At 37.3% G+C, this 72,089-nt stretch overlaps 1 protein-coding gene, 1 non-coding gene and 1 pseudogene across 2 annotated transcripts; 2 read left to right on the top strand and 1 right to left on the bottom strand.

Moving 5' to 3' along the window:
* Positions 1 to 34,843: 34,843 nt before the first annotated feature.
* LOC147498282 (uncharacterized) lies at positions 34,844 to 35,848 on the top strand. The gene has a single exon (XM_086563194.1). It carries the CDS (start codon positions 34,844 to 34,846, stop codon positions 35,846 to 35,848), a length of 1,005 nt encoding a protein of 334 aa, XP_086419320.1.
* Positions 35,849 to 46,981: 11,133 nt separating this feature from the next.
* Positions 46,982 to 47,075, top strand: LOC147498281 (small nucleolar RNA R71; annotated as a pseudogene).
* A 23,626-nt stretch (positions 47,076 to 70,701) lies between these two features.
* Positions 70,702 to 70,805, bottom strand: LOC147498280 (small nucleolar RNA R71). The gene has a single exon (XR_015197234.1). It is a non-coding gene; the product is annotated as a small nucleolar RNA R71 (small nucleolar RNA).
* Between the last annotated feature and the right edge of the window lie 1,284 nt (positions 70,806 to 72,089).

The raw sequence follows: 72,089 nt of genomic DNA, 5'->3' as shown, positions 1-72,089 counted from the left end.
TTCTAGAGAAAACAATTAACCCTTTGAAGAAAGATTGGTATTTTAGACTTAATGATGCTTTATGGGCTTATCGTCTTTGCATTCAAAACTCCTATAGCTATGTCCCCTTATCATTATTGTCTATGGCAAGACTTGTCACCTACAATCGAACTAGAACACCGAGCCTATTGGGCTGTTAGAGCCATGAACTTCGAATTAGATAAGGTTTGGAGAACAAAGAAAGCTACAACTAAATGAGTTAGAAGAAATACGGAGTGGCGCCTATGAAAGTTCAAAGAACTATAAGAAAAGAACAAAGCTAGCCCATGATAAACAAATTTTAAGGAAAGATTTCTACTCAGGTCAGAAAGTTTTACTCTATAACTCTAGATTAGAATTATTTCCAGGAAAATTGCAGTCTAGATGGTCAGGTCCTTACTTTGTAAGAAATGTTACACACCATGGTGCAATAGAGTTAGAGGATCCAAAACGAGGTACTAGTTTTAAAGTAAATGCACACCGTTTAAAACCATTTTTAGAGCTACCTACACGAGATATAGAGGAAACTTTACTTATAGAACCAATATACAAAGACATACCGATCAGGAAAACAATCTATGGGATAAACTACCCACGGTGTTGCAAGATTATATCCTTGTACTAGCAGTACCCGGTTACAATAAGCTCCATTCATTTCTTATTTTCTGCGCTAAAAAGCGAAGGATAGAGCAAATCGGACCACATTAGAAGATGAGCCTAATTTAGTTAAGGGGTAAACTTAAGTTTCCCCTCTATGTCGGCTGGCGACATTAAACTTAAGCTTATGGGAGGCAACCCAAGTAGTTTAAATAGATAGTAAAATTATTTCTTATCAAAAAAAAAAAAAAAAAAAAAAAGTGATGCACTGCACTGTGCTGAAAATTCATAGCAAAATCCTCACTAAACTCACATTGCTTCAACTATATAAGAGAAGATTTTTTCCTACTTCTACTTCAACTCTCGTTAGCTTTATACTAATTCCATTTTAATTAGGATTAGAGGACTTAGGATAGTCCAACATAACCCAAAAGACTAAATATTTTCGTGCAAAGAAAGAAGAGAGAGTCAGGAGTCTATAGAATTCAAGTTCAAAAAGGAATAGAAATCTACCCAGCGTCAGGAAGATGTAGCTTTGCGTTTCTGACTAGAAGAGAAATGGAGCACGTCTGAAACTTCTCCTATAAAGCTATACTTTGTAGCATCTCCTGAGTTCACTATTTCAATACGTTCTACATCTCTTTCATTCTGTATTTCATAGCCAAAACATGTTAGAAGAAATCGACCCATACTCTCCATATTTCACCGCTTTCACCGCAAATACCTCTCAAATCATAAACCGGCCATGTGCTACAATGAATTACATAAACTTAGGAACATTCCAGACTGTTGAATTCACCCAAATCAATCTCTCTCCAGATGCCAAGATCATACCAGAGAAGTGCTATCAAGATTTGTTTAACAGCCCTTTAGGACATTACTTCGGAAATCAACTAGAAGTTAGAAACTGGACTGGTTTGTTTTATACACCAGAAGACACTTACTCTCCTCAGATGGTTCGTGAATTCTATTCTTGTCTTCAAACCTTCAGTACTATGGGATACCTAGTAGGATCTCTTAAAACCATGCACTTCTGCATAAGCCCCGAAGTGATTTCAAGGATGTTTGGAGTAGAAGATGAAGAGATTAGGCGTGAACTAACAGGATTGGTGGAGGATATGAGTCGAGGAGTCAATAGAAACTTTCTAAACCAAGAACCAAAGAATGGGGCTCTCACCTACGAGAAGCAACTAGGACCAGGTTTGAAAGTAATAGATCGCAAGCGCATCCCTATAAACACCTTTGCTCGAAACCGTGCCTTAGCTTTGATGTGGATCTCTACCAATATCTTCGGTGATCCTAATCTATTTTCTGCTGATAAATATAGCCTACACTTACTAAAGGCTTTGGAGAATGGTGAATTCTACAACGTATTCTATAGGATGCTAACACAAATCGTATACATCTTTCTTAGGAACACCAATAAGCTAGTGCTCCCCGTTTTTATTTGCAAGATGGTACGTTACTTGTGTCCAGGCTTAGAGAATCACTACAAAGATTGGGTCCCAATTCAAACAGTCAATGCACTACACATCACTCTTAGGCGCTCTAGACTCTTGGCTTGGGATTATAAGGTTAAATTGGACATCAAATACGGAAGAAAGTTGTTGTCGAGGTGTTATTGGAGTGATGAAGATATTTACAAAAATTGTACCGACAAGGAAGTTTGGAAGATAATTTTGGAGCACATTGATAGCAATGACAAGGTTCGGGAAGGAGCTTGAAGTATCGAGAGTACGGAGAATTAATCTATTTTTACTCGTTAGGGTATAGTATTTGGAAGAGTTTACGTAGAAGTTAATTTTATTTTCTCTTGTCATGGGATTAGTTGTTTTAATTTCTTAAAATATCAATAGTTTATGGAGTGAGTAATTAGTTTTTATGAATAAGAATGAAATTGATATGAGCTTTGAAGTGTATGCGCGACACACACACACACACACACACACACACACATATATATATATATATATATATATATATATATATATATATATATATATATATATGTTAAGTTGTGCTTTAGTAAGGTGGAATTCTTCTCCATTACGGACTAGATCTCTATTCCTGACCAGTAAGTTAGAATCCCACTTTGTTTTAAATCCCAACCCTAGTAAAACTCTCTAAAATCGATTTTGGGCCTTAAAACTCAAAAAAGCCCAACAACCAAAAAAAAAAAAAAAAAAAAAAAAAAAACGACTTCTTCTTCTTCTTCCTTCCAAGCACACCCACACTCCCTTCTTCCTCTTCCGGACACACTTCCAGCCGCCCCCCACCACAAGTCGATACTTCCAGCCGCACAAGTCACAAATAACAACCACCTCATCACAATTTAACTCCACCCACCACAACCCGCGAACTTCCAGCCGATCGGGACGACTTATCGTTGTGTTCAACACTTGCTTTCCCGGCAAGATCGACCGCCCGTCAAGCATAATGGGATTTGAATTATGGGTGGCTCAAGATTCGACCGCCGTGTTCAACACTTGTATTGTATTCGGTTTCGATTATGGGTGGCTGAAATTAAGCTATTTGAATTAATTTTTCAGTTTGTTTTTTTTTTTTGTTGGCTGTTGATTGAGGAGAATGGGAAAAATGTGAAGGTATTAATGGGTGTTGAACTGTAAAGAAGGAATGGTGCCGTAGTTAGGCTTGAAAAATTTCGGAGAAACAAGGTTTTTGGTGTACAGGACGATTATTTTGGTTTACTGAGCAACTGTTTGCAGTATTGTTCTAGTAGTGTTGTTGTGTTAGTTTACCTTCGTATGGCCATCTCCATTACTTATTTCGAGGATAAGTTCGCAAACGGTTGAACATGACGACCGAACGAAAAATTCATGCCGAACTCTGTTATGGAGAGTTGTTTGATAACAATGCCATAAACGGATTATTTTATTTTATTTTATTTTTAAACAAGAATGCGAAAATCGGGGTTGGGACTGTCTCTTGTATTCTAAGGGTGACAAATGTCCTGAAGATATATTGTTTGATGTTTTTATGATTGTCGAATCGATTATGAGAAGGCGAGCGGCCTTGGAAAATGGAGTTGTATTGGGATAATCCGAGCTTATTATCATAACTGATTTTTTGGTAGAAAAATTTGGACTCAGCTCACAGTTCCACATTTTCTTAAAAACTATTTTTGATCACTCATATACTTGATTGTCTATTATGGTTTTATCTCTTTTATTTTTAGGCAGAGACAAATCTGGTATTCCGTGCATCAATGAAACTATTGATTTAACTTATTATTATTATCATTATTATTATTACTATTATTTATTATTTAATTTTTAATTTTTATTTTTCAGTCATGTCATTTGTACATGTGACTATTACATTCCACTCTAGCACCTTTTCTCTGTCTTTTTAGAGACGTATCACTCTACAGATTGAGCACATGACAAATATTTAGTCGTTGTAGTAATTATTGATCCTTATAAATCATCACTCTTATTTGTTTTGTTAAGGATATAAATTTCTACAGATTTTAGTTGATGTAATTTTGCACGCATTTAAGGTAATATCCCTCCTTTTCTCGATTATTTCAATTATGGTAAGCTTTCGGTTATTTTATTTAGTCATTGAGGACAATGCCTAATTTAGTTAGGGGTGAGAATTAAAATTTTGCAATATTTTAATTACAATATTTGGAAAGTTTATATGTGAATTATGGTGATTCTAGGTGAAAAGTATATTTTTATCGTTTAAACCGGCTAATGAAATAGGAAATTATAAGTCATGACCAGGATTAGTAAGACTTTTAGACTAAGTTTCTATTACTAGAAATAGATCTCACTGATAAAAGTCTTAGTCTAGAGTAAGTTCATATAATACACCACTAGAGGAATTTCAAATGAAAAAGCAACTTAAACTTCTACCAAACTAGAGGATTAGTATAGAGACTTGACCTGTGAGACTTGAGCCTTTCAATTTTAATTTCTTGGAGAGTCTTTATGTAAATCTGAGTCCAAGTTGACTCAACCATTTTTCAGTGCTTAAATTCGTTGTGTAGTCTCATTTATTCTTGATTTGGTCAATCATGAGGTGGCATCAACTGGGGAGATAGCCATTAGGTCTTGTAGTCTATTCAAAGCGGAATATCATACTGATAAGTCAAGTAGTGAACCAATCAGCCTTTATCCCACCTAGTAGGATTATCATATTAACCACTTTTGAGCCTTATATATTAAACCTTTTATTCTTAAACCAATCATCTTAAAACCAACTCCAGATAAGGAGTATATCCCATATTATTAGCCTTATCCATATTTCTGAGGATTTCTAAAGACTAAAGAGAAAGCTAGAATGAAGAAGATTTTTGAAGGAAATTTTACTAAAGTCAAATGAAGAAAATCATTCCTTTTGCTCAAAAAAAAAAAAAAAAAAAAAAAAAAAAAAAAAAGAAAAGAAATATAAATAATTGAGCAAAAGTAGTGATAGAGGTCAAGTGTTGCAGTCTACAAGTGAAGAAAATTTCCAAGAAGGTCAAAAGCACAAAGTCTTTAGTATATTCTCAGAAATTTTTGAATCCTTTTTACCCTTTTCTTGTTAACCTGTCCTAAGCCCCGTTTTAATACCCAGACTTATCACTAAAGTATGATATGAAGTGTAGAATAGGTGAGAGGATGCTAAAGTGAAGGACCCGACACTTCAAATGTGATTGACATTCTTTCCATGAGACTTTATTTATATATTTGCAAATTTCCGTCTTTCAGACTAAATATGTGGGATGCTCTACTTTTTACTCATTTCCCTGCATATGGAGGCAAAATATAAAACTTATCTGAGAGAGATTTTCTTGTGAGTGTATGAAATGGTGAGATTTGAAGTCAAAATACTAATCCAAAGGTGAGGTAGAAATTCCGTTGCTTGGAAAAGAGAAAGGAATCAAAATGGTTAAAAATGAATAAGCTCTAGTTAGGATGATTAGTCAGTCTTTTCTATCTTTAAGAATAGAACCTTAGCCTAATGTTTTATGATTATGGGTATGATAAGTAAGAACTTTTTAATTTAGACATTTTAACTGAAAAAGTTGTTTTCTCTAGATTTCACCATAGTTCATATGTAAAATTGATTTTGTGGGTATATCAACTGAAAACCCTCACGAGGCTATAACTCGTCCTTTAAGGGTAACTTAAAGGTTTAAGGCCTTGTTGCATATGGTAAATGCAACCGCGATGCCTGCGAAAGTGAGTTAGTTTATTATTTAATTAGTATTGTTAGCTTTGAACACTTCTCTAGTATAACATATATTTGCTAAGAGACTAGTAAAATGCTAGTTGGGGGTTGTGATAAGTGTTCAAAAGTAATGATTTATAACCCCAATTATGTGTATGTTAGTCTCCATTTTATATTTAAATATTCTAATATGATGCAATTTGAGTTTTTGCAGGTCAAAGAACCTAAATGTGAAATATGGAGGAAAAGAAGTCAAACAAGTCAAAAAGGAGTCATTGGGAATTACTGACTAAAAGGCCTAGGGCAAAAAATGTCATATTTGTCTCCATAAGTGCCAAGCCTAATGGGACTCTAAAAAGAGGATAATAATTGAGTTAGAAGAGTCTTCAATCTGATCTCAAAGCCTTAATTTCGACTTCATAGGAAGATGAGATCAACATGGAAAAAAGTCAGGACTTTCACAAGAATTAGGAAACCGAAAGAAGGTGCTGAAGACTTGGGAAATAGCTGCAGACGGCAAAGTAGGCCACGTCCAACTTTGGTCCAACCGAATTTAACTTTTCCAGGATTGCTTCTAGAAAGATTACAGAGAGTTTGACACCAAATAAACATAGGATTAGGATCTCTATCCGCACGAGCATGTAAGCCAATATATAAGGCACAAAACCTCGGTTTACAATCATCTAGGAAATTTAGTTTTTGCATCTTAGATCTAGAATTAAGAGAGAAGAAAGTTCAGACCTTTTCACCATTAATAGCTATAAAGATTATTCCTTTTCATATTGTGTTCATAGCATAGTATGAGGGGCTAATCTCCCTTCTCTTGGGAGGGGAGATGAAGCCTTTTTTGTATGTTTTAGTTTAGTTCTTCTTCTATCATGTTTTAGTTTAAATCCCTCATTGAGTTTCTTCTTATTCGTCCATTGATCTAACGCTCCTGTGGAGGTTAGGAGGTCTTAGGGTAATTCAAGATTGTGTAGAGCCAAATACCACAAACCCTAGATTCTTTTCTTCTAGTTTTTAGTGTTCTAGTGTGATGATTGGATTCTTTATGGCACCTCAATTAGTTGTATGGTTAATGCCACATGTAGATTTTCCATGGCACCTAGAGTTGTATATTGAATGTCACTTAAAGCACAATTTGGTTAGATAGAAGATATCATTGGAGATTGAAGAAGTATTTGATGGAAAGATAGAAAGCACGTTGAAAGCCACATATTATCATCATGGTTATGAGCATAAGGTTTGTAGGTCTGGTGAGTTTCTATTGGTGATTTATATTAAGCATGATAGGTAGATCTGTTAGACTAATTCTATGATTTTGGTGGATTCATCTCTCCCAAGATATTCTCTCTCTTGATTCATATTCATATATTTAATTTAGTTTATTTTATACATAGTTTAAATCTCAAATCAAATCAACCATATATTACTTATTACTTAGCCACATCTTTTACTTGCATCCATTAGAGTAATTTAGATTAGGAATTTCTATTACTATCAACTAATTACTTAGAGTAGGATTGATACCTTGCTAGCCACTATACTAATCAATATATATAATAGGCTAAGTAAGATTTTCAAAAGATACGTAACACAAACAACGACACAAATAATTACGTGTTGCGTGCTTTTTCACCCTGCTTGTACAGTTCATTGTAAAAAATCACTACATGCATGATCATATATAGATGTTTTAATTATTTTGAATTTATTAACTTAAGTTTCATAGGAATTAGTTCTTGTTTTCCGCTAGTGAAATGTATAGATATCTGAGAATAACTAAGGGAACAAGTATTTGTTACTAAGTCGTTGTAATATAAATGAAGTTTGTGAGTATCTTCTCTGGAAAACTTTCACGAGGCTATAACTCGTCCACTAGGGAAATTCCTAATGGTTTAAGACCTTGTTGTATATGGTCAATACAATCGCACTCTGCGAAACGAGAATTAGCTTAGACTACACATTTTTGGCTACTTATCTGTTTAGTGTCTCTTCTTTGCTTGAGGACAAGCAAAATGTTGTTTGGGGGTGGTGTGATAAGCACCCAAAAATGTAATATAAACTCTGTAGAGACATTACATATTGGTTAATTATGTGTGTAATAAATGCAAATTAATTATATTTCCATGCTTTTGCAGGTTTCGACACGTAAACGATGAAATTTCAACAAAACCGGCATTTTGGCATGGAAACAAAGTGAATATGCTAATTGGAAACAAAGCCTTTTTATCAAGTCCAAAAGAAGCCCATTGGAATCTGAAAAAGATTATAATCAAGCCCATGAAGCCTGGTCAAAATAGTCAATTCTGGGTTAACCTTGGTCAAATCTTGCAGAAAAGTCAACGAAACTTCAGAAAATCATATCTTTTGACTCCAAACTCTGTTTTGGGCGTGTGACCTATCAAAATGATCAGCGTGAGAAGCTCTACACAACGGTATATAGTTTCTATCAATTTAATGGAATAGGAATTAAAATAGGTCCGAACCAAGACAAAGAAAAATTCTAATTACTATTCATCATGATGTCATTAAGTGAAAGCTTATGTAATCACCCACTTTCTCCACTTAATACATGCACAAACCACTCCTAATTATTTATCTTATAATGAGAATTACTATTCACACACTTTCTCCACTAAGATTAAATAAATTCAATTATAAAAGTAGATTAATTTGTAACCTTTGGATTGAAATTATAAGATGTAATCTTGGCCACCCATTTCACTCCTTTGAAACTATAAATAGGAAGGGTGGTGCTCTAAATAAACTTGCCAATTTACTTGTGATTTATGGTCTTGTAGCCCTTCACCCTCTTCTTCTCTCTCTTTTAGGAAAAATAATTCCATAGTTTAGGAAATAAGAAATTTCTTCTTCTTCTTCTTCTTCTTCTTCTTCTTCTTCTTCATTTTCATTAGTTGTAGTTATCTCACTATGAGCTAACTCATCCCTTGTGGAGGGTTAGATAAACCCATGTGAGGATAACTCTACTAATGAAGATGTAACTCAATTGCTTAAAATTTAACAAGTTTGATTTTTACTTCAATTACAAAATAATTAGAAGTGGAAAACAAACTAGAGGTTGAAGAAGTGCTCTAGAGATAGGGTGCTAATTTAATCTCTCATGCTAGTAGAATCTCCTTAGAGATTTAGAAATTTTACTAGGGATCAAAGTTTGATTATTCACTTTGATTTGTCTATGAATCAAAGTGAATATGAAAACTAACAATTGAAATATGTCTTTCATTAATAGTAGTTTGAATCACATGGTAAATCAATCCTCCACACTTCTCTCTCTTCTATCTTCTTTAGTCATTTTAGAATAAATTTGTTATTAGTAACTTTTATAACTTATAATTAAAAGAAGTAAAGTGTAGTGTAAAACTTCCAACAAAATCCTTCGCTCATAAATGTTTCTTGTGATTAGTTGAGTGAAGTTGTGAACAAGTGCTTCAATGTTAGGCATGGGATGAAACCTTGCTCGAGCTACTCGAACAATGATTTGAGAGCAAGGTACTTGATATAAATTAGCTCAAAAGTGATTATCACGTAGCACGGTTTGTATACTTGTATAATATATATTGCACGAGCACTGGCTTCCTCGATCAGACCTTATAACTAGATGATGTTGATTTGCACTGAATTACATGCCACGAAGTTAGTCTAGGGAATCACCGGCCTTGGGGATGTTTTTTCTTACGAGATTCTTTTCGCATAGTTTGGGAACATTATATCAAATAAAGGCTTATCTTTGATCTATAGTTCTTAATTATGGATTAGTGATGCTATTCTTGACCAAGGTATTTTATATGATATGATACAGGAAATAATTTTTTATTTCATTTCCAAGAGATCAGGATGGATTACACACACACACACACAAAAGTTGCTGGTGTAAGAATAATTGCTTAGAGCGCCATGTCCAAGATTCAACAGGGATAGGAGCAAACTCAGATGCTATATGCATGTTCCTCGATAACTTGAGTATTGAGGAGCATTGGTTGATTCATTAGGAAATCGTTACCGAAAAAAAAACCAACGATAACGTTATCAACTTATCAGGACATGAAGAGAAACTAAGCATAACTAAAGGTGAAAGTATAATACATAGACTTGAACAACTTAAAAATAGTGGCCTCAAAAAGTGTATATAACCTCGTAACAGGGTATGTGATAAAAGTAATTTGAATAGTCTACCTACGAAATGAACGATGAATTCACTCCGTAAGTAAACTAAAACTGGACTTTTACTAGTCTATTATCAAAGCTTCTACTCTCGATGCGAATTGCACTAAGTGGAGTAGGAAATTCGTTCCACTCTTAGTCCTTCCGTATGCTTGTTTTCTAGTCTCAATACTCTACTTAAAGTCAATGAGAGATTTACGAATTACGAACTAGACTACGATGCAACTACCCACGAAATGCAACTAGTCGATTATCAGACAACTAAGGGAATGCTACGTTGATTCGATGATAAGGAGTTAGAGGGGGGATTGATTCCACCTTAACTCAACTTAATCCACTAACGACGAAGTCATCGTAATCGAATTGAACTGCTACGAGAACAATCGGTTCTTCCTAATCCCTAATTACACATGGCATTTCTACCAATTTATAACTAGCATGTGAACAATTAAACCCATTCTCATGGTGAACTAATTATTTCTGGCGTGGAATAGAAATTACGACGACTCTACGATAAACAGGATCAAGCTTTCATCAAGGCTTCTCAACCCCTCTAATGGAGTTTAGCCTTGAATCATTCATAATCATTCCCATTTAGATTAAAACTAAACATAATATAAAGCATTGAAATTTACTTAATTAAACAATAATGAAATCTAAATTAATGACTAAAATGAAATAAGAACAAGAATTGAAATTAGATCTAGAAATGGAAATGACAAAATCGAAATTGATAAAAAATACTACTTTATTGATCTAATTAAATGAAGAACAAGATTCAAAGGTTTAATCTAATAAAGGATTTGAAACTAATTAAATAAAACAATTAAATCTAGATCTAGAAGCTATTTTAATGGCTACTTTCTATTCTAACCTATCTACCTAACCTAACTGCTTTTGCTACCTAACCTAACTGCCATTAACAATGAGTTAAGCTTTTGTTCTTATACATTCAGATCCAAAAATCGTGCATGGGCTTGGAGCCATGTTTTGGGCGAGAATCGGGCCCAAAACCCATTCTTTCGATCCAAAAGGCCTCTTCAGCTGCAGTTGGCTTCCACAGACTTTTCGTCCACTTCTGCTCCTCTGATTGGGTCAAGGCTTGGACCATTGCAAAGCTCTTTCCGAGCCGGTCGTTTTGACATAAGGTAGGCCTCAATCCGAGGTCTGAGTCCAAAGATATGGCATTCGGAAGTTCTGCTGACTTTTGCTCCTTCATCTCGCTAAAGTGGCACATTTATGCACATAATGGACTTTGAAGCCTGAAATGCATAAAAACACATAATCAGTATTAACTCTTACTTATTATTCACATAATTGGTCTAACAGTATGATTATTAAAGGGTTAAAACTACAGTTTTGGGCTCTTATCAGTATGCTATTATTAGAGGGGATTATAGCAGGACCTAGCTAGTAAACGGACAAGGCAGTTTAAAACTTCTTTATGAAATCATATATGTGCTTGCTAACTTCATTGGCCTTTTCCTGGTTGATAAAATGTGCAACGCCTTCCATTACTACCACTTCCTACAGGAATGGAACGTCCTGCTTAAAGCAATCACTGTGTATGTATTCTTTCCTTCCTGGGGTCATGTAAACAACATCAAGATCTCCGACAATGAATTAAGTCGGTACTTTCACTTGCCCTCCATGTTGGAATTCTCCTTTGTGTATTTCAAACTACTTGTGTATACAAAGTGGAGAAGTAGAACAATGAGTGTTCCCTCCTACTTTATGTTTGTGTGATAGTCCCACATTGGTAAGCCACCACTAAGGGCTTGAACTTGGGCTTCTCATGTGTGATATGTTAGTGGGCTTAGCCAATTTCCAAAACTAGTTTTGCTTATTGAGCAAGTTTTGAATTCCTTGTACCTCCCTGAATGTAGATCTTATGAACATTATAAAGGAGGACAAAGAAAGGTGTATATATATATTAGAATGTAATACAGGTAGAGGTCAGCCATAACCTCAGCTCTATTAAAAAAAAAGTTTTGAATTCCTTATTATAGTAGGCCGGTTTCTAATATTGTATTAGAAACAAAAACAAGCCTTTGATCTCTATATAAATATGACTCATGTCCAGATCTATAGACTTAATGTAAAAAACCTAAAAACCTTTTCTTTCTCTTCTTCCTCTTGCCGCCAGAGAGAGTTGTGTTGCTGTTCTAGAGAGTAGCCTATTGAAGTGTATCTTAATTAGTCTACTTCAGTCATTGAATCCTGTGAGTAGAGACACTTGTGAAGCCTTTAAGATAAACATGTAACAATCCAAAAATGTTGGACGGGATTCAAAATCACCCGCAATATCCCCGAGTTTGATGCAGGAAGAAGGTCCTTCCTGTAAGGCAGTATAGAAATCCAGAAGGGGTATCTCAGCTGGTGGAGTTTCGTCGGCCATAACGAATAGAGTTAATGGCGACAAAGTATTTTGATGATTTTTATTAACGGATGAAGAACTTTTTGTTGAGGTGAGAACTTACGCAATTTCCTATCGTATTTTTTCCTATGATAAGTATGTTCAAATTATTTATTATTACCATACATTAATCTCATCCAAGCATAAAATTAGATCTGATGCACAAAAGGAACTTATTATTACATGCATTTTAGTATTTTCTTAAGTATTAGAAGTGAAGAACATAGACTTAAGCTGCTGCTAACATAGTAGTGAAGCTAGGAATATGTGTGCATAAACTAACATCCATGTCACATGAAAGATATGAGGGAGGTTTTGCGTGCAAGCACGATCGTAATTAGGGAACCTCAATCTTCAAGTTATTTCTAGTAATCGGCAAAAGTTCCCAACAAACCATTGCGGTGGTTCAAAGCCATTCCTAGAATACTTGGAGGAATATATAATATATTTTTATTTACATTCATTGGGTTGCTTTTTCGCAGTTTGATATTATTTGAAGTAAATTATAAAGGCATAGAATTTCAAATCTTTATGGTGTGACTCCGAGACTCAGGAACCTATTGGAAAGATTGAATTCTATTGTCGAGCCCACTTTATTAGTAGTAAGGTATGGACTATGTAAGTAAATTTATTTGTATCTAGCTTTTACCATGGTACTTATATTTTTTTTATATTTATACCCAATTTAAACTTACAAGACCGAATGCGACGTCTTAAAGCTGAATAAGTAGAAGTATTCGAGGCAAAGAACGATGAGAAACTTTTTATTATAGTATTGGGTGTAAGGTCTGGATACTCCAAAGGGCTTATTTTTTGAAGAACTAATCTTAATTAGTTGATGGCTTTAGGAACGTACTAATATAGGAAATAAAACTGACGCAACTCTATAAGAGTTCCACCCATTATGGGGTTAACAGAATTAAATTGCTTGGGACATAAGCAGACACTAACTGAAATTAAAAACTTACCTCCACTCCCGCTGTTATTCGTCATATTCGTCATCCTCTACTTCTATAAAGAAGTGAGGCTCGCCAGCGATCTGCCATGCTATGATAATTTGCCGGGCTTCACGCCATTTATCATCTATGGTTGCTAACCTATTAAGTGCCACTTGGTCCGATGGGGTGTAGGGTGCAACCTGGTGAGGTTGTATCCGCCACCCTTGCCAAGTCATTGCACGGAAAGATCGAATAATACTATTGGTGGGTCGACCGTGTCTACCCTAATCCAATCCGTGAAACGCGTGTACAAAAAACAGGAAAGAAACATAGCATAATACGTGAAATTAGAAAGGCATAAGAAGGTACTTATGCCTCATGGTATGGGCTCGTGCTAAACTAGACATCAAAGTTCGGGAAGGTCATAGAACCCGGCGCCCCGTGGCTAAAGCAAGGAAAACGCTGCAAAGTGGCGTCATTCACTGAAGAAAAACGCCATTCCCCTAAAATGTTTAGCATAATCCAAAACATAACAGTTCCTATGTTCATGGACAGGCTACCAAGGGCAACGTTATAGTCCCCTTGGTCCTCAATACGGAAAATGCACGCCCCATAAGCCTCGTGCAAAACTCATAAGTGTAGACATGCATATTATCGACCCAATAGCACCATGGGTCTTGTATCTCAGCGGGCATAGCAAGTCCAAGAACAAATGCTAGCAAGAACCTGGTAATTTCCATTGGTTCATCGTCAATGTTGATAGAGAACACTTGTTCTCCGTCCGGTCTCTCAAAGAAAATGCAGTTATTATAAAAATAAGATGCAAGTCTTTGGAGAATAAAGTTCAGCCCGGTCTTACCATAAGAGGTTCCCGGCCAACGTATGTGATCACCTCATGAAACCAAGCACCGTAAGTAGTGTTTTGGAACAAATCTTCGAAAACTGTTCGTATTATTATTATAGGAGATGTCATCTCAAAACTACGCTCTGGAACAGCTGCAAAACAACCGGGTACTACGCGCGAAAACTGGAAAATTTCTGGTCCACGGAAGTGGTGGTGGCGCTCAACTAGGCGCCAGTCGCTCTTTGTCTTTGTATTTTGGAATTCCAGTGTTTTTAGCGAAGTCGCGCTTTGACTTTTGGCGCAGGGCGCCGAGCAAAATTTTCGTCGAAGTGTAGGGTGCGAGCGGCCGGCGCTCCTGCAGGCGTGGTGGTATCCCGAGTTGCAGTTTTGCAAAAATGAAGTCGAAACGTGGGAATCGCGGGTGTGAAGGGTGAGTGATGGAGTTTAGGTGTAGTGTGAGTTGTGAGGATAGTTTGTATCAAGTTTATATAGGTTTAAAGTTGCTAAAATGGATCGGAAAGTTGCCAAAACTAATTACGGCAGTTTCCGGAAATCCTAAAATTTCCAAACTCGAAAACGGAAACAACTCATATCCTGGATTGTAATTCAAACCCAGTATCTTTAGGTTGATTTTATGATAGAATGTACCTATTTAATCTAGATTTCATCCTACAATGATACTTAATCATATTTCTGCCTAAACATCCATATTTTCACCTTGACTCCGCAATTAATTCTAATCATGAGGGTTATACAAAAATAATGCTTGAATTGATAAAACCACCCCCAAACAAGTTGGGAAGGTGGGGGTCAATATGAAACAACCATGCATAATGAAAATAAACCCTTATATTAAAATTTCATTCGGAGTACCACTACAAAATTCAAATTACGAAAATAAAAGTTACATTACAATAAAAACATCAAAAATAAATAAAACAACAACCACTATCAATCCTCACTCTCTAAAATTTCGCTTGGTTTGGTGGTGGAGGGCACACTCTCTAGTGGTGGCTCACGGGCTCCGAAGGTCCCAGCAGTCGCCCTTCGTTGACGACGGCTCATGCCTAAATAGGTGTCCTCGGCGAGTCGTATGAGGTGGGAAGCGTGCAAGCATATCCAATCTAAACCGGCGCTGGGCTTCCATCTCAGCCCTACCGCCTGCTCCCATCTCTCATCCCTCTGCGGGTGCGGATCCGAAGTTGTGATGAATGAATAGTCGCTGTCGAGTCCGGAGGTCTGTACAGATAGTGTTTAGTGAACGATGCCCCTATGAAGTACAGCCATGCGTTACGCGATCGAACCAACACCTCACGGAAGGCATCTCGCATCAAAGCAGTCAAGTCTTCCTCATCCCCTGAGGCATCCCGATGTCCCCGGCCTCCTCTTCATTCCAGCTCCACCGTCCTCTTCCTCTTCTTCTCTATCCTCAGCCCTCCTCCAAACTTGTTGGACACACTCCCTATAGATACGCGTGTTACGGTGGGGTAATGTAAATCCTATCGGCCAATGGGGGCTGCTTTCATCTTGAAGATGATCTTGGTGATTAACACAGGAAGAGGTGCCAAAGACTTTCCGACCCCCTAATCATGCTTTCAAGCCAAAACTCCGGGATCTGAAATCGCATTTCGCTCCGAGTACCCATAAGACGTGGGAGGCAGGTCGACCGATGTCGCCGACCTTGTCCTTCCCTAGGACATTCGACCTAATCCACCGAGTCAGTAGCCGGTGGTTGGTCCCGAGGGATGCCCGACATACACAATGGGAGTCTGTATTGTAGCTCCCATTGATGATCCACGCCATCAATGGCTCTACCCCGTCAAACTGGGGCTCCTGTAGAGTGGCCTCCAGATGGATTCTAGGCGGAATGCCTAGAATCTCAGCCAACAACGATCGAAGAGTCAACTCCTTCCTCTTCTTCCTTACCATCACAAAATCCTACTCCCCTCCAACTCCCCGGTGTTGTAGAACCGTCGGACCAAGTCTTCGCGTGGTAGAAGGCGGGTCGAAAGTACCGAAGACTATTCCAGTCTCTACTAGCCATTTCGTCACCGTAAAGCGGCGAAGTGGTCGGCAAAGCGATGAAAACTTGCTCCGTGATAATTCGTTGTTGAGCCATTTGAAGTTTGAATACGGTTTGGGGTTTGTAGAGGGTGTAGGAATAATGAGGAAAGACCTTAGTGATAAAAAACGATGGTGGTGGTGATGTGGTGGCGTGGCAGCACCAATTTTTGATTTTTTCGGTGGTTTTTGTTGGGTTAAATTGGTGGAGGTGGTTTGGTTTTAGTTTTAGAGGAGATTTGAATTGGATCTTTGATGGTGAAGCGTGAGTTATTTTGGTTTTCTTTTAATTTTTATTTTTGTTAGGGTTTTGAGCTTTGTTAATGGCGGTGGAAGATGAAAAAAACGATGAACTGTTGCTGAGAATGTAAGGGCATGAAGCGCTGGTCGCGGTCGTGGTGGTGGGTTGGTTGGGTTGAAGCCCAAAATCGAAATTTTGATTTTTTTCGATTTTTCGCTAATTTCAAATCAAAATTCCCGCCGTTATCGGGTCCGATTTTTTTGAGAATGAGATATGGAAATGATCAGGAGAGAATTTCCTATCCAATGATCTATAAAACACTCTATTCCGACTTCGGATGACATACGAGATAGTGGAAAATGCCTCGAAGTGTGTGCATGACGTAAGTTATGCGAACGAATGAACTCTAAATTAATAGATTATGTCAATCCGAATCGTAATACAATAAAACGGCCTAAGCAACTCTAATGGGACATAAAACATTTTAGTATGCGAAACATTTAACACCCCACCCCCAAACAAATTTTTTTACAACGGCTTAGAAAATTTGTTTTTAGCAGATGGTCTTTTTAAAGTCGATTCGAGACTTCCTAGATTACTATGTGTATTTTTTTTTTTTATTTTTTTTTTTTTTTTTTTTTTTTATTTTTTTTTTATTTTTAGAAGGAAAAACAATAAGCAATAAAGACATAATTCACACCATAGAGAAACATGACTCAAAAATCCGAGAAAAACATGCAAGAGTGGAAAACGTGAACTATGTGAACCGGGAACTTAGGATCCGGTACTTACAGCCACACACTCCATAGGGAGGGCCCGGTTACCTTAATGGTGCACTCACCAATATATTAAAGTGAAAGGAAGTGCACCAAACACAGAAATTGAGTCGTTTATAGTCAGATACTCGAGACTTCATCTAAAACATATGTATGAATATGCAGTTGATCATATATCAACAACCGAAATAGTTGTGGATCATTCCATAAATAAATATCACAGAAAACATATCCAAACACAATGAAACACCAATTTTCCCTATGACTCAACCTAGTGAAATGAAAGCGAAGTCGGATAACCCTATTGTGTAACCTATCATGCACCTTCTTTTTCATTTTTGAATGAGTGGGTGTTCTAGTAAATAAGTGTGGAAAAGTGAATGGTTGTGGAGAATATGGTGGATATGGATAAGTTGTAGAAAGACAGCGCATAACAATGAGGATGTGGTTTTAGCACCGAACTCATTCATTGTGTGTAGGTTCTGTCTCAATTCTGAAAATGAAGGTGTCAAATAGTTTGTCCTTTCAGTATATCATTTTGCTAGGAGGATTTAAAATTATGAAGCACATGGGAGAAACAAAAGGATCGAAAGTGCAAACTCGAGATTCCTTTAAAAGGGTGGAAGGAGGGGAATCGAGGTGGATGTTGTGCAAGTTAGTTCTTGATAGGGTGAATTGTCACCTACTCGAAAAAACTCATCGAATTCCTCATCTAGATTGGTCATATCCACATTACTATGGTAGTCCTCTACATCTTTGAGAAAGTCATCTATCCCGATCCCTCATCAATAATATGTGTATCGACTAGTGTAGGAATGAAAATGTTGGAGTCCGACTTTCCAAAGGAAAGAATTTTGGGTATATGATTATCGGGGAACGTGTTGTTGAAATAATCTCGGTTTAAGCTCTCGATCATGCTTACCTCTCCATCCATAGACGAATCGGGTAATGCTTGGTCTTGTTTTAAAACATTGACTTCAACAAGCAAGATGGCCAAAAGACATGGACATTGAACCATCACGGCAATTAATGAGCGCATTGGCGTTGTTGCCAAGAAAGGACGCCCTAAAATGATCGGACAGAGTCGTTAGCGACCGTCGTATCGAGGACTACAAAATCAGCCGGATAGTAGAAATCCTGAACTTTTACCACACATTTTCGACTCCACCCTTAGGATACTTAATAGACCGATCGGCTAATTGCAACGTCATTTTAATGGGTTGCATCTTGTCTAGACCTAATTGTCTATACAAATAAAATGGGAGTAAGTTAACACTAGCCCCCGTGTCTAATAACGATGTCGTCGATAAGAATCTCCTAAGGTGCATTTATGATAGGGACGACCGTGGTCCTTGTACTTAACAATTCCATTATGTTTGAGATAAGGTTGGGAATTGTTCCGTTAAAAGGCGTCTTTTGGTATATTTGTCTTACGCCTAGTAGTACACAATTCCTTAAGAAACTTAGCATGGTGTGGTAGCTTTTTAATAGCTTCGAGGAAGGAAAGGTTTATAGTTAGATTCTTGAAAACGCCCCTAATCTCCTCGTAATTTGTATCCCTAGTTAACATGGCTAATTTTTGTGGAAACGGTGGTTTTACGTCTATATTTAGCAATGGTATCACCTGGATGTTTAACCGTGGCTTTTACGTTTCTTAGGTTGTGTTGTAACCGGTACCTCTACAAGTAGTAGGCTCTTCAGTTTCTATTGCGGTATCTAGTAAAATAGTAGGTGTAGGGGACTCTTGGTGGGGGTAACTATAGGCATAGTTACCTTGTTATCAACCACTCTGCGAACGGAGAGTGGTGATGGCATTTATCTCCCTACATTTTCATATTCATTACTAGTATTATCGGTTACCTCAAAGGCTGTGTTTGTTGTTTTAGGATTAGGTATTGCGTGACGGCAACACACCTTTGGTTTGGGCTTTATCTTGAGCCAATTTGTTGGGTTAAATTATTAACGGATTGTAGAAGTGTTGGTTGGTTAGATTGAGCCATGGTTTGGAAAAGTTTTTGGCTCACTTGTATGAAGGTGTCAAGGCGATCCGGTTGTGTGGGTGTAGTAGTCACAGGTGGTGTGACTGGAACTATTTCACGTGAATTATTTATTGGTGGATTCTGATAATTATTATTGACCGGAACGATACCTCTATTAGCATTATAATTATTATAATTACCTTGACCTTGTGCTTGACCTTGTCGAGGTTGCACTTGGTTGTTATAATTATTAAAATTACCCTGACCCTGTCCTTGTCGTAGTGGAGCTTGGTTAAAGCTGTGCGTTGGCCTAACATATTGATTATTGTACCCTTGAGGTGTGACTTGTTGGTTATTTCTCCAACCGGAGTTGGGATTTTGTCTCAAGGGCTTAGGTTCACTATTAATGGAACAAGCCCTGTTCATAGGCTATAGGACAGTGGGAGTCGGGATGCTCAGGACTCCAACAGAAACTACATGGGTTTGAATTTACATTCATGACGGGGATAGGCTTTTGTTGTACAGAAATGGCCTCTACCTTTTTAGTGAGTGATTCGATTAGAGTTTTAAGCTCGGAATCGTGTTTAATTTCAAACATACCGGCGGCCTTAACTGTTGAAGAAGAACTAGCGGAGCGGGAGTAATCGTCACTACCCCCAATTATTATTTCGCTTTAGTTTGATCCTCTAAAATTTATAAGCCTCAGAGGCTCCTTTGCTTAAGAAACTACCCCCATTCATTATGTCAAGGCTTCTTTATGGTGGTGTAGAAGTCCTTTGAAAAAGGCACGAACTAACGTGTCTTTCGCTAAGTTATGGTGTGGACACTCTATAAGCAGATCGGTGAAACGATTCCAAGCCTCTGAAAATGATTCATGAGGATTTTGTAGAAAGAAATGAATCTTGGAAAGCATCTCATCCGTCTTTAGGGGTGGGTAAAAATGTTCCATAAACAGCTGAACAAGTTTAGCCCACGAGTCCACAGAATTAGGCGCTTGGGCAGTTAACCAAGACGCCGCCTTATCGGCTAAGGTGAAAGGGAATACCCTTAATTTAATTTGTTCCGTACCAACCGTAGGATGGTGGAATGTTGTTAGGACTTGTTCAATCCTACGCATGTGCTGATAAGGTTTTTCATGGTCTAAACCATGGAAAACGGGTAACAAATTAAAAATATTTGGAGGGATTCTGAAATCCCCCGCTGGGTCTGCTAGAACGATGCAAGATTTGGGGCTATCGCTCAAGGCTTTGTAGAAGTCCGAGAGAGGAGTCTCTCTTTCTTCCCCCATTATATCAGGTGGTGTGTGTGAAATAGTAGTTAGAGGTGTAGTGGGTGGTATACTGAGATAGATTTGATTGTTGATGTTGTTGTGTATTTACGTTCGGTGTTTTTGTTCGGCCGGACCTTAATCTCATGCAAGACTAAGTCGAGCTTAACTAAACATGCAACACTCCAAACAATTCTGATATACTAGTATAAACCTCTAACTGGAGATGCGAGGTATGGAAGAAAGGAATACCTGATAGCGTCCTTGCTTCGCTTATGAATAGCGTCTTGTTTACGCTTGTGTTGTATAGAGAGAGTTAGAACACCAAAAAAATATGAAAGATCAAAGTTTGAATCAAAACTGTGGAAATCCGGAAATTTTAACACGAGTGCTTTCGCTCGAAAGTAATTTTCAAATTACAGGTGTTTTAGGTGGTCGCTCCAAATGGGACGGTCAGCTAAGGAGGAAGGTGCTGTACTTTTGCCCGAATTTTTTTTTTTTTTCAAATGAAATGGACCACAAGATGAATCAAACAAGGGTGGGTGGGTGAAATGGGACTTTAAAAATAGTACTAACACTACTTAAAACAATACGAAAGTGAAACTAAGATGATGGCAGCCATTTGATAAAAGTAATTTGAATAGTCTACCTCTTAAAATGAGCGATGAATTCACTCCGTAAGTAAACTAAAACTGGACTTTTACTAGTCTATTATCAAAGCTTCTCTCGATCTAATTGCACTAAGTGGAGTAGGAAATTGTTCCATCTTAGTCCTTCCCAGATGCTTGTTTTCTAGTCTCAATACTCAACTTAAAGTCAATGAGAGATTTACTTAATTACTTAACTAGACTACGATGCAACTACCCACGAAATGCAACTAGTCGATTATCAGACAACTAAGGGAATGCTACGATGATTCGGTGATAAGGAGTTAGAGGGGGGATTGATTCCACCTTAACTCAACTTAATCCACTAACGATGAGTCGTCGTAATCCGAATTGAACTGCTACACAGAACAATCGGTTCTTCCTAATCCCTAATTACACATGGCATTTCTACCAATTTATAACTAGCATGTGAACAATTAAACCCATTCTCATGGTGAACTAATTATTTCTGGCGTGGAATAGAAATTACGACGACTCTACGATAAACGGGATCAAGCTTTCATCAAGGCTTCTCAACCCCCTCTAATGGAGTTTAGCCTTGAATCATTCCGCAATCATTCTCATTTAGATTAAAACTAAACATAATATAAAGCATTGAAATTTACTTAATTAAACAATAATGAAATCTAAATTAATGACTAAAATGAAATAAGAACAAGAATTGAAATTAGATCTAGAAATGGAAATGACAAAATCGAAATTGATAAAAAATACTACTTAATTGATATAATTAAATGAAGAACAAGATTCAAAGGTTTAATCTAATAAAGGATTTGAAACTAATTAAATAAAACAATTAAATCTAGATCTAGAAGCTATTTTAATGGCTACTTTCTATTCTAACCTATCTACCTAACCTAACTGCTTTTGCTACCTAACCTAACTGCCATTAATAATGAGTTAAGCTTTTGTTCTTATACATTCAGATCCAAAAATCGTGCATGGGCTTGGAGCCATGTTTTGGGCCAGAGAATCAGGCCCAAAACCCAGTCTTTCAAATCCAAAAGGCCTCTTCAGCTGTAGTTGGCTTCCACAGACTTTTCGTCCACTTCTGCTCCTCTGATTGGGTCAAGGCTTGGACCATTGCAAAGCTCTTTCCGAGCCGGTCGTTTTGACATAAGGTAGGCCTCAATCCGAGGTCTGAGTCCAAAGATATGGCATTCGGAAGTTCTGCTGACTTTTGCTCCTTTATCTCGCTAAAGTGGCACATTTCTGCACATAATGGACTTTGAAGCCTGAAATGCATAAAAACACGTAATCAGTATTAACTCTTACTTATTATTCACATAATTGGTCTAACAGTATGATTATTAAAGGGTTAAAACTACAGTTTTGGGCTCTTATCAGTATGCTATTATTGGAGGGGATTATAGCAGGACCTAGCTAGTAAACGGACAAGGCAGTTTAAAACTTCTTTATGAAATCATATATGTGCTTGCTAACTTCATTGGCCTTTTCCTGGTTGATAAAATGTGCAACGCCTTCCATTACTACCACTTCCTACAGGAATGGAACGTCTTGCTTAAAGCAATCACTGTGTATGTATTCTTTCCTTCCTGGGGTCATGTAAACCACATCAAGATCTCCGACAATGAATTAAGTCGGTACTTTCACTTGCCCTCCATGTTGGAATTCTCCTTTGTGTATTTCAAACTACTTGTGTATACAAAGTGGAGAAGTAGAACAATGAGTGTTCCCTCCTACTTTATGTTTGTGTGATAGTCCCACATTGGTAAGCCACCACTAAGGGCTTGAACTTGGGCTTCTCATGTGTGATATGTTAGTGGGCTTAGCCAATTTCCAAAACTAGTTTTGCTTATTGAGCAAGTTTTGAATTCCTTGTACCTCCCCTGAATGTAGATCTTATGAACATTATAAAGGAGGACAAAGAAAGGTGTATATATATATTAGAATGTAATACAGGTAGAGGTCAGCCATAACCTCAGCTCTAATAAAAAAAAAGTTTTGAATTCCTTATTATAGTAGGCCGGTTTCTAATATTGTATTAGAAACAAAAACAAGCCTTTGATCTCTATATAAATATGACTCATGTCCAGATCTATAGACTTAATGTAAAAAACCCAAAAACCTTTTCTTTCTCTTCTTCCTCTTGCCGCCAGAGAGAGTTGTGTTGCTGTTCTAGAGAGTAGCCTATTGAAGTGTATCTTAATTAGTCTACTTCAGTCATTGAATCCTGTGAGTAGAGACACTTGTGAAGCCTTTAAGATAAACATGTAACAATCCAAAAATGTTGGACGGGATTCAAAATCACCCGCAATATCCCCGAGTTTGATGCAGGAAGAAGGTCCTTCCTGTAAGGCAGTATAGAAATCCAGAAGGGGTATCTCAGCTGGTGGAGTTTCGTCGGCCATAACGAATAGAGTTAATGGCGACAAAGTATTTTGATGATTTTTATTAACAGATGAAGAACTTTGTTGAGGTGAGAACTTACGCAATTTCCTATCGTATTTTTTCCTATGATAAGTATGTTCAAATTATTTATTATTACCATACATTAATCTCATCCAAGCATAAAATTAGATCTGATGCACAAAAGGAACTTATTATTACATGCATTTTAGTATTTTCTTAAGTATTAGAAGTGAAGAACATAGACTTAAGCTGCTGCTAACATAGTAGTGAAGCTAGGAATATGTGTGCATAAACTAACATCTATGTCACATGAAAGATATGAGGGAGGTTTTGCGTGCAAGCACGATCGTAATTAGGGAACCTCAATCTTCAAGTTATTTCTTAGACACCATTAGAATATGTTTAAGATTTATGTGATTTTTTAAAAGTATATATATATATATATATATATATATATATTTATATTTATTTATATATATTTATTTTTTAAAAGTATGTATGATTATATATATTTATTTATTTATTTATTTAAGTTATTTAAAATTTATGCATAGGATAAAGGCACAAAATATTTATTATTATTATTATTATTAAATGTTTTTTTAAGTAATTTAAGTTACTAAATAGGCATATAAAATATAATCATACAAACATAATCTACTCAGACGAAGCTAGAGACGTTAGCATGTGAAGATATTTTATTCACTACAACAGAAGGGGTCTGTTGCAACACACTCTTTTGCAACGCCTAATGGGGTTGCTAAAATATTTTCGTCTTATTAGTACCAACTTATTGGGATTTAACTGTTGCTACGCTAACTGGCATCGCAAAAGCTTTCATATGAAATTTTCTTTTACGTGGAAATTCATTTTTACTGAAACAATTGAGCACTAGCTACGCCACAATGGTTGCAAAAAGGTATTTTGGATTTAGCAACGCCCTTGGCGTCTTTAATAAGTTTTATATTTTTTCGTCCAATTTATATTTTTTCGTACCATATTAATTGCAACACCCACTGGTGTCACGTAAGGCTAGTAAGTGTTTAATATTGGGCGAGATCATTTTCGTTGGAAATAGTTTTTGCGGTCCAATAAAATTCTAAAAGACCTTGCACTAAAAATTTGGGAAACCAAAAGAAACCCTAAAAAACGAACTACTTACTATCGAAAAAAAAACTACCACTGCTTAAAAAAAAAAAAAAAATCATTCTTCATTGACTGGACACAGAGCGTACCACAAAATATGTTAGGCTATTTTAATTTAATCTCTTCTTCTTCTTTTTCAAATTGGTTTTTCATTGTAATGTTTTTTCTTTTTTCTTATTGATTTCGTCCATTCTTAGACCATTGGTCTTGTTTTAGCTTAAATTTGGTGAATTGGCAACGTTAAAGCTTTCTTGATTAGTGATTCTCGACTGGTACATCCTTTAAATTGAGATAGTCTCCTCGCTTATATGCTTCAAGTTCCATTTTTTGGTTTTGAATTCTTGAATTAAAGTTACAATCTTTAAACGAATTGAAGTTTAAAGTTTTCGTTGTCAAAGCTCGAATATTTTGTAGTGGTTTATTCTATTTCGTACTCCATTATCTCTTACCCCCTTGTTGTAATTTATTTACCTTTTTATTGTTTATCTATAGGAATTAAGGTTCTCGCTATTGTTTTGTACACAATCCCCATAGTGTTTTAGGTTCTAATAAACTTCTTAGTGATGTTCTCATTAATTTATGAGTATGAATGATTTATGGTAATTGTTTTTGTGTATTATTGGTTCGTTGGTTGACCTTTGAATGTTTGGTAGTTCATTACTGATTTTTCTGTATGATTCTCCTTGTTTCATATTTGTTCAATTTATTTTGTTTAAATGTGTTATATATGTGTCAGGTTATTGGTATAGAAAAGCTTTCATTGGTGTTTGTTGTTACGTACCATGTAACTGAAGTGGTTTGAATTGGTACTGGTTTCCATTTAAGGATGATTAAATTAAAAAAAAAATGAACTAGGTGCTTGTTGGTTTCCATCATGTGCGTGCTTTGTGAGATGACTTATGTATGAGACCAAGTTGCCTTTTTATCATGTATATAGATTTGGCATTGGGTCTTGATCCATTTGATACCTACTGATGTCCCATTCTTTACCTTTTGTGATCCCACCATGGCTGCTGCTTTGGCCGTGCCCATTTTCTTAGTGCTGCTACTGTTATTTTTTTCATCTTTCTTCTCCTTATTGTCTTTACCTTCTTCGTAATATAAGCACCAATACCTCATAACATCTCTGCAGCAATAGATATCTCACTACTATATTACATATGCAAGGGTCTGAATTAAATGATTATATATGTATATATCAAGTAACAATACTCATGGTTACTGCATGTGTTAAAAGTTTCAAGCGTAAACTAAGAAGCATATAAAAGAAGTTATAAGAGTACCTTGTGTTTTGAGATTCAGAGTTGCAAGATAATCAAGATTGTAGTTTCACTAAAATCTTTGAGGGGATTTATAGCAATGGATTTGGTGCTTAAATGTACGTTATATATGTGTTAGGTTATTGGTAGAGAAAAAATTTCATTGGTTTTTGTCGTTACATACCATGTAACTGAAATGATTTGACTTGGTACTGGTTTTCGTGGTTACATACCATGTAATTGAAATGAGTTGCTGTTACTGATTTTGGTTGGCTGTAAAACTTTTATCATGTATAGATTTACGGGCCATACAAGTAGGTTGAATGTAATTTTGTAGTCGTTAGTTGAATGCTAGTGAATGCCACCTTGTAATACTTTGTTTAATGGCATCTTTTAATCATGATCGTATATTGTTAAGAAATCCTATGTAAGAAAGTGTATGCAAGTTTGACATCTATACTTTATTTTACTATTTATTTATTTGTTTCAATTGTATTGTATTCATCTTCACAAGCACTTTAGGAGTTTCATAAATGATGGAGTCGCACGATCACACCCTTACAATGGCTAAGCACAAGAAAAATGGAATGCATGTTGTGATTGGTTTAGAAGAGAAGATTTCAAGGTAATATACCTTATTGTGCTAATTTGGCAACTGCTATGGGGAGTGTGTATGTCTTAACTTCCAAGTATTATGTTTATAATAAAGGTTGTGTTGAAATGATGCTAGCATGCTCAATACAGATGACAATCTTGTGTCTGGTTTATATTTTTTCTAGTTTTCGTTTTGATATTATATTTATTTTATTGCAGAAAATTGGCGAGCAAAATTCAAGTAATCGGCAAAAGTTCCCAACAAACCATTGCGGTGGTTCAAAGCCATTCCTAGAATACTTGGAGGAATATATAATATATTTTTATTTACATTCATTGGGTTGCTTTTTCGCAGTTTGATATTATTTGAAGTAAATTATAAAGGCATAGAATTTCAAATCTTTATGGTGTGACTCCGAGACTCAGGAACCTATTGGAAAGATTGAATTCTATTGTCGAGCCCACTTTAGTAGTAGTAAGGTATGGACTATGTAAGTAAATTTATTTGTATCTAGCTTTTACCATGGTACTTATATTTTTTTTATATTTATACCCAATTTAAACTTACAAGACCGAATGCGACGTCTTAAAGCTGAATAAGTAGAAGGCGCTGAGGCAAAGAACGATGAGAAACTTTTTATTATAGTATTGGGTGTAAGGTTTGGATACTCCAAAGGGCTTATTTTTTGAAGAACTAATCTTAATTAGTTGATGGCTTTAAAGATTATGTAATTCAGTATATTGGCAAAGACTAATTGTGCGGATGCTCAAATAATTTCTTTGGATGATCTTAGTTAATGAAATATATTTTGCTATGATTTATTGTAAATACATCTGATTGGGGTTTTTAGTTTAATCATAAATTGTATTGGGCAGGTTATTAAAAATTCAAATGATTCAAAATATTGCATAATACCTATTATATATATATGAGGAAAGCCATTTGGTGTGGCTAAAACCGCCAGCAGCAGGGCAGCTAAAAGCACACTTTTGGCAACGTCCTTGGTGCAGGTAATGGTTTAAACCTTTTGCGTCAAAAACGCTGCAGCTAATGCTTTGCTTCTTTTGTGACCCCAAAGGGTGCAACTAAAAGTAACCCTTTTGCAACGCTAGTAGGTGTTGGGGGTGCTGGTAAAATGAACTTTTTGCAACGCCAATCGCTGCAAATAGTTTAAATATTTTAAAAATTAATTTAGTTTGGGAAAATGCTTTAGCAACGCTAATACAGTAATAGCAACAACACAAGGTGTTCCAATAACTTTCAAGCTTTAGTGACGCCAATTGTTGTGTCTCATTTTAGTCTTTGTGACCCAATTTTTTGCAGCGCCTTTGCGACGCCCACATTGGCGTTGCCACTGATCATTTGCAACGCTTTTTTGTACTTGTAGCGACACCAGATGGCGTTGCAATTGAGCCTTTATGATGTAGTGATTCATCATACGTATATATATACTAATAGGCAAAGATGTATCATATATATATATTTCTATACGAACAAGCAAATATACATCAGTAATACGTATATGGAGGCTAATAGGCAAATATATATTATGTATATGTATATCTACGCTAACAGTCAAATCGAAACTACTCATACGTATCTAGATATGGTAGCAGGCGAAGATATTCTACGTACGCATATATACAGGGCCGTCCCTGAGTTTTCAATGGCCCTGTGCAAACAGCGAAATGTGGCCTTCTTCCAGTCTTCCATCAACACAAATTGGATTATCGAAATATTTCCCTTCTCGCATTTTTTGCTGCAAAATCATCAATGAAGCTTTCAAAGTTAATTTTATTTAAAAATTCATTTTTAATAGATATTAACGCTAGCCCATTTAGACTTTCTTGTGACATAGTTGATCTAAGGTATGATTTCAATAATTTTAATTTTAAAAAACTTCTTTTTGCATACGCGACAGTAATGGGAACAATCAGTAAAATTCTATAAGCTATGAATGCATTAGGAAAACAATCATGTCGTTTCAAGAAATCAAGTTAGGTGAATAATATTAGATTAGATTACTTTGGAATTAAATTGAGTTATTGAAATAATATTTAAGAAAAGGAAAAATTGATTTTAATCTCTAACTTACTTGAAAAATAATCAAAATTTAGATGAATAAGTAATTGAGATTGATCGAAGTGAAAATTAATACAAATCCACAATTGTAAAGAAAGAAATTATTGAGAATGAAAGGATACTAGATGGTCATAAGGTGAATGAGGGGTTTTTTTTTTTTTTTTTTTACTAATTCTTTTTGTATTTAAGTAATTGAGGACAACTCAAGCAATTAATTGGAGTGATTTTCTAAAAGAAAACGTTATTAATTAGGAAGAGAGAGATCTAGTAATTGAGAAGATCTCCTCATCTATTATATCTATTGTTTTTTTTTGTTTTTTTTTTATGAACATAATTAATGAGAAAAGAGAATATGAGAAAATCGACTGTTTACTGTGAAATTTTGGGTTTTTTGGGTTTTTCATCGGTTTGGGCTTTTGATTTGCGAAATAATTCTTTTCCACTAAAACTATATTTTTGGGCCTTATATATTGGGGGCCCTGTGCGACCCACATGGCACCTGCTCAAGGCCGGGCCTGCGTATATATATAATGATAGACAAAGACGTAAAATATACATAAAAACTAAATAGGCAATGTATTATATATAAAATAATATACTACTCTAAACTACCCGTGTTTTGCATAATAATTTGATTTCGTCAATACTTAGTGAGATTGCGAATATCATATAGAGAGCTGCTTCACCCCGAAGGGCTTAGAAACAACTTACCCAACTCAGATTTTAACCCTTGTTGGAATGTTCGCCTTTTTCGTGACAAAATCAAATTATTGAACAAGACAATTCACTCATATGTAGATAGATAATAAGCATGCAACAATGTCTACTTATATATATATAAATATAACCATGCAAAATATAATCACGGGAATGTATATATACATTAACATGCAATTCATAATCACTCAAACGTATATATACATTAACAGGCATACGCACATGATTCATACATATTTCTATCCTAACATGCAAATAATAGTCCATTACCTACTATATAACAGATAAACACATGTGAATCATGCAAAATTATATTAAAAAGTAGAACCTGACAGCGTCCCGCAACTCCGCCAATGAAATGAAACCGACATTTCACCCCGTGAACGTCCTGAACTCCTAAAGGTATTGGAAGAATCCAATACAGCTGCAAATAACTCATAACATCACTGGAGTGTGACAGAATAGGAGGTTCTGTCGTTGAAAAATGATTAAAATCCAAAGCACAAACAGCCAGTGCACACGAATGAAATAGAGGCGCGCATGAGTCGTATGACTCGCGTGGGCGAGTTATTAGCTAGCGCACGCGATCCAACAAATCTATAATCGTATGAAATTTGCATTGTAGTCTTAGATAATGGTATAGATTCTATTCCAGGTCTGAGTTTGTGGTACCTGTGAGCACAAAAAAATGACAGGAGACGAATCAGTAGCGAAACGTGAAGAAAAAAAATGAAATCCAAAGAAATGAAGAAAAACGAAATGAATGAAAGGGTAGGAGAGGGGGTTCCCTTTGGAGCTATTCCGGCTTGTAACATATGTTCCTTGAGTCTTTAGGATGGTAGCGACATCATTTGATGTTAGCACTCTGATGGTTTATTTGTACGAAAGTTTCACATACCAATATTCAAGATTTCCTTACTCACGTGTCTTCGTGTGTATGGTTAGAGTAAGGGTTTTCGTTCCGACCTAAATACTAGGCTGATGTCACAACTAGAATATGTTTCAAGGGAACTAGTGAGAAGGATTTTTATTTTAAACTTTTTATTTTTACTCCCTATGGTAACTTAACATGCAAGACAAGGTAAAAAAAACAAAACTTTAGTTGTTTAAATGAGAAAACTAAAGAGAGAGAAAGGTAGAGGTTTAATCTTACTTATGCAAAGTCTAGCTACATGTCTTTTAGAAATAGATCACTACCATCTCTAATCCATTTTGGGTTCATAGACAAACCCGAAAACGGACTTGAGGATCGATCCGTAGCAAGATGTACTCATCTCTGAGTCCATCTGACTAGCATGAGGAGTTGAACTGATATTTCATCTTTAAAATACCATCTCAACTTCTGGATTCATTCTATTCCAACAGGTCAAACTTCAGGGTATGAATCTACCAGAAGGTCATGCATGCAAGTCATCCCATTGTCACCTGGGTCACGCACATGACCAGATATGAAGCTCCAGGCTTCAAACTTGGTCGGTCACTGCCCTTTTGTGACAAGTTACAAAATGACTCCTAATTACCTAAGTAGTGATTTTGAACTCTAAAACGTAGCCTGATCCTCACATGAGCATCATTAACCCTCCACCTTGGAGGGTTTAGCTCATGATCATGGGATTAAAATGATTATGCAAGTTGTGCTATGCTAATTTAAGAATGGAAGAAGAAGAAATTAAAGAACTGATTTTACTTAAGAAAAACTGATTTTATTTCAAGAACACAAGTTTTCCACCATTAACACTATTACAAGAACTTAACTAAAACTAGAAAACGAAAACATGCATGAGAATGGAATGAATCCTCCAATTCCAAATTCAATACATATGAGAGCATTATCTCATTTACCACATGAAAGCACCTCCCACCAATTACTCACATTTATTACTATCTTATCTTCAAATCTAATCATGCCAAAATTAGCACTATTTTGGCACAAAAAGTCTAGTTAAGGTAATTAATACATGCAATGTGTCAATTTGTGCCAATAATTTGGCACTTTTGTCTTGACTTGCTCTATGATTGATGACTTAGCTCTTCTTGTGGGCCCGTAGAGTGGGTCCTATATGCTGTGTCCATTGGTGGGTTCGCAAGTCGATTTGTGCAAAATCTGACATGAGGTAGAGCTTGTCGTACTGATCATCTGGGCAGCTTACTCGCCGAAATCGGAGTCCAGGTCAAGAGATATAAGCTTCGAAGTTTGATGCTTTCTACACGTAATCCCATTTTGACTTGATTCTGTCCCGTTTAAGTCCTCGAGCTTTAGTACGGTTTTGTTGAGCTCACATGGGCTGAATAGGAAGACTTCAGATATATACATTAATCCTATGATTTAATGCATGTTTAACCATTATTTTCACGTTAACTGCAAAAACATGCAAAAGTACAAATATACAATTATTTCATGATTATTAAACACATAATTAACCAAATTGCTATGTCTTTACGGGGTTTAATATTACAATTTTGGGTGCTTATCACTAATCTCGTTTTGCGGAGTGCGATTGCATTGACCATATGCAACAAGACCTTAATTAAACCACTAGGAATTCCCTAGCAGATGAGCTTTAAGCCTTATGAGAGTTTTCTAGAGAAGGTACTCACAAACATCTTCTATCTAGTACAAAGGGTCTTCTTTCCTTATTTATTCTCAGAAGTCTATACATCTCATTAGCGGTGAATAAAGACAAACTCCTTTGAACTTAGAATAACATATGTACAGTAATTTAATCATCTAAAGATAAATGCACAAAACATGAGAAATGAAATGGAAAAGCAAAGTCATTTCCGAAACTTTTAAAGAGCGTCCATAAGGTGGGTTCTCACAGGGATGTGTTAAAACACAAACTCTCTGATAGATTCACTCAAGTTTCATTCTCTCAAATGCAGTGATCATTTATATTCCTCACATACACGAATAATGTCCAAAGGAAACCAGGGTCGATTGATCATACTTGCCACTTACTATCACACCATCCTATTCCTAATTAAGCTAGATGTCTTTTATTAGGAGTTACGGTACTAGGGTGATGATTTAGAAAGAAAAAGGAAGGGAAAACAAAAATCTGATAAGTTGAGAAATTGGGTCTTCAAGATACTTGTAACTAAAGAAGAATCTTGTTTTGTTCTTTGCTTATGAATTGTGATTCTTTAGCCCTTTGGCTTTGTGACACCATATGATTATGAAAATTTGGGAGTTATAACTTTGCTTTTGCTTCTGATATCGTCTTATTTTGATTTTGAACTTTTGGGAGATTCGATTTTTGATTTCTTTGATTTTTGATTTATTATTATTATTATTATTATTTTTTTAGAGTTTTGGTTTTTGATGGGTCTTTCTTTTCTTTTCTTTTCAAAGCAATTAATTGATCTATTTTTGTACAAGATTTTCTCTTCTCTTTTTCTGATATCCATCCAATTCTCAACTCGTCAACTGAGTAAGCTTTTTATTGTGTGTTGTAATGGGTTAGGGATTTATGGTAAAGAATAAAAAGGCTTTTAGAAATTGGTGAAGGCTCAAAAGGGGTAACTAGAGGAAAACTATCTTTTTGGGGTTTTAACATTTATTTGGCTATATCGATCCAAAAATGGCCTAAATTCTCTCCTAGGATATGGCGTGGAGATCAAGCAAGTGGACGTGTGGTCTTTCTATCCGGACATCTTTTGTGTTATCACTAAATAATCATTTAGACAAGGCTTTTGGCTAGATTCTCACAGGATATGGAACTTAGTTGTTCTAACCTTGGTCTCGAAAACTCACTGCTATATACAATCAAATGCTTATGCATGCCATTCATGAAAAGATGCAAAAACTATTGTACATATATTAGTCTAAGTTCGAAGATCGAATCTCTATTGCTATAATAAGGCTTCTAAACTTTTTATTCATCATAGAAAAAGAAAAGGTTAATTAGTTAAAAGCCCCATTTTTAAACATGCATCACATTTTAGAGTTGAAAAGGAAGGCCATGATGTTAGAGTTATTACTTCAGATGCAGACTTGTTGTATATGTGGTCTCATGCTGTGAATGATAACAAATGATACATGATACACTCACTTGTATTTGAGATTAGTGAAACAGTTGTGATGAGGATGATAGAGATGAAGATGATAGTGATGAGGATGATAGTGATGAGGATGATAGTAATGAGGATGATAGAGATGAAGATGATAGTGATGAGGATGATAGTAATGAGGACAGTGAAGGTGGATATTTTAGTGCTGGTGGTGGGTACTATAATGGATATTATGACAGTGAGGGTAGAGATTTAGGTGATGGCTGCCCTTACAGTGATGATGACAGTGTGCATGAGTTTGGAGGATATACTTGTAGAAAATATAAGGTGGGGAAGGTGTTTGACTTAGCTGAGTGACCTGATATTGAAGTATATGACAAGCTGGACAACTTGACAAAAGGCAGGTTCCAAATGAAACACAAATTGTTAGAATATAATATTGAGAAGGGTAGTGGGGTTAGGGGACATGAACCAAATGGAGGGGACCACTCTGTTGAAAGACCATCAATAAATAAGAGTAAAAGGGGATCTGCTAGTTCAACCAACCAAAAGGGAAAGAATATTTAGACTGAAGGTATTTTTCTTCTCACACTACTATTTTCATAAGTCATTTTTGTTACATTTGATTTCTAAACTTTGTCTTCAATAATTACAATATTGCAGAGGATGTTGCAGCTAATGTCAATGCTTCAAAAGGTTTAAAATGTTTATTGATTTACATATGGGGTTGAAACATGTATTTGTGTTTCCATTATTATTATTTTTTTAATTTGTTGATTTGTTTATATTCATTTATAGATGGCCTTGTGAGGGTAGAGATCAATTTTGATCAAATTGATGCAGAAGAGAGATATCATAGTGATACTTCATCAGATGAGGATTATGTACCTATTGAGGGTGAGTCTAATAGTGATCAAAATGTTGGGGGTTTTGTAAATGAGACTGAGGTGCATTAACCTAGGAATGCTCAAAACCAAGTTGATGTAGATGATGACCTTGTAGACAATATGATACATAATAACACATTTCAGATACTAACTGATGAAGGTGTGACTGGTGAGGAAACAGGATTAAAACTTTTTGTTGGGCAGAGGTGGAGGGATAGATATGAATGTAGAAAGTATGTACGATTGTATGCTATTAAGAATAAGTTTGTAATCTAGTTTAAGAGGAATGACAGTGAGAAGATAGAAGGTATTTGAAAGAACAAGGGAAAGGAGCCTTGTAATTGGAGGTGTTACATCAGGGTAATGACAAATAAACATACCATGAAGCTTAGAAAGCTGAATAATGAGCATACCTGTGAGGCTGATGATGAAGATAAAAATTCAATGGCTAATGCTACATGGATTGCAGAACAAGTTGAGAAGGACATGATGTTACATCATAAAACTTTTAAGCCTACTGACATAAAAAATAAATAGTGATGCATATGTTCCAAGTTAGAATTAAGTACTGGAAAGCTTGGAATGCTAGGAACCTAGAAGCCATGGAGAGGATACATGGAAACTATGATTTGTCATATGGTAAAGTGGCTGAGATGTGTAGGCAACTGCTAATTTCTAATCCTAGTAGTATTGTTAGATGTAGTAAGGATGCAAGCTATATGAGTTTCATAGGTTGTTGTGTATCTTTCAAAGCTTGCATAGATGGTTTCATCAAAGGGTGTAGGCCACTTCTTAGACTTGATGGATGTTTTTTGAAGGGGAAGCATGGGGGAGTTTGCCTCTTAATCATTTCTTTAGATGGTAATAATGGGATGTTTCCCCTTGCATTTTGTGTCTATGTTGCAGAGAACACTGAGACTTGGAACACTTTTTTAGATATTATGGCACCATATCTCCTTAATCACCCTGAGAAGCTAACCATTATATCTGATAGACAGAAAGATTTAGTGAATGCTGTTGTAGACTATTTCCCCAACTGCAATCACAGATTTTGCTTCAGGCACATGGTAAAAAACATGAATACCAGATGGAGGGGCTTGAAGCTTGAAGCTTCGAATGCTGCAAAGACTTTCTCCCCAACAGAATTTGTGAAACTCATGGATGTGCTTGGGAAGAGAGAGGAGAATGCAAAGCAGTATTTGTTGACTGAAGACATTACTCTTTGGGCAAGATCACATTTCGATCAAACAGCTAAGTCAGACCATCTTTCTAACAATTTCCCAGAAGTATGGAATAGTTTCATATTAGAAGCTAGGGACAAACCAATTGTTAAGATGGTGTCCTGTATCATGATTTTACAGATGAAGTTGTTGTATGATAGGAAGGAGAAAAGTAACGATTGGACTGATGATGAGCTGGTGCCTAGGGTTAAGGAGATAATCTATAAAAGGGAAAATTTAATTGGGGAATTCACTGTTGCTCTAGCAGATGACAATAAGTTTCTTGTGAGAAATACTTATGGTGAGGGGTTATTAGTTTGGCGAATAGGACATGTGACTGCAATGAATGGCAAGTTACAGGGATCCCTTGCATTCATACTGTGGTAGTGTTAAAACCAAGGAGGTTTCAATATGTTGAGTAAGTAGTTATGTTTTGTTTTTAAAATTATTAAATGTGTTTTACTCATTTTTACTGATTTACATATTGTTTTATTTGTTGTTGGGTTTTGAAGGTACTGTAGCCTTTACTTAACTGCCAAAGCTTACAAAGCTGCCTGTAGTGGTCATATCACACCTTACTTGCATGAGGATGAGTAGGAGTTGGTTAGTTTATGGCTAATTGTTTTATACTTATTTGTTGCTGGTATATATAGATGCTTATTTGTTGTACTTTTATTTTATAGCCTCAACCAGTTGAGTGCACTTACCCCTCAGTGAGATAAAGACAACCAAGGAGGCCTAGAGTGAACAGAAGGAAAGCTGATGATGAAAATGTAACTCAACTAGTGTGGAGTGATTGGGCCTAATGTAAGGGGGTGCCAAGTTGGTGAGGTGGGTTCAAATCCAACTTCAAAACCAAAGGGAAGAGGTGGGAGGCCTAGAACTATAGCACTTCCAAACCCATACCTGACTATACCACTTCACCCTGAAACTAGGTTACAAGTTCCTGAAGGTACTGAACCTGTAAGAGGCAGATGAGAAGAGGAAGAGGAGCACAAGGCAGTCAAACTAATCAAGTTTTCGAAGGTACTGAGGAGGCTACTCAAGCTGTGAGAGGTAATGAAACTAATCAATTCAATGAAAGTGTTGAAGGTGCTGAGGCTATGAGAGGAAGGGGAAGGGGAGGGGAAACAGAAGTCAATGAAAGCTTACAAGTTGCTGAAAGTGTTAAGGCTGTGAGAGGAAGAGGAAGGGGAAGGGTAAGGGCAAGAGGAAGAGTCAGTGGTCAAGTGATTGAAGCTAACACAAGCAATGGGGGTGATGTACCTGTGAGGCGTAGAGGAATGGGCAGTAGGGGTGACAAGGGAAGAGAAAAAGGTAGGGCAAATGCAGAAAACCAAACTGAAGCATCTTATAGTCAAGGACAGACTCAGCCACCAGCTTAGTCACAGCCTACAACTTTTGCATAAATATGGTGCAATAGCTCTATCATAACACCCATGCATCCACCAAAGAGAAGAATGAAATAAGCTTCCTTGAATGATATATGAAGTCAAGCATCTTGCAGTGGAGATATTTCATAGCCAGCTTCACAACAAGGATGACCTAATATTATGCTTGGTATTTTGGAAACATTTTGGAAACATGTTGTTTGTTAGACACTTGGTTATTGTCATTTGCAACTTGGTTATTGATAAACGTAAAAATTGAATAGTCTACCTACGAAATAAACGATGAACTCAAAACGTAAGTAAACTAAAACTATCTTAAGTGCCTAATTTGTTTATCAAAGATTCTACTCTCAATCCTATGAGATATAGTGGAGTAGGAAGTTCGTTCCACTCCTAGTCCTTCCGCATGTTAATGTTATCTCAGTATAAGTACTTTTGACACTAAAGTCTAATGAGAGATTTACGAAGTGGCAACTAGACTACGATGCAACTACCTACAAGATACAATTAGTCGATTATCAAAATAACTATGGTTATGCTACGTTGATTCGATGATAAGGAGTTAGAGGGGGATTGATTCCACCTTAACTCCACTTAATCCTATTAATGACGATAAATTCGAAATCCGACTTGAACGCTTCACGAACAATTGGTTCTTCCTAATCCCCTAATTACACATGGCATTTCTACCAATTCATAATTAGCATGTGAATGATTAAACCCATTCTCATGGTGAACTAATCATTTCTAGAGTGGAAAGGAAATTACGACGACTCTACGATAATCGGAATCAAGCTTTCATCAAGGCTTCTCAACCCCCTCTAATGGAGGTTTAGCCGAGAATCATTATGCAATCATTTCCGATTAAAATAAAACTAAACATAATATAAAGAATTGAAATTTTACTAATCTAAATTAAATAATAATTAAAATCTAATTAATAACTAAGAATTGAATAACAAGTAATAAATGAAATCAGATCTAACACAAATGTAAATGACAAGAATCAAAATTAACAAACTAGCTATTTTATTAATCAAACTAATTAAGAGTAATGATTCTAAGAGTTTAATCTAAAACAAGGATTGGATTTGAAACTAAACTTAATTAAAACTAATTAAATCTAGATCTAGAAGCTATTCTAATGGCTACTTTCTATCTACTATTCTCTACCTCTTATCTACCATTAACAAAGAGCTAAGCTTTGGTTTTTATACTTTCAGATCCAAAAATCGTGCATGGGCTTGGAGCCATGGTTTGGGCCAGAGAATCAGGCCCAAAACCCAATTCTTTCAGTCCAAAAAGGCCTCTCCAGCTGCAGTTGGCTTCAACAGACTTTTCGTCTACTTCTGCTCCTCTAATTTGATCACGGCTTAAACCATTGGAAAGCTCTTTCCGAGCCGGTCGTTTTGACATAAGATAGGCCCCATTCCGAGGTCTGAGTCCAAAGATATGGCCTTCGAAGTTCTCGCTTAACTTTGTTTGTTTTCGCCAAGCGTCGACTTTTCAGCTTTTGACCGGGCTTTAGAAAGGCTTTGTCTTCTTGAAACTTGGCCTTTAATCACGGAACTACTTAGTAACCGACCTTTGCTCTTTTATCTCGCTAAAGTGGCACATTTCTGCAGATAATGGACTTTGAAGCCTGAAATGCATAAAAACACGTAATCAGTGTTAACTCTTAATTATTACTCACAATATTGGTCTAATAGTATGACTGTTTTAGGGTTAAAACTACAGTTTTGGGCTCTTATCAAACCACCCCCAAACAGCATTTTGCTTGTCCTCAAGCAAAGATGAGAAATTAGAATAAGTGACAAAAAATGGAGTTCTAACTACTCTCGTTTGATTTGAGTCGCGATTGCATTGACCATATGCAACAAGGCCTTAAACCACTAGGAATTCCCTAGTGGACGAAGTTATAGCCCTCGCGGAGAGTTTTTCGATGAAGGTACTCACAAACTTCATCTATACTACAACGACTAAGAAATAAAACTATTGTTTCCTTATCCATGCTCTAAATTAACTATACCTCTCACTAGCAATGCATATAGAGTAATCAAGTCGAAACCTAAGCTAATATATGCATAATAATCAATCATCTACAATAAATATATATACAATGAGTAATACTATGAAATGCCTAGCGGGTCCGTTTCTGAAACTCGGAATAGCGTCCTTAAGTAGGTTCTCACAATAATAGTCAAGATACAACACTCTGATTTTTCCACTCAAGTTCCGCTACTCCAGTGTGCAGTGGGCATACTTTACCTTACAATCTTAATGACAACAAGGAAGCCGGAGTCGATCAAACACATCTGCTACTTACTATCACACTAACCTATTTCTAATTAAGCTAGAGGTCTTTATTAGGTGTTGCGGGGATTAGGAGATGGTTTAAGAAGGAAGGAAATGGATATTCAAAAAGGACAAGTTTGAGATAATAGAGTTTTCATATTATGTAACTTAGAGAAAACCTTGTTATTTTCTTTTGCTTCTATACTTTGTTTCCATCTTTAGCCATATTTTTTTTTTCTTTGGCTTTTGACTCCCTTTTATTCTATTTTTGGAGTTTTTATTTATTTCTATTTTTTTTTTCTTTTCCTTGGATGGAAACTTCTTTTCTTTTTCTAAAGCAACTAACTAATTTTTGTTTACACAGGTTTTTCTCTTCTTCTTTCTTCACTCATTCTATTCTCAGACTTATTCTAGATTGGGTAAGTTCAATTTTTTTATTTTGTTTTGTTTTTGTAATAGGGTAAAGGATTTGTGGTTTATGGAAAGCTAAAGAAAGGCTCAGAGGGGCGACTAGTGGAAAATAATTCATAGGGTTGAATTTCTGGCTATATCGATCCAAAGAGGGCCTAAATTCTCGCTTAGGATATGGTTTAGTGATCAAGCAAGTGGACGTGTGATTTCTCTATCCGGATTTTACTTCTCCCTTGTGTCATTTCTCAAATGTTTCGCTCATATAAGGCTTTAGGCTATATTTTCACAGGATTTGTAGAATAAGTACTCTAGCCTAGATTTCAGAAACTTACTGCTAACAATTATAGATACTCATGTAATATATTTATAGATAGATGCAAAGATTATTACCTACATATTAACCTAAGTTTCTAACAATTATTCTAATGCAAAAGCTCGTGGAGACTTCTAGATTGTTAAGAGCATAGAGAAAGAAAACAATACCACTATTCCTAAGTGTATAGCATAACTTATTTATTTATATTTTTGAATTTTTGAAATTTTACTAGAAGACAAATGCATATTATACATATCTATATCCTAACAGATGCCTTAATTACACGTGTTTGATGCCCCCAAACAAGAAGCATGCTTTGTCCTCAAAGTATTGTAAATAAAAAGGGTAGGAAAAATACCATTGAAACATGTGAAATTCAGAACATCTGCAAAACAAAGTTAGAACATACTAATATAGGAAATAAAACCGACGAACTCTAACTCTATAATGAAGTTCTACCCATTATGGGGTTAACAAGAATGAAATTGCTTTGGACATAAGCAGACACTAACTAGAATGAAAACTTACCTTATCTCCCCGCGATTACTCATCATCTTCCTCATCCTCTTCTTCCATAAAGAAGTGAGGTTCCTTTAAAGGCCCCGCCATGCCATGATAATTTGCGGGCTTCCGCCATTTATCATCTATTATTGCTAACCTATTAAGAGCCACTTGGTCTGATGGGGTGTAGGGTGCAACCTGATGAGGTTGTATCCTCCACCCTTGCCAAGTCATTGCACGGAAGGATCGAATAATACTATTGGTGGGTCGTACAGTGTCGACCGTAATCCAATCCGTGAAATGTGTACAAACAATAGGAAAGAAACATAGCATAATACGGGAAACTAGAACAGGCTTAAGAAGGAACTTATGCCTCATGCTATGGGATCGAGCTAAATTAGACATCAAGGTTCGGGGAAGGTCATGACACATACGTCCCGTGGCTAAAGCAAGGAAAAACTGTAAAGTGGCATCATTCACAGAAGAAAAATGCCATTCCCCTAAAATGTTTAGCATGATCCAAAACATAACAGTTCCTATGTTCATGGACAGGCTACCAAAAGCGACGTTATAGTCCCCTTGGTCCTCGATACGGAAAATGCCCGCCCCATACGACTCATGCAAAAACTCATAAGTGTAGACATACATATTATCTACCCAATAACACCATGGGTCTTGTATTTCAATGGCATAGCAAGTCCAAGAACAAATGCTAGCAAGAACCTGGTAATTTCCATTGGTTCATTATCAATGTTGATGGAGAACACTTGTTCTCCATCTGGTCTTTCAAAGAAAATGCAGTTATCGTAAAAATAAGATGCTAGAGTTGGAGAATAAAGTGCATTAGGTCTTACCATAAGCGGCTCCCCAACCAACGTGATGTGATCGCTTACAAAACCAAGCACCATAAGTAGTGCTTTGGAACAAATCTTGAAAAGACTGTTCGGTATCAATGTTGGAGATGTCATCTCAAAACTACGCCTGGAATAGCTGCGAATGATCCGAAACTACCCGCAGAAAACCGGAATTTTTCAGGTCCACGAAGTCGTATGCGAGAGTCGCTCTGAAGAATTGGAAATCCAGTGTTTTAGCTGGTCGCGGTCACCTTGCTGAAAAGGCCTCGACAAAAAACTGAAAAAATTGCAGAGAGAAGCGCCTCTGTAGAAGCCTGAAAAGCGCTTCGGAGTTCTTTGAAACTTCGGAAAATGAGCCGAAACGAGGGAATCACGGGAGTGAAAGGTGAGTGATGGAGGTTAGGTGTAGTGTGAGTTGTGAGTGTAGAATGTATGAAGTTTATATAGGTTTTAAGTTGCTAAAACGGATCGGGAAATTGCCAAAAGTATTTACTGGCGGTTTCGAAGTCCTAAAATTTCCAAACCCGAAAACGGAAACAAATCATTTTCTTGATTCTAAATCAAACCTAGTATCTTTTAGGTTGAATTTATGATATAATCTACCTATTTAATCGATATTTCATCCTACCATGATACTTATTCATAGATATGCCTAAACGGCCATATTTTCACCTTGACTCCGCAATAAATTCTAAGACGAGGGTCATATAAAAATCATGCTGGAATAGATAAAACCACCCCTAAACAATTTGGGAAGGTGGGATCAATATTAAACAACCACGCATAATGAAAATAACCGCATTATATTAAAAATTTCATTCGAAGTATATTTCACTACAAAATTCAAATTACGGAAATAAAACTTACATTAAAATAAATGACAATAATGAAACTACAAATAAACATAGAGCATCAAACTATACTATCCCTAATCACTCCTGTACTGGTAGCGGAGGGCACACGGTCCGGAGATGGCTCCTGAGCTCCCGATGGGCCAGCACCATCCGTCCTTCGGCGATGACGCTCGTACCTCGATGGTGTGTCCTCAGACGGAGAATCCCCGTGAGGTGGGAATCGTGTAAGAATCTCGGCCCGGAACTGGCTCTGAGCTTTTAGCTCGGCCCTCATCTGTTCCCACCTCTCATCCTCTCTCTGTGTACGGATCTCGAAGTTATGATGCATCGTTGCCTGTCGAGTCCGGAGGTCTTCGCAGATAGTGTTGAGCGAACGCATGCCACGATGAATCACAGCCATGCGTTACGTGATCGACCAAAGACACCTCTCCAAGGCATCCGCATCAAAACACGTCAAGTCCTCCTCATCCTCCGAGGCATTCTCATTTCCCCCATCCTCCTCAGCATTCTCATTTCCCCCATCATACTCCTCGTCCTCTACCCGATCCTCAGGCAACCTCCAAACCCGTTGGACACACTCCTTATAGATGCGATGGTTACGGTGTAGGGTGATGTAAGTCCTATCAGTCGCCTGAGCAGCTCTCAACTTCAGGATGATCTTGGTTATCAACACAGGGAGAGGTGCAACAGACTTCCCTACTCCCCTAATCATGCTAAGCAAGAACTCCAAGATACGTAAACTTCGTACTTCGCTCTGGAGTATCCATAAGATGTGGAGGCAGTTCAGGCCGATGTCGCTGACCTTCTCCTTCCCCAGGACGTTCCGACCAATCCACTGAGCTGCAGCCAGCTGGTTGGTCCTAAGGGATGCCTGGCGAACACAATGCGATATCGCATTGTAGTTTTCTTCTGTAACCGTCATGTTCATCAATGGCTCTACCCCATTATATTGGGACTCCTGCAACGTAACATCCAGATGGATTCCAGGCGGAATGCCTAGAATCTCAGCCAACAACCCCGTCGTCACTTCCTTCCTCCTTTTCACCACCACAACAAAGATCCTAGTCCCTTCCAACTCCCTCGTATTGTAGAACCGTCGGACTAAGTCCTCGTGATAATAGGCTTCAGTCGAGTACCACAAGCTATTCCAGTCTCTACTGATCATTTCGTCACCGTAAAACGGCGCGAAGTGGTCGCCAGTAAAAGATTGCTCTGGCAAAATTCGACGTTGTTGAGCCATTTTAGTGTTTGGAATGTAGTAGGGGTTTAAATGGGATGTGGTGGTGGAATTTGTATCGACCGACTGAAGCAAACAGTGGTGGTGGCGCGATGGTGGCGCAACAACACCAAAATTTTTAATTTAATTTGATTTTCCGGTGGTTTTTGTTGATGTAAATCGGTGTAGGGTGTGGGGCGGTGCGGTGGGAGTCGATTTGGGTTGGGTCTTGATTGTGGGCGTGGGTAAATTTAGTTTTCTTTTTAATTTTATTTTTTAGGTTTTGGAGCTTTGGTGGCGTTAATGGCGGTTTTGAGAAGATGATCGTATTTGTTGGGCTAAGGTAAAGGCTGAGTCGCGGCTCTGGCAATGCTGGTTAGGCCAAGCCCAAATCGAAATTTATGAATTTTTCGATTTTTTTGCAAAACTTCAAATCAAAATTGCCGCTTTGTTACCGGTCCGATTTTTGCGAATGAGATATGGAAATGATCAGGAGAGAATTTCCAATCCAATGATCCACAAAACACTCGAAGTGCGTGCATGGCGTACGTTATGCGAACGACTGAACTCTAAATTCATAGATTATGTCAACCCAAATCAGAATACAATTAAACGGCCTAAGCAATTCTAATGGGACATAAAACATTTTAGGACGGAAACACGAGCAACCCCCCAAACAAATTTTTACAACGGCTTAGAAAATTTGTTTTAGCGATGGGTCTTTTAAAGTCGATTCCCGAGACTTCCTAGAATACTATGTTTATTATTTAATATTTTTTTCTTTTATAAGGAAAAACAATGAGCAAGAAAGACATAATTCACCCCGTAGAGAAACATGACTCAAAAATCCGAGAAAAATATGCAAGAGTGGAAAACGTGAATTATGTTAATCGTGGGCTTAGGATTCGGTACTTACAGCCACACACTCTGTAGGGAGGGCCCGGTTACCTTAATGGTGCACTCACCAATATATGGAAATGAAAGGAAATGCACCAAACACAAAAGTTAAGTCGTTTATAGTCAGATACTCGAGACTTTATCTAAACATATGTATGAATATGCAGTTTATCATATATCAACAACCGAAATAGTTGTGGATCATTCCATAAATAAATATCACAGAAAACATATCCAAACACAATCAAGCACCAAGATTTCCTATGACGCAACCTAGTAAAATGAAAGCGAAGTCGGATAACCCTATTACTTAACCTAGCATGCACCTTCTTTTTCATTTTTGAACGAGAGGGTGTCCTAGTGAATAAGTATGGAAGAGTGAATGGTTGTGGAGAATATGGTGGATATGGGTAAGTTGTAGAAGGAAAGCATGGAAAAAATGAGGATGTGAGTTTAGCACAAAACTCATTCATAGTATAGGTAGGGACTGTCTCCAGTCTGAAAATGAAGGTGTCAAACGTTTTTGTCTTCTGAAGTATTTGTTTACTAGGTGGATTTAAAAACTTATGAAGCACAGAAGAAACAACCGGATCGAGTGCAAACTCGAGATTCCTTTGAAAGGGTGGAAGGAGGGAAGTCGAGTTGGATGTTGTGGAAAGTAGTTCTTGATAGGGTGAATCATGACCTGCTCTAAGAAACTCATCGAATTGCTCATCTAGATTGGTCATATCCTCGTTACTATGATAGTCCTCTACATCTTTGAGAAAGTCATCTATCTCATCCTCATCCGTAATATGTGTATCGACTAGTGTAGGGATGGAAATGTTGGAGTCTGAACTTCCAAAAGAAAGAAATTTGGGCATATGATTATAAGGGAATGTGTTGTTGAAATAATCTCGAGCAAAGCTCTCGATCATGCTAACCTCTCCATCCATAGACGAATCGGGTAACTGTGTCTTTGTTTTAAAAACATTGACTTCAACAGCAAGATGGCTAAAAGACATGGACATTGAACCATCCCGGCAATTAATGAGCGCATTGGCAGTTGCCAGGAAAAGACGCCCTAAGATGATCGGGACAGAGTTGTTAACGACTTCTGTATCGAGGATGACAAAATCAGCCGGATAGTAAAAATCCTGAATTTTTACCAGAACATTTTCGACGACACCCTTAGGATACTTAATAGAACGATCAGCTAATTGCAACGTCATTTTAGTGGGTTGCATCTCGTCTAGACCTATTTGTCTATATAAATAAAACGGGAGTAAGTTAACACTAGCCCCCAAGTCTAATAACGCGGTCGTCGTATAAGAATCTCCTAAGGTGCATTGTACAGTAGGACGACCAGGGTCCTTGTACTTAACAATTCCATTATGTTCGGATAAAGTTGGGGGAATTGTTCGCTAAAAGGCTTTTGGTATATTGGTCTTACGCCTAGTAGTACACAATTCCTTAAGAAACTTAGCATAGTGTGGTAGCTTTTTAATAGCTTCGAGGAAGGGAAGGTTTATAGTTAGATTCTTGAAAACATCCCTAATCTCCTCATAATTTGTATCCCTAGTTAACACGGCTAATTTTTGTGGAAACGGTGGTTTCGGGTCTATATTTAGCAATGGTATCACCGGATGTTTAACCGTGGCTTTGTTTCTTAGGTTATGTTGTAACCGGTACCTCTACGAGTGGTAGGCTCTTCAGTTTCTATTTCAAGATCTAGTAAAATAGCGGTGTAGGGCTACTTGGTGGGGTAACTATAGGCAGAGTTACTTTGTTATCAACCACTCTGCCAGAACGGAGAGTGGTGATGGCCTTTAGCTCACCTACATTTCCATATTCATTACTAGTATTATCGGTTACCTCAAAGGCTGTGTTTGTTGTTTTAGGATTAGGTATTCCGTGACCTGGAAACACACCTTTGGGTTGGGCTTTATCTTGAGCCAACTGTTGGGTTAAATTATTAACGGATTATAGAAGCTGTTGGTTAGATTGAGCCATGGTTTGGAAAAAATTTTGGCTCACTTGTATGAAGGTGTCAAGACGATCCGGTTGTGTGGGTGTAGTAGTCACGGGTGGTGTGACTGGAACTATTTCGCGTGAATTATTTATGGGTGGATTTTGATAGTTATTATTTACCGGAAAGATACCTCTATTAGCATTATAATTATTATAAATACCTTGACTTTGTGCTTGACCTTGTCGAGGTTGCATTTGGTTGTTATAATTATTAAAATTACCCTGACCCTATCCTTGTCGTGGTGGAGCTTGGTTAAAACTTTGTGTTGGCCTAACATATTGATTATTGTACCCTGGAGGTGTGACGTGTTGGTTATTTCTCCAACCGAAGTTGGGATTTTGTCTCCAAGGGGCGTTAGGTTCACTATTAATGGAACAAGCCTATTCATAGGCAATAGGACAGTGGGAGTCGGGATGCTCAGGGCTCTAACAGAAACTACATGGATTTGAATTTACGTTCATGACGGGGATAGGCTTTTGTTAAACAGAAATGGCCTCTACCTTTTTAGTGAGTGATTCGATTAGAGTTTTAAGCTCGGGGTCGTGTTTAATTTCAAACATACCGGCGGCCTTAATTGTATTAGAAGAATTAGCGGAGCGGTGGATATCATCACTACCCCCCCAGTTGTTATTTCGCTTAGTTTGATCCTCTAAAAATTTATAAGCCTCCGAGGCTCCTTTGCTTAAGAAACTACCCCCATTTATTATGTCTAGGACTTCTTTATGGTGGTGTAGAAGTCCTTTGAAAAAGGCACGAACTAACGTGTCTTTCGCTAAATTATGATGTGGACACTCTATAAGGAGATCGGTGAAACGATTCCAAGCCTCTGAAAATGTTTCATGAGGATTTTGTCGAAATAAATGAATCTTGGAAAGCATCTCATCCATCTTTAGGGGTGGGTAAAAATGTTCCATAAACAGCTGAACAAGTTTAGCCCACGAAGTCCACGTAATTAGGCGTTTGGGCGTTAACCAAGACGCCGCCTTTATCGGGCTAAGGTGAAAGGGAATACCCGAGTTTAATTTGTTCGCACCAACCGTAGGATGGTGGAATGTTGTTAGGACTTGTTCAATCCCACGATGTGTCGATAAGGGTTTTCATGGTCTAATCCATGAAAACGGGTAACAAATTAAAATATTTTGGGGGGATTCGAATCCCCCATCGGTCTGCTAGAACGATGCAAGATTTGGGGCTATCGCCAAGGCTTTGTAGAAGTCGAGAGAGGAGTCTCTTCTTCGTCGGGCATGTGGTCGTGATGTGTGTGAAATAGTAGCTAGAGGTGTAGTGGGTGTTATACTAGATAGACTTGTTTGTTGACGTTGTTGTGTAATTACGTTCGGTGTTTTTGTTCGCCGCACCTTAATCTCATACAAGGCTAAAACCAAACTTAGCTAAACACATCAACACTCCAAACAATTCGATATACTAGTACAAACCTCTAACGAGGAAGATCGCGAGGTGTGGAAGAAAGGAATACCTGATTGCGTCCTTGTTTTCGCTTTATGAATAACATCTTGTTTACGCGTGTTTAGTGTATATAACAAGTTAGAACACTGAAAAACTTGAAAAATCAAAGTTCGAGTCAAAACTGTTGAATTCCGGAAAAATTAGCAAAAGGCGGCTGGTGCGCTCATAGGGCTGTCGCGCCGTGTAATTTTCAAATTACAGTGTTTTAGGGTATGGTCGCTCTCCACATGGGGCTGGTCGCTCGTTGTTCAAAGTATAGGCTTAGGTCAGCATTTTCCGGCGAGCTGGTCGGTGTAATTTTCGCGAGAAATTTTCAATGATGAAACGGAAAACCACAGTATGAATGAAACACGGGTGGGTGGGTGAAATGGGACTTTAAGAAAAGTACTTACACTATGAAAACAATGCGAAAGTGCAACTAAGATGGCAGCGGCGCCATTTGATAAACGTAAAAAGAATAATTTTACTAATGAATAAAGCGATGAAACTCTAAACGTAAGTAAAACTAAACGATAGTTTACGTGCCTAATTTGTTTATCAAAGATTCTACTCTCAATCCTATGAGATATAGTGGAGTAGGAAGTTCGTTCCACTCCTAGTCCTTCCGCATGTTAATGTTCTCTCAGTATAAGTACTTTTGACACTAAAGTCTAATGAGAGATTTACGAAGTGGCAACTAGACTACGATGCAACTACCCACAAGATGCAATTAGTCGATTATTAAAATAACTATGGTTATGCTACGTTGATTCGATGATAAGGAGTTAGAGGGGGATTGATTCCACCTTAACTCCACTTAATCCTATTAATAATTTTAATCGTCGAAATCCGACTTGAACGCCCATGAACAATTGGTTCTTCCTAATCCCTAATTACACATGGCATTTCTACCAATTCATAATTAGCATGTGAGCGATTAAACCCATTCTCATGGTGAACTAATCGTTTCTAGAGTGGAAAGGAAATTACGGCGACTTCTACGATAATCGAATCAAGCTTTCATCAAGGCTTCTCAACCCCCTCTAATGGAGGTTTAGCCGAGAATCATTACGCAATCATTTCCGATTAAAATAAAACTAAACATAATATAAAGAATTGAAATTTTACTAATCTATATTAAACAATAATTAAAATCTAATTAATAACTAAGAATTGAATAACAAGTAATAAATGAAATCAGATCTAACACAAATGTAAATGACAAGAATCGAAATTAACAAACTAGCTATTTTATTAATCAAACTAATTAAGAGTAATGATTCTAAGAGTTTAATCTAAAACAAGGATTGGATTTGAAACTAAACTTAATTAAAACTAATTAAATCTAGATCTAGAAGCTATTCTAATGGCTTACTTTCTATCTACTATTCTCTACCTCTTATCTACCATTAACAAAGAGCTAAGCTTTGGTTTTTATACTTTCAGATCCAAAAATCGTGCATGGGCTTGGAGCCATGGTTTGGGCCAGAGAATCAGGCCCAAAACCCAATTCTTTCAGTCCAAAAAGGCCTCTTCAGCTGCAGTTGGCTTCAACAGACTTTTCGTCTACTTTTGCTCCTCTGATTTGGATAACGGCTTAAGACCATTGGAAAGCTCTTTCCGAGCCGGTCGTTTTGACATAAGATAGGCCCCATTCCGAGGTTTGAGTCCAAAGATAAGGCCTTCGGAATTTCTGCTGACTTGTGTGATGTTTCTGCCCGCGTCGACTTTTCAGCTTTTGACCGGGCTTTAGAAAGGCTTTGTCTTCTTGAAACTTGGCCTTTAATCACGGAACTCCTTAGTAACCGACCTTTGCTCCTTTATCTCACTAAAGTGGTACATTTCTGCACATAATGGACTTTGAAGCCTGAAATGCATAAAAACACGTAATCAGTGTTAACTCTTAATTATTACTCACAATATTGGTCTAATAGTATGACTGTTACAGGGTTAAAACTACAATTTTGGGCTCTTATCAGTTATTGTAATATTTTGGTGTTTGGTTATGTTGTCAGTAATTGTGTTGTTGCAATTGCAGTGCTATGTTTCGGCATGGACTTATGTTTGTAGTACTATGGTTGTTTTGGGGACTTATGTACTTATGTATGCTATCAGTAATGAATGTGTGTTTCTTAGATTTTGAATGTGGTTAATAATGTTGCAGACATGTCAAAGCTCCAAATATGAAATGTTATCTATTAATTTAGGGAACATTTAGATACATTATTTTGGAAGTGATAGCTTTTTGACAAGTTCTGCTACTTTAGATACATTGCCCTCTATTTGCATCTTAACAAGGCCATCAATACATAGCTTCAGTTTACTTTTTTTTTTTTTTTTTTTTTTTTTTTGTTTCTCCAATTCCTCATCGTCCAACCACTTAAAGCCACTGCATATTGGTGATCCCTTACACCTAAGAAACCTTTTTCCCATGCTATGTTCTTGGCCACTCCTCCTAACTACCATGGTTCGCTTGCAACCAGGGTAGACACATGGATAATCTATCCATTTGCACTATTACTTCCAATGATCCGATTATCCACATTTAAAACAACCTTCGAAACCTTTATTATTGTCAACTGATGCTATTCCTCCCTAATATTAACACAGAAAAACAAACAAAAACTTAATTTGTATAAACCCCCAATTTTTTAACACTCATTTGCTTTGACTCCTAATTTGGCAGACTTCATCCACAAAAGGAGATGAGGAAGTCTGTTATAACTTATAACAGATGCAAAACAAGTTCAAGAATTACTAACCTGACTTGATGAGGCACCTCCAGAACCACCACCACCTATCTTCTCTGAAAACATGAAAGAAACGAGATTGGAGGTGAAAACAAGAAATTGGAGACTAAGGAACCCAATTTATAGTGGTTACATCACGAAGGGTAAAATTGGTATTTCATGTACAGTTAAATTGGTTAGAGTCAACTCAACCCAACCACTCTTTTTTAGGGGTACTTTAGGTAATAGAGCAAATATGGATGATTTCTGAACGGGGCTGGGATGGAATGGAGGGACTTTTGTGATGATTCAAAATTTAGGGGGTAAACACAAATGCATGTCTAAAAATGGGGGGTTTTAACTAATTAACCCAAAAAAGGAAACAAGACTTTTAATACTAAATAGAAAAATATTTTTGGTCTTTTTCGAAAAAATATTTTAGAAAGGAAGAAATATACTACTATATCTAATATAGAAAATGCATAGTTTTTGCAAAATGTTACTATACCACCCCCAAATAGAAATATGTTTTGTCCTCAAAGTATGAAGAGATAAGGAAAGAGATTACCATAGAAACATGAGCAAAAATGGCGATACACCTGTATTCTGTTCTTCATGATGAAAATACGCCACCCATAAATAAGTTTGGGGCACGGGTTTGTTTGATATAGAACGAGAAATACACGGTTTATTATGCTAGGGATAATTATTCTACTATGAATTTTTTTGGGTTTTTGTATTTTTGAAAACATATGCAATGCATAAAAAAAAATGGAAAATTTTAGCATGATTCATTTGTATTACCTTTTACTCATATACCAAATTCCACAAGAAAACAAATAAAACAAGCATATATAGAATTAATATTATACTAACATCATAAAAAACAAAAATAAAACAACAGAAAATACAATAAAAAGAAAATGTCCAACTATACGGACACTATGGAACTTCCTAATCAGAATCCGTGCGTGACTCATCACGACGTCGAGAAGATCCTTCTCCTAGCTGACGTCGAGTCCTAGCATGTCTATTGCTACACGAGAATGCATCTCTAATGCTCTGCAGTGTCCTTGTGACACTGTGCTGAAAACATCATTGCTCCTGCTGGAAGGACTGCTGCTCCTCTCTAAGGTTCTGCTGAGCCGTATTGATAACTTGTTGACCTTGCCTAAGGTGGTGGATGTGCTGGTGCAGAATCCTTTGGCCCTCATGGAAGAAGTGAATTCCGTCAATGGGCTGAGTGAACTATCGAGTGACACCTTCAGCGAAGTAAACCATTGGCTCGGTACGGTGTTCTTGCTCGGCGGCTCTGGCTGCAGGTGGATGCCAGAGTTTCTGGACACAGTAGGCATAGATAGGACCTATAAAGCGTCTCTTACCTCCACTAAGGCATCTGTAGCATCGAACCCCCAGTGCTGCATGATCCTGGTGACCAAGACTAGTAAAGGGGCGGTGGACCTCCTGGGTTTGCAGAGTTGCTCCCAAACAAAGGTGATGATGCCAAAGCTGTTCTTCTGCTCCTGAAGAATCCACAGGATGTGGAGCATCGCCTTACCGATGTTAGAAAGCTTGGCTGAGCCTACCAAGTTGAAGGCTATCCACTGAGATATCGCCAACTGATTGCTCCGCAACGAGTTCTGAAATGCACAGTGTGACGTGGGGTCTTTCCTACCCTCGAGAAGCGTTTCTGCCATCATCACATCAATGGTCTTGTTGTCTTGGGACTGTTCCGTCTGAGTATAGACCTTCAAAGGAATCCCCAGAGCCTCACTCACCACTTCCTTAGTGAGCTCAAACGTGTGGCCATCCATGACAACCGTGATGTGGTCATCCTCTTCTCGTTGCATACGGTTATAAAATGAAAGAGTCAGAGAGGGAGAATAATTCACACCTTCCAACAACACCAAAGATTCCCATCCTATTCTTCTAATCTCAGCCTTGAAGTGCACTTTAAACATATTGGAATTGAAGAGGCTTTGAAAATTTTGCTCCGGCATGATTTTTAGAACTTGAGCCATTTAGAGTAGGGATTGATGAATTGGGATTTTCAGTTGGAATGGGGGTTGAAAATGGAGCGGGCTGTGAAAATTTGGAGTGGTGGGTGTATAATTGGGTGGGCGGTCGTGAGCTAAGTTGGGGCGACTAGATTTTGGGATGTTTGGGAACAATGATGTCGGTCGGGCGGTCACGAGTTATAAAAAGATTTGATGGCACGTGCCTCTTTAAGTTAAAACGAATTTTTGGCCTAAGCCCAAATGAAATCAGGTAATTCCAATCATGTCCTTAGTGCCTTGTCAACTTCGAAAGCCGATCCGCATTTCGTTACTCGTCCTATCCTGACCTGTGAGGTACCAAAATGATCAGCATCAAAGATGCTACACAAAGGTATAGGTACACTCATATCCAACGATGGATGAAAAACAAACAAAGGAAAGAACATGAAAAGAACTGAAGGGAAATATATACAAACAAAAGAAGGAAAAATTTTAATTAATTTGTTTGGGTTTTGAATAACTTTGACTGAAATTTTAAAAGGTGGGTCGTTTTAAGTCAGATCCCAAAGACTTAAAAGGAAGTGCTTGCACACGATCATTGAAACTGGTCCATCTAGTCTTGCTAGATGCAGGTTTTTGTTCGTAATAGAATACATTTTTGAAATTTTTTGAAAGTTTTTAGAAGAGAGAGATTGAGAAGTGGAAAGATTTTAGAAGGGAGAAGATTTTTGAAAATTTGTACAAGTTTGAGTCTTTTAACGTCAGATTCTCGAGACAAATAGAGAGGTGGAGGCAAAAGATAGAATTAAACAGAGAATATTATCACTTTGGGTTACTCTATTTGCTTAATTGTTGTTTGGAGACGCCTTGTCTTATTTTTTAGTTGGTTTTCTCAAGCAAAATATATCTCTAACCATAAAGAGGTTTTGACAAGAAGATAAAATTATACGTGAATCCGATATCATTTTGTTTACTCTGAGCATATAATTTTCATTTTTATATCCTCTAGTTTTGAAAACTATGGAGATATGTTTTAAGATACTCGTACTCAAAAGCTGTGATTCTAAACGTTATTTTTTTAAAAAGAAACCATAACAGGTAATCTCAGGCAACTTTCGTGTCGGCTCTGGGGCGAACCCAATCTAGACAGACATAACTTCAGCTACGCGAGTTGAGGGATGTACTGCGCAAGACATGGAATATCCTGACTCGTGCAAATAGCGCAGTGATATAGGTGACCCTTAGTAAGCAAAACTGATCTCAAACCGCCCTAGATTGCGTTGCTCTAGAGGTTGGTCTGTGTATAATCTATTGCCCATTTTGTTTTTTTGGAAAATCACATAGCTATTGATGTATCGAGAGTCTAGCATTAACAGATCGGAGAAAACAACTGTTTTGAAAAAGAAATGTAAAATAAAGAAAATAAAAATTGTATGCTCGCTCCATAGGTTCACACTTACTCAAACAATGAGTAAAAAATGTTTTACAAATAATATGCGAGATATACGTAGACTAAGACTCCGGCACTTACAACCACACACTCCAAATGGAGGGTCCAGTTACCTTATTGGTGTATTCCTTTTAAAGCAAAAGATGGATTGGAATGGGGAAGGAATACTTCATGGAAAAGAGGATTTAATCCTCGTAGATAAGATGATCATGAAAGAAGTTTTGTGCTCTAGCTTCGTTCACGTCACTTGTTGCTTCAAAGGCTGTGTTTGTTTGTTTAGGGTTTGTGATAGCTTGTCCTGAGAACACACCTTTCTGGATTTTGTCTTCGGATAACAAGTTTAGAGATTGTTGTATGGAGGCTAGAATTTGGGTTTGTTGTTGCATGACAGATAACATTATCTCGGTGGGCTTATCTGTTTGGACACTAGTTGATGGGGTAACTGGAACTAGGTCTCTTTGGTCGTTAATTGATGGGTTTTGGTAGTTCTGGTTAAACTGGGATGGAACCAATGCTCTGTTCTAATTGTTATAGGTACCTTGTCCTTGTCTAAATGTATTTGGTGGTTTATTGAAACCTGGAGGTGGTTGGGTTTGTGGATTATTAGTCCATGCGAAGTTTGGATGTTGTCTCCATGGTGCATTGGGTACATTGAAAGCACATACTTCTTTTGGTTGAAGTGATGATAGGTTTGTGATCAAGGGACAGGTGGCATCTATATGATTTAAGCTTAAACAGAAATTGCATAGTGAGGTATTTATGTTTATGACAGGATGAGGGGTTTAGTCTTTTTGTTTGGTTGTGAGGGCATCTACTTTTTTTGTGAAGGCTTCAATTAAAATTTTGATTTCAGGATATGATTTCACCAAAAAAATACCACTAGCCTTAGATGTACTAGGTTGGGCTGTTATGGAATTATTTATATCGCCCTAATGGGTACTCTTTTCAACTTAGTTTTCAAGAAAAGTTAAAGCTTCAGTTGCACCTCTATCCAAAAAATTACCATTACTCATGATGTCGAGGGTTACTTTGTGTTCTTAGAGAAGACCTTTGAAGAAATATTGGACAAGAGTGGATTTTTCTAGTTTATGGTGAGGACATGAATGGAGTAGGTTAGACAATATATCCCATGCTTTGGAAAATGTCTCACTCGGACACTGTCTGAAGAACTGTATCTTTCTCTTCTATTTTCTTCGGCGGAAAGTACTTCTTCATGAATAAGAACACAACCTTTTCCCATGTATCGAAGGAATCGAGCTTCTAAAAAAGAAGCCATGCGTGACTCTTATCAGCTAGAGTAAAAGGAAACACTCATAGCTTCACTTGATCGTCGGTGACGCCCTGATGGTGGAAAGTATTACATAATTCATGTATCCGGCGTAGATGTTCGTATGGTAACTCGTGTTCAAACTCGTGAAAGATGGGTAGAAGATTGAACACGTTGGTGGAATGCGAAAATCGCTCGTGAGCGGTGTGAGTCGTATACAAGATGGAGGTCCATCTTGCAACGGTGTATAGAAGTTGGAGAGAGGCTCTTCAGCTTGCACTACTTCGTCGTCCATCTTAGTAGGTGGAGGACAAGAAATTATATTAGAGATTGTCTAGGACGACATGCTCTCCTACATGAGTAAGTTTTATTCTTGCTAATACTTGTAGTGCCTGAACGCAGTATCATGCACTTTTAGCAAGATAGAAAAACTATCCTAACATGCGCAAATGATGCAATGTATGCTCAAGCAATCGAAATTCGTTTTTCCAAGTATGGAGTTTTGAAAATCTTTGTTGGGTCTATAATTTACTATGCCCTGTTCAAGGGAACAATTGGGCGCGAGACTAGTATGGATCTACTACACGTCTCAGAAGAGTAAGCAATCACTTCACCAAGTGGTGTGCTACCAAGAATCTCACTCACGATGAATCTGGGGGAGGGGAGTGAGGGAGGTAGTTGGTCTACTGGAATCTGGTAACTGATTACTCTAAATCCTTGTGGCTATATTTTTGTCCTTTTCTAGAGGAGCGTGATTACTTTAGGTTCTAGTTGATTGATTTTAATTTGTTTGTTTGGTCTAAGGCTTAAAGAATCAAGTAACGTCCTATTTATCTACATTGGGGAATGACTTCCCAATGGTTGTTATGTGGCTTGGGTTCAACCTTATTCATGAAATTAAATTGCAGTGCGGAAATTAAAATTTAAACAATCACGTAAGCATGCTTGAACACACAAGGTATCCTCTTACATGGGCTTTGAGGAGATTTAGAAGTTACATCCCAAGTCGTGCTTACACGCTACTTGAGGAGAAGGCGACGTTGGTTGGCGCGTAATCTGAGAATCAGGCCCAACCGTTCGAGTGTTCCCTGTTTTAGGTTACAAAAAATGTCCACTTTAAAAGCCCACAATCTGGGTTTTTGATAATTAAACAACTTTGCATTCAAGGGCCTAAAACATAAAAGTAAATTAACACTAAGACTAATACTAATACTAGTAGATTAACTAGTTTAGATAGATTATCTAGATTAACTAAAATCAATCATAATTAGAGTGTTGATTACCAAGTTGATTCAAAGTGCGCGAGCGTATGATTCACGACCTCGCCTTAGACACTTGAACTTCCCAAGGCAATGAGAACTCTAACTCTTGGTAAGTTTCACAACTTCAACCAAGTTTCAACTCATGTTCATCCACATAATCAACCAAAACTCATATTTTTCTTTTTCTTTTTCTTTTCATTTCTCTCTCTCTCTCTCTCTCTCTCTCTCTCTCTCTCTCTCTCTCTCTCTCTCTCTCTCTCTCTCTCTCTTTATATATATATATATATTTATTACAATAAAGTCCACTGATTTATACTACTCTATTACAAAATCCGGGTTCTTAGTTGCAACCACGAATCAAAAATCTTTGAACTGTGAAAAAATTGGACACCACTGTGCTGAGGTGGCTGGGCGGTCACCTGGTCAGTTTTGGCCAATGTCGTCCGTCTTCTAACAGCAGCTTCAGATCCTCTCCAGTGGTTGAATGTTGAACTTGGATTTGCAATAAAACAGATCAGTATTGAAAAATTAAAAAAAATATCAACGAAAAATTTAAAAAAAAACAAGAAATGAAATGGTGAGAGTGATGCTTCCCTTTTTAGATGCTCAACCAAAGTTCCATGCTGCTCCAATCCATGACGGCGGCGCCATTTAAAGTAGATCTAGTGTTGAGTGTGGTTCACCATAAATTGTTTGGAGCTTGAAGAATGGGAGTTTAGAAGGAAGGAAGGTAGGTTTCTTAGATTGTAGGACATGTTTTGCTAACTCTAGTTGTATTAAAGAACATTAGAAAAGGCTTTGTTGATTGGAAGATTGAAACACAACTTGAAAGAAAGAAATAACTTGATTGAAAGGAAGAACATACAAAGAAATAACTTGATTGAAATGAAAAGAACAAAGAATGAAATAACTTGATGGAATTGACGAACAAAAAGTAAACAACGTACTTGAATGTAAATGACTTGAAAACTTACACTACTCTTACATGACACTAGAATAAGTCTAGGTGTATTCTCTCATCCTACTTTTGAGTTCTTAACCCCTACTTTTACAAAAAACTGATTTGCCCTCTCCCTCTACAATTAAGACACCTCACCAAGTTTCCTTTATGCTTTTCCTTTTTGTTTTTTCCTTTTTGTTTTTAATTTCTTCTTGATCACGCTAGGTTTTAGAGAAAGCCTTTTTTTGTATCATAGACATCTATCTCTGGTCTTCTGAGTTAAGGACTTGACTTTTAGCTCTCTGGTTTTGAGTCCATGACCTTTGACCGTTAACTTTGACTTTGACTTTTTTAGCACTTTTTCATAGCAGCTCCGAGTCTTCATAATAAGCGTAAATAAGGCTCATTTTGGTGCTAAGATGCAGCTTTTATGATAAGTGGTATGAATTGCTCTATAACCTGAAAAAGGCAATAAAAGCTATGAGTTGCATTTTCATTATGTGTAAGAAGGGTTGTAATACAGTAATGTAAGGATAATAAAACGCACATTGGAGAGCTGATCAAGTCACATGGGTTCAACATGAAGAACAATTACAAAGATGTAACGAATAACTCCACGACACGTCATAAACAACTTATTGGATATGTATAATCTAGTTCTACCATAACAACCATCAAACAACAATGGGTAGACACACACACACACACACACCATATAAATATCAAAATCCTTCAACTTAAAAGTTATCATACAACCACGCAAATTTATCCATCAAGACAAGGTGAATTAAATCCACCCATTTTATCAACTGTCAAAAAGTGTGTACTACACGTACCAACACATCAATCGTACCATCACTATTATCGAATTACCACGATTATATAATGATCAATAGCTCTAAAGGGAATGCACTATTCAATAAAAATTCTAATTTCGACAAAATTCGGAAAAAGAAAATCCACAACTTAACAACAATCATTATCAACAAGTTGGGATCCAATGACCAACAACACGTTAACCATAATAAAAACATTTCATTTCATTCATCGCTCACGTTACAATACACACTGCAAATCTCATCTACACAATATCATTTAGCAAAGCTTAAAATTAAGAGTTTGGCTTAACCATGACCACACAAGTGAATGAACAACATAAGTAGAAAAAGTGTTTACAAACTTATCATACAAACAAATTTTTACATAATAAGCACAAACAAATCAAATGTCTGCTGTCAAACATAAAAGAGATGATCCTCACCATCCAATCGAAATAAATTTAACAAACACAGATAAAATACATACCAATAAATCATTAACAACTTTATAAACCAACAGCATAGTTGGACGTCCTCACTCAGTTATTAACCTAAAGTTTAAACCTAAACGTGGTTAGGAGATATTTAGGATACCAAAGCCTGCTAGGACACTTGAACCTTAAGCTATGATACCACTTTATGACGCCCTAAATCTCAAATCATTATATACCTAAGATACGTGACTTTTCTGGAAAATTAAAATTTCGGCAGAGTATTTGTATTTTCAACATTTCATAGATATAATAACCTGTCATAACCTGAAAATCACAATAATATATTTCACATTGGTTAACCCAACAACTTAACCGTCTCGACCAATGCTAGAGCAGTTAAGTAACCGACTTACAAAATGAGATCACTTCAACATTGAGACTTAGTACGCCAAAGTACTTGAATGTCTCGACTAATGCCAAATCATCCACGCACCTCATACAAACTCATTATCGAAAACACAAGTTAAATACATACATCCAAGTCCCATAACTATCAAAAAGTTTACGCCCTTAACAATAAGTACTTACTATAAAACCCTAAAAGAGATACAAAAGAGAAAGATACTAAAGCGTCTTGACAAGTGCCAGATCACTTGAGTACCAAACTAATATCGACTAAACAAACTAAACAAGTAAATATATCTCTAATATGGCAACCGGGTAGACACAAACACAATTACAAATAATGACATTCATAGCAATAAATATTTAAGTTATAGTAAAACTTACTCTCAGTGTCATTCCCTCATCTGTCTATTTATAACCAAATGACATACGTAAAACATTAAACTTGAATAACTTAATTTCAGTTCTTCTAAGCAAAAATATGTAAGGATCCAATATTAAACATATCACGTACACTAAGCATGCTCTAACATATATAGTTACGAAATAAAACAACGATCAAACGTCAGAAACAAAGAACTTTACAGGGTGGGTAGATGAAACGGCTGTGCCGGGTGGCTGCCTATGTACCCTTTCAGGGATCAAGCCATACGTAGTTCTTCCAAAAATTTTATATAACACGTATACCTATATAGCTCGCACCAAACCCTAAAACTTATTTGGTAATGATAGAAACAACTTGCTAATCTTAGAAATTTACACATTAATACAAATCACGTCATGAACGTTAATAAAATAACAACACTTCAACTTAACTCAACTTAGGTAATACACAATTGATCAAAATAGCAATAACATAAATCATCTCTCACTACTGACATATATCGAGATCTAACTCCCTCGTATCCTAAAACTTACATAGATGAATAGGATCACAAAAATGATTTCAAACCCATCAAGACACACCATACTAGATAACTAGGCTTAAATCAAGCCTTGGACATATCCTTTAAAATTAGTTCTACATATTACATGCGCCCATATCAAAAAATGAAATAACAAAGGTTAAATACTTAACCTGCGACGAATAATAGGTCATATATACATATCTATATTCCTATCCTTAGAAATTTCAAATTCTACTTAAACTGAAGAGGATTTATGGTAGAGATTACTTAGCTTAACTCCTGTGGTGCTTAATTACTCCAATTTCATGAAATTCCTTACAATTCGCTTCCAATTCAACACCCCACTAACCCATCAAGACACACCATACTAGATAACTAGGCTTAAATCAAGCCTTGGACATATCCTTTAAAATTAGTTCTACAGATTACATGCACCCATATCAAAAAATGAAATAACAAAGGTTAAATACTTAACCTGCGATGAATAATAGGCCATATATACATATTTATATTCCTACCCTTAGAAATTTTGAATTCTAATTAAACTTAAGAGGATTTATGGTAGAGATTACTTAGCTTAGCTCCTGTGGTACTTAATTACTCCAATTTCATGAAATTCCTTACAATTCGCTTCCAATTCAACACCCCACTAACCCATCAAGACACACCATACTAGATAACTAGGCTTAAATCAAGCCTTGGACATATTCTTTAAAATTAGTTCTACAGATTACATGCACCCATATCAAAAAATGAAATAACAAAGGTTAAATACTTAACCTGCGATGAATAATAGGCCATATATACATATCTATATTCCTACCCTTAGAAATTTTGAATTCTAATTAAACTTAAGATGATTTATGGTAGAGATTACTTAGCTTAGCTCCTGTGGTACTTAATTACTCCAATTTCATGAAATTCCTTACAATTCACTTCCAATTCAACACCCTACTAAAAACCCTAGCTTGCATTGTACGAGGTGGATGAGTGTAACCTCAAAATTTGAAAGGGAGACCAAGGAAGAGACCCCCAAATTTCCAGAGAGAGAGATCAAGACCCTCCCAATTTCCATTGAGTGACCGAGAGCGAGAGAGAGAGATGGTCGAACTTGACCTCTAAGAGAGTCAGTGAGAGAGAGAAGACTTTCCCCTTCCTTTCTATTTTTCAGCCCACAAAATAAAGCACTGAAGTCTAAAGCCCAAAGCCCAAAATTTGGGGTTTTACAAAAATCGACCTTTTTTTTTAGTTGGTAAGTTAGATATACTTAGCTCACTAAGTATATCTACAGTTATCCATAAGTATTATTTCAATTTTGCAATAAACTATAGGTTGTTGCCCAAGATGGAAGACATCGAGCTGAACAAGAACCACTAGCTCCAATCATTAATCCGTCTAACTCTCAATTACCTTCTAGACGCCAATTGGGACAATATGCAAGAAGACAACAAGAGAATATACAACGCACTGCAACGTCCATCAACTCTGTACCTTACTTCTCGACGCTCATTGGCACAAAGTGCACAAGAGAGAGAGAGAGAGAGAGAGAGAGAGAGAGAGAGAGAGCAACAAATACAACAAGTTATGCCAATAGGCCCATAGGCAATAATTGCACCAAATTTTACAAGACATTTTGAGGTGAGAAATCCCCCAATTACATCAAATGTTGGTTTTAGATAAAGTGGGAAGAACAAAGCGAGTGATGCGGTCTTGCTCACTCCACCCAAGCCAACTAAAGGTGCATGTTTTGTTGGGTCACCATCGACAGGTAATCATGACCTTGGAAATGATTCTTCTAGCCTTCTAGCCAAAATATGCTTCTTGACCATTTGTAAGCTTTTTCTTTATCGTACGTACTCTTATATAGTATCTTCTCATTTTGTTATCCTTAACATATCAGTTATGTTCATTTTTTTTTCTTTAAGGAATGCTCAAACACACATAAATCCAAAATGTGTTGTGGGTACTAACATGGATGTGTTCGTTAATGATGGTGAACAGCCTTCTATGGAAATTGATGATGTTGTACAATCTTCTATTGATGTGCATATTGATGGTTGTCATTATCTTGGCAAAATAGATGTGGAGTGTCCTTATTGTGGAGCTTTTCACTAGATAGATGAGAGGCTGGCAAGGTCATCACTCAAATGTCGTCCTCTTTTTGGAACATGTTGTAAGCAAGGAAAAATAAGTCTCCCTTTGCTCAGTCCACTGCCTTCCGCCATTCAAAATTTATACGTTGGAAACAATGCGAAGGCCAGATCATTTAGAGAACATAGTCGGGATATAATTTGGCTAATGCGTTCACCACTCTCGGATCCAAAGCAAATGATTGATTTTTCAGTGTGAGGGGTCCTATCCCATTCATTGTACATGGTGAGTTGTGCCATCAAATTAGATCCTTAGTTCCATAACCGGGAAAGGAACCTACGTATGCTCAGCTTTATATTTATGACCCATCATCAACACTCGATGTTCGTCACCGCAGAAATCCTAATTTGAGGTGTGACGTTCTAGGCATTATCCAGACCATGTTACTAGAGTGTAACATATTTATGGATACCCTCCGTCAAGCCTATGATATATTGAGTGCAAATGAGGTTGGGGATGATAATGTCACAATGTATTTGCACTACAATTCGTCAACTGACCAGAGACCATCCAACCTTCCATCAGCAAATGAAATTGCAGTTGTTTTACCTGGGGATGGAACCGAAGTAAGTAGTACAAGAGATATTATATACTACATTATAAAGCTGGCAATGCATTGGACAACATAGATGAATGTGATCCTGCTTATCTTCCGCTACACTATCCTCTATTCTTCCCTCATGGGGAATTGGGTTGGTCATGTGAAATGAAAATATATGATGTTGGAAACGATTACTCAAAGTACTGACTCAGATGGTATTTTATGTGTATCGTTTGTTCCAGTGCCACAATGAGTTCCAAACAATACTCCATGGTGGAAAGCTATTTCAAGAATTTATGTGTGATGCTTGGGCTTCAACTGAGCAAAATTGCTAGAATTACTACAAAATAAATTAGGATAAATTTCATGTGGAAGTGTGCATGGGATTAACAGATGTACAGGATGGTGTGGTTTTGAATGAGAAAGATTTATTTTGCCTTCATCGTTTACCAGAAGTCCAAGTCCAAGACACATTGAGAATTTTCAAGATTTAATGACCATAACTGACCTTGCCTCTTTTTTGTGTATGTAGATGGTGTATAGTCATTGAACAAAATAGAAGCGTATCAAAACCTAATTATCCCTCAATAAGTAAAGGATGAGTAGGGTATCGTTCCACTTTTAAGTCTATGTTATGTGAAGGACAGGACTGGAAAGGGGGTTTAAGGGATTAAAAACTATGATTGTAGAGATTTTAGATTCTAATGCTAAACTAAACTAAAGTAACTAAACTATTGAGAATTTATAAGAAAGGGAAGTCAAGAGATTAGAATCCACCAATACTTTTAATCTATAACCTTCTGCTTCATGGTTGTTCTTATAAGTAGACTACAATTAGGCAATCGAGCGAGTGCCGATGCCCTTTTGGATGAAACATCGTTAACAATTAACTCTACTTAAGGTTGTTCCTATGTTTATGCTATTAATATCTTCTTTCCTTTTATGTAAGCTCGGGCAGGCATTCAATGTATTACCAAGAGCAACATCAAGGAGTACTTCCTAATAGGGCGGCCATTCAATGAATCACCACTTAAGGCAAACACAAAGAATACTTCCCCTAGGCAGCCACTCCCTGAGCTACCCCTTCTAAGGCAACACAAAGAATACTTCCCTAACTCTAAAGAATTATACTACTAGAAGAAAAGTAAAGAACACTAGCATGATATTAATATTGCAAAATATAAACCCTATTCTATACTTCCATCCCCTGGTGTAGGCAATGGAACTAATAACTAAAAACATAAAGAACTAACCTGATTGAAGAACACCATGAACCAGAAGAATCATTAAACCTTAAGCACTGGCTTCATCTCCTCCCTTGAAGGAGAAGATTAGCCTTCCATAGAGTAGGAAGAACAAGAAGAAGAAGAGTCGAAGAATATAAGACTAGAAAGACTAATTTATTAAGACTCAGCTAGTTAAAACCGATCTTTTATTATTAATCTCTCTCTGCCTTAAGTTCTGGAGACAAGAATATAAGTGAATTGGCAATTTACATGAGGCACTTAGGTCCTCTATTTATAGAGGTTACAATGAGCTCTAGAAGCATTCCAAACCGTCATTTGTTTCTGTTTTAGCAAGATTTGCCAAAACACACCAGTTGAGGGTTGGAAGTAATGTTTTTTGGAGATGGTGATTGGGGAAAGATAAAACTGGACTTTGGTTTTGAAGTTGCCTACGTACCCAAAGATATTGCTTGGGATTAAGTCTCGATTGCGTAGTTCTGGAAAAATGACGAAGGTTGGATTTTATAGGTAGGATTGGTGATAGTTACTTCCTCGTTCTCCAATATTCCAATCATGGGATGAAGTTGGAGAACTGGCGGGAGAACTGTCCAATCATGGGATGAAGTTGGAGAGCTGGCGGGACAACTGTCAGCTCGTGGGATGAAGTTGGAGAACTGGCGGGACAACTGTCAGCTAGTGGGGTGAAGTTGGAGAACTGGCGGGACAACTGTCAGATCGTGGGATGAAGTTGGAGAACTGGCGGCGTTGGATGAAGTTGGAGAACTAGCGGGAGAGCTGTCAACTCGTGGGATGAAGTTGGAGAACTGGCGAGACAATTGTCAGCTTGTAGGATGAAGTTGGAGAACTGGCGGGACAACTGTCAGATCGTGGGATGAAGTTGGAGAACTGGCGGGACAACTGTCAGATCGTGGGATGAAGTTGGAGAACTGGCGGGAGAGCTGTCAGCTCATGGGATGAAGTTGGAGAACTGGCGGGACAACTGTCAGCTCGTGGGATGAAGTTGGAGAATTGGCGGGACAGCTATCAGCTCGTGGGATAAAGTTGGAGAACTGGCGGGACAGCTGTCAGCTCGTGGGATGGAGTAGGCTTTGAGCGTGGGCTTTTTTATAGATGTGATCTGAGAATGGGCTTGTATTGAATTAGGCTTTTATTGGGCCACGTTTGTGGGGGCCGAAACATCGCCCTCTCTTTGTTACATGGGCAAAGCCTGTGTGGCAAAGAAGTTGTTGTTGTTTTTTTTTTTTTTTTTGAGAGAAAGTTGAGCATGGCACAATTATGCGTGCAAAATGAGTTTTGGTAAGCTAGCTAACATCATGATCAATGGGGTTGAAGGGCCTAATGCACCGGGAGGACCCAAATGATTTTGCTGCAGACCAGTTGCCATCCCTCAAAAGAATCTCTTACAGTACGTTGACAAGGGCCATAGCTTAGCAGTTCTTTACAGTCTCTCTTACTTAGACGACTTGCTCGTGCTACAAGCAAGAAAGCAAATTCATATACGATTCGATAACTGTAGATAAAAGGCAGCACCCAATACTGTACATGCTCAAGGCATCATTGCTGAACACTAAACAAACCGTTACCATAAATAACTAAACACCCATAAAATATCTAGTTCCAGCCTCTACGGTCGATTCCATTTGTTCTTGCTTCTAAGAACCTATCCATTCAAATCATGAGGCCGATCACAATAATATGGTGATGGTTTCTGGAGTAACACTCGCATACCATACAACTTTTTTGAAGACCTGATAAACCCGACTCCAAGAGATTTTTGTGAATAGGGATGTTCACACTCTATGTTTAACAAATGCCGTTCCATTACAAAATTAATTTGACTCCCAAGTTTTAAACTAGTCTTCTGTCCCAGCGGCAATTTTAAAAAATAGAATGTTATGAAACCAGAGGCAATTCGAGTTTACTATAGCCAGCGGCAAAATCCTATCAACTTGATCGGCACTTCTTCCAGCGGCAATAAAATAGTATAGATAGCAATCAAAAATCTGAATATAAAATCCCACCCATACACAGATAATGTTCCATCTCAAAATGTGTTGCCAATCACAACCCATCCCAGCGTATTTTCTACCTGAGTAGCACCTTTGCCGCCCCATACAAAAAAGTTTTTCGATTGCTATACCATGAAGGCGCCAGAAGCAAACTGCCATTCATATCTACACCAGTTCAAAGTGCAATCCAATCAAGGTAGAGGGTCTGGACAAAAGTGGTTTCCCAATTCCGTTAGAATTAGGAATGCACATTATCGGTATCTTTGATCGGCAAACAAGGTGGCAACTTGAACTGGTTGGTCAAGTTTTGAATAAAGTTTTTCAAAGTTTAACAATACTAATCCGATGTGGAGAAGGATTTTAATATAGAAGCGGCTCAAACTCTCAAAGTGTTATATATATAGAGGTGGGTAACAGGGGTATTGTGCGCGGCATTTTGAAAGATAGGTTGATCTATTAGAAACAGTTGGGGATTTTTTTCGATATTTGTTAATTGGATCGGGAAATAGAGGTAGAAGAAATCAGTAAACTTGTGGGAGTACTGAACTAAGTAATATTTTGATTCAATGAGATTGGTTCAGTTTGAAGAAAACAAACTCATCGGTTATAGATTGTTCAGTTATGATTGCTGATCGGCAATTGGAAAGCGGAGATTTTGGAGATTTGTTGTGAAAGGATATATATCTGGTGATAGATTTTTGGAGAGTTGTTGCAAAAGGATATATATCTAGAAACGTAGTGAAGTGGGAGAGTGGAATAACCGTTTGAGACTCTAGTTTGCGGGTTGGGATTATTTTATAAAAGGGGAGACGAAAGGTATTGTGTGTTGGAGTAGAGATAAAAGGAGAACTTGCTGAGTTAGAGTTACAGACTATTAGACCGAAGAGAAACTTGAGAGAGCTAAAAGGTTTGATCTTATTTTCTTATTCTAGCGTCAGTTAAGTGTTCGAGACTTCTTTGTTTATAGTTAGTCTATTCTTTGCTTGGATCTCTCTTTTAATCAAAGCCTGATATTTTTTGCTTAATGGCAAGAGTTTATAATTTGAAGAGGAGATGGGGTGATAAAGGGGATTTTAATATGAATAGGGTGGCGAAGGGTGATAAGCACCCAAAACTGTAATATTAAACCCCGAGAGACATATCATTTTGGTCGATTATGTGTTTAATAATCATGTAATAATTATATTTTTGTGCTTTTGCAGGTTTCAGCAATTAAAATAAATATAGGGATAAAACATGCATCGAAGTACGGGAATACGGGAATATTTGAAGTTTCCCACTCAACCCCCATGAAGCCCAACAAAGCCTGACTAGAGCCGAAGTTTCCAAAAGAACAAAACCAGTGCAGAACGGGTCCACATATAAAGAAGCAGCAAACTTCCGAAGCTTAAATCGGAGTAATCTAGATGCCGACGTTGGATAGTGAAGCTGCCATAGCGACCTGGGCGACGAACTCCGCGCAAGGACAGAAAGTCGTAAAAATGCCAAAATCGGCGCCGCCACTAGACACACTAAGTGGACCCACTCTGCGGGTCCAGAAGGCATGACGAGTCAGCATAGGCAGGTGGCAAAGGATGGTTTCAATTTGGTACCACCTGGCAAGAGAGAAGACACGTACCAATTCAAACCAGGTGGTTTGAATTGAAATGAGCTACAAGACGAAACTTTAATACGGAAAAGGACAAAACAAATGGGTAAAAAACAAAACTTTGATTCTCAAAGTTTTGAACAACTCAATTAGCAAACAAACAACATCAAATTAAACCGTCTTCAGTCTCCAGCCTATATATATGAGGGGGTCGCCTTCATTATTACCCCTTCAGCATTTTAATGCTTTAGCTTCCGCCTAGTTAGTTTATTTCTTCAGTACTTACATTCTGTCATTTCCATTCCAACAGCTTAAATACTGTAAGTTATTTTACCCTTAATAACAGTCATTTCTTTTCTAGTTTAATTCCTGTCCTGCATTTATTTACTTAATGTATACAGCAAGTTTTATTATTCCTTCTATGACCATGAGCTAATCCCCCCCGGGGAGGGTTATGCTGCTCGTGTAAAAATCCGGATTGACTCTTTAATATTCTAGAGTCACTACTTAGGAATTAGGCTTAGATTTGACATCCGGTCCCAAAATGATCGAGACGTACAAAGTTAGGCTAGCGATGCTCGAATCGATGCGGCGTCGCGACCCAAAATGTCTCGCGTCGACTCTGCAGTGTCGATGACTCTCCAATTTGTCCGGTGATGTGAAATCGAGCGAGTGAAATAATATACCAGAGATGAGATATTATTGAAACTCGTTATGCTAGTGAAATGCGACCTAGATATGTGGGCATGCACTAGGGATCAATACTCGACGTCTGATAAGAGCCCAAAACTGTAGTTTTAACCCTGTAACAGACATACTTTTAGACCAATTATGTGAGTAATAATTAAGAGTTAACACTGATTACGTGTTTTTATGCATTCCAGGCTTCAAAGTCCATTATGTGCAGATATGTGCCACTTTAGCGAGATAAAGAAGCAAAGGTCGGTTGCTAAGGAGTTCTATGATTAAAGGCCAAGATTCAAGAAGATAAAGCCTTTCTAAAGCCCGGTCAAAAGCTGAAAAGTTAACGCGGGCAGAAACATCACACAAGTCAGTAGAACTTCCGAAGGCCATATCTTTGGACTCAGACCTCGGAATGGGGCCTACCTTATGTCAAAACGACCGGCTCGGAAAGAGCTTTCCAATGGTCTAAGCCTTGACCCAATCAGAGGAGCAAAAGTGGACAAAAAGTCTGTTGAAGCTAACTGCAGCTGAAGAGGCCTTTTTGGACTGAAAGAATTGGGTTTTGGGCCTGATTCTCTGGCCCAAAACATGGCTCCAAGCCCATGCCCGATTTTGGATATGAAAGTATAAAAACCAAAGCTTAGCTCTTTGTTAATGGTAGATAAGGGTAGAGAAGAGGTTAGAAAATAAAAGTAGCTTATAATAGAAAGTAGCCATTAGAATAGCTTCTAGATCTAGATTTAATTCTTTATGTTAAGTTTAGTTTCAAATCCAATTCTTGTTTTAGATTAAACTCTAGAATCATTATTCTTAATTAGATTGATTAATAAAATAGCTAGTTTGTTAATTTCGATTCTTGTCATTTACATTTGTGTTAGATCTGATTTCATTTATTACTTGTTATTCAATTCTTAGTTATTAATTAGATTTTAATTATTATTTAATTTAGATTAGTAAATTTCAATTCTTTATATTATGTTTAGTTTTAATTTAATCGGAAATGATTGCGTAATGATTCTCGGCTAAACCTCCATTAGAGGGGGTTGAGAAGCCTTGATGAAAGCTTGATTCCGATTATCTAAGAGTCGTCGCAATTTCCTTTCCACTCTAGAAGCGATTAGTTCACCATGAGAATGGGTTTAATCGTTCACATGCTAGTTATGAATTGGTAGGAATGCCATGTGTAATTAGGGTTTAGGAATAACCATGTTGTTCTGCGAAGCAGTTCAATTCGGATTACGATGATTCGTCGTTAGTTGGATTAAGTCGAGTTAAGGTGGAATCAATCCCCCTCTAACTCCTTATCATAGAATCAACGTAGCATTCCCATAGTTGTTCTAATAGTCGACTAGTTGCATCTTGTGGGTAGTTGCATCGTAGTCTAGTTGCTACTTCGTAAATCTCTCATTAGACTTTAGAGTTAAGAGTACTTATACATAGAGAACATTAACATGCGGAAGGACTAGGAGTGGAACGAACTTCCTAGTCCACTATATCTCATAGGATTGAGAGTAGAATCTTTGATAAACATATAGGCTCATAAGATAGTTTTAGTTTACTTACGTTTTGAGTTCATCGTTCATTTCGTAGGTAAACTATTCAATTTTATAATTTATCAAATGGCGCCGCTGCCATCTTAGTTTCACATTCGCATTGTTTTCATAGTGTAAGTACTTTTCTTAAAGTCCCATTTCACCCACCCACCCTTGTTTGATTCATACTGTGGTTTTCCGTTTCATCGTTGAAAAAGTCCGCGACAAAATTACACTGAGCGCGATCGCGCCTATAAGGAGCGCACCTGCGCCCTATAGCCTGGAACACGAGAGCGACCCGCCCTAAGTTCTTTGGAACACGGCGTGACCAGCCTATGAGAGATGACCCAGCGCCTTTGCTAATTTTTTCGGAATTCTACAGTTTTGACTCGAACTTTGTTTTTCAAGTTTTTCAGTGTTCTAACTTGTTATATACGAACACGCGTAAACAAGGCGCTATTCATAAGCGAAGCAAGGGCCAATCAGGTATTCCTTTCTTCCACACCTCGCATCTCTGTTAGAGGTTTTACTAGTATATCGAAGAATTGTTTGGAGTGTTGGCGTCTTTAGCTAAGTTTGGTTTTAGCCTTGTATGAGATTAAGGTGCGGCGAACAAAAACACCGAGCGTAATTACCCAACAACGCGTCAACAAACAAGTCTATCTACTATACCACCCACTACACCTCTAGCTACTATTTCACACATATCACCGACATAATGCCCGGCGAAGAAGAGACTCCTCTCTCGACTTCTACAAAGCCTTGGCGATAGCCCCAAATCTTGCATCGTTCTAGTAGACCGATTGGGGATTTCGAATCCCCAAATATTTTAATTTGTTACCCGCTTTTTTCATGGATTAGACCATGAAAAACCTTATCGGCTACATCGTAGGATTGAATAAGTCGTAACAACATTCCACCATCCTACGGTTGGTGCGGAACAAATTAAACTCAGGGTATTCCCTTTCACCTTAGCCCGATAAAGGCGTCTTGGTTAACGCCCAAACGCCTAATTACGTGGACTCGTGGGCTAAACTTGTTAAGCTGTTTATGGAACATTTTTACCCACCCCTAAAGACGGATGAGATGCTTTCCAAGATTCATTTTTTTCGACAAAATCCTCATGAATCATTTTCAGAGGCTTGGAATCGTTTCACCGATCTCCTTATAGAGTGTCCACATCATAACTTAGCGAAAGACATGTTAGTTCGTGCCTTTTTCAAAGGACTTCTACACCACCATAAAGAAGTCCTAGACATAATGAATGGGGGTAGTTTCTTAAGTAAAGGAGCCTCGGAGGCTTATAAATTTTTAGAGGATCAAACTAAAGTTTAAATAACAACTGGGGGTAGTGATGATATCCCGCTCCGCTAGTTCTTCTAATACAGATTAAGGCCGCCGGTATGTTTGAAATAAAAACACGATCCCGAGCTTAAAACTCTAATCGAATCACTCACTAAAAGGTAGAGGCCATTTTGGTTCAACAAAAGCCTATCCCGTCATGAATGTAAATTCAAATCCATGTAGTTTTGTTGGAGCCACGAGCATCGACTCCCACTATCCTATAGCCTATGAAGAGGCTTGTTCCATTAATAGTGAACCTAACGCCCTTGGAGACAAAATCCCAACCGGTTGGAGAAATAACCAACACGCCACACCTCTAGGGTACAATAATCAATATGTTAGGCCAACACAAAGTTTTAACCAAGCTCCACCACGACAACTGTGGTCGGGGTAATTTTAATAATTATAACAACCAAGTGCAACCTCGACAAGGTCAAGCACAAGGTCAAGGTAGTTATAATAATTATAATGCTAATAGAGGTATCGTTCCGGTAAATAATAACTATCAAAATCCACCCATAAATAATTCACGTGAAATAGTTCCAGTCACACCACCCGTGACTACTACACCCACACAACCGGATCGTCTTGACACCTTCATACAAGTAAGCCAAAAACTTTTCCAAACCATGGCTCAATCTAACCAACAACTTCTACAATCCGTTAATAATTTAACCCAACAGTTGGCTCAAGATAAAGCCCAACCCAAAGGTATGTTTCCAGGTCACGAAATACCTAATCCTAAAATAACAAATACAGCCTTTGAGGTAACCGATAATACTAGTAATGAATATGAAAATGTAGGTGAGCTAAAGGCCATCACCACTCTCCGTTCTGGCAGAGTGGTTGATAACAAAGTAACTATGCCTATAGTTACCCAACCAGTAGCCCCTACACCTGCTATTTTACTAGATACCGAAATAGAAACTGAAGAGCCTGCCACTGTAGAGGTACTAGTTACAACACAACCTAAGAAACAGAAAGCCACGGTTAAACATCCAGGTGATACTATTGCTAAATATAGACAGAAACCACCGTTTCCACAAAAATTAGCCGTGTTAACTAGGGATACAAATTATGAGGAGATTAGGGATGTTTTCAAGAATCTAACTATAAATCTTCCCTTCCTC

The sequence above is a fragment of the Coptis chinensis genome, chromosome 5, assembly GCF_015680905.1.
Source record: "Coptis chinensis isolate HL-2020 chromosome 5, ASM1568090v1, whole genome shotgun sequence".
Classification (NCBI taxonomy): Eukaryota; Viridiplantae; Streptophyta; class Magnoliopsida; order Ranunculales; family Ranunculaceae; genus Coptis; species Coptis chinensis.
This window is presented reverse-complemented; position numbering and strand designations above follow the sequence as displayed.

Excerpts from the sequence above, each read along its gene's own strand:
- LOC147498282 (XM_086563194.1), top strand. The coding sequence starts at position 34,844 with ATGGAGAGGATACATGGAAACTATGATTTGTCATATGGTAAAGTGGCT.